The sequence below is a fragment of the Delphinus delphis genome, chromosome 7 (genome assembly GCF_949987515.2).
Source record: "Delphinus delphis chromosome 7, mDelDel1.2, whole genome shotgun sequence".
NCBI classification, from domain to species: Eukaryota; Metazoa; Chordata; class Mammalia; order Artiodactyla; family Delphinidae; genus Delphinus; species Delphinus delphis.
Window position 1 is genome coordinate 108,491,487 of NC_082689.1, and position 72,089 is coordinate 108,563,575.

Sequence of the window (72,089 nt, forward strand, 5' to 3'; positions counted from 1 at the left end):
AATCAGGCCATTCTAATGGAAGTACCCTGCAACTCTTAAGAAGTAGTCTTGTAAAAGTAAAATTAAATGTAAATTTAATAAAGTCTCTAGAGTTAAGCTTAAATGAACAGGAATACAGGGTGCAAAGGAACATGATAAATAATACCAGGCATCACAGGTTCCAGATGAATTCTATCCATGTTTCAGCTAACAGATTGCCCAAGTGCTTTCAAATGTTTTTTCAGAGCATAAACACCAAAAGTTCCCAAATTAGTTTTACAAAACCATAATACTCTGGATATGAAAATATGACCAAAACTAGTATGATGACATAAAATGACATAAGACATAGACAAAATTCACTAATAAGTTGCATTTTTGTAAATAGATTGTAAAGATTGTAAATGTCCTATATGATATATTAATAAGAAATCCTACAGGACATTAATACAGGAATATATAGCCACCAAATGCTTTATACAATATTCATCATAGTAACCGAAAAGGCATAAATATTTCTGTACCTACTGGACAAACAATATTCAATAAAATTTGATACCTATTCCTTATTTTAAAATTAAAATAAAGCTCTTAATAAAGTACCAATAATTAAGCCAAAGCCAGCATAATGCTTAATGGTGAAACACTGAAAGCATCCCTACTAAAATCAGGAGTAAAACAATACTGGCCATTCTCTTCACTATTTTTATCATTATTCTGGAGGTCTTAGCCAGTACAAGTTGGCAAGAAAAAGAAATATGACACATAAGGTTGGAAAGGATTCAAAATTATTGTCATTTTCTAAAGATAATAGAGCATGTCTAGAAGGCCCAAGAAAGTTAGCTGAACAATATTAAGAACTAAAAAAGAACCCAGTAAAGTGGTTGATTACGAAATGAACATTTAAAATTCAATAGTGATCCACTCTAAAACGATTAACCACTTAGAAAATATAATGAGAAAAAGACTGCAGTTATAATAGCAACAAAGAATAAAAATATGTGTTAACAAGGAATATGCTAGCACTGTATGAAAAACATTGTGAATGCTAGTGAGAATTAGGAAAAAAAAAACTATTTTAATGAATGGAAAGTCATACTCTATTTTTGAGGAGAAAAAGTCAATATTATAAAGCTATGAAGACTCTTTATAAATTCATAAATAAATCTATATATATCTGTAAAGCTGTCAACATCCTATCTGTAAATCTATAAATGTATATTTATATGATTTTGACATTTTAAAAGGGAAGGAGAGTTAGTAAAAGCAAACTAATTCAACACTTTATATGAAAAAGCAAACATAAATTTATATCCCAAATAATTCTAAAGAAGATGATCACAAGTATTATAAAGTATAGTAATTACAAGCTTAATATTGGCACATAAATAGAAGATATACATCAATGAAATGGAAAAGAGAGTTCAAAAATAAGATAAAATTTAGTAAAAGATATAATGTTAGGTCAAACCAGTTAAATAAAGATGGATTGATTGATACATGGTATTTCGACAAATGGCTGACCTTCTGGAAAGTAATGGAAGATAGATGCCTACTTTACTTTTTGTATGAATCAAAGTTAAAGAAATTGTAAATTACTAGAATAAATATGAGAGAATTTTAAAAAATAATATCCAACTTTGTCTATAATTTAAGAGTAATTACAAACTCAACAAGATTTGTCATGGAAGTTGACTCCTAAAATCCTTACAAACATACAACATGCTTAGGGAACGGCGTGAAACTTTTAAATGAAGAAAAAAGGTAGACCAACTCGCCCTCCCAAGTAGTAAAAATACAATTCATGTCTTGTACCCACATTTCCCCTTCTTTACAAATAAATGTTCATCCTGTAAGTACAGTCTTGATTCTCTCTGACCTTCACTGAACACTTTGAATAAAGCCAGCAACAATTTTCCCAGCATAATTCACAGTTGTTTTTTTTTTTCAGTTATATGTGAGACAAAGAATATATAACCCCTTTGAAAGTACACATTTTCTGTGTTTGTTCTGGTGTTTTCAGAGTAATTGAAATGCAACTGTTTACTATCACTAGAAAAAGTGTACTAATTAGATGTCAGCTTCATGGTATCTCAGTCAAGGTCTGAGCACGTGTCCTATCGAATTTCATTGATAGGAAGTGATAAACTCACCCATTGCTAGACCCATCTTCCTTCTAAACACATACTCTCCTGGTTAAAAAGAGAACCTGTTCCACTTGCCTGCCTGGTAGCATTTATTCCCCACACTGCTTTGTTGACAAATGAGATAATGTTTGACACTAACTAGCAATGAAATATGCCTCCCAGGATTGAGGTGATGCGTTTGACTCTCTCCATTTTGGTGATGCATATTACTGAAGGTCCCTTCAGGACATTTTATCTCAAAATGAATTTTTGTTGCTGTTAAAGAGAGTGAGAATGCATGGAGCAGATTTATGAGCCTTGCCTGTCTGCCTAGGAAACTAGCTATTTTGACATAATCTCCAGGAGATGCCTCAGGTATCAACTTAACTCAACTGCAAGAGGCAAGCACATTGGACAACCAAACTTCATTCATTTTACCTGCCCTTGACAATGCCGAATCCAAGCTGCCTTAGCATCCAAAGGAATCACTATGACTGGCTGAACACTGGGAGGGCACTCATTCATTCACTCATTCATTCAATATTCATTGAACACATAAGTCAGAAGCCATTGTAAGTGATGAGGACACAGAAATAAAATAATCAGGCAAAAATTACTACCTTCAAGGAGCTTACATCCTAATATAATATACAGTGTCACAGTAATCATATATATGTGATTAATATTCGCAGGATTCCAATTAAAATGTAAGTCTAGATCTCTGCGGACAAATTGCACAGAAGTGGAAACAGAACAGGAGTATGGAACCAGAGTGGGCAATTACCTATGCGATCTCTTCTTTTACAGGAACATCTTTAGGTACCTTATTGGGTACATAATATTGTGATAGGTAAGTACAGATACTGTGATTCTGACTAAGTTACCAGTAAAAAGTGAAAGATTCAAAATAGGACACCAGTCTGAATGCCTGTTGAGTCCTTATTTCACCTCATTCCTAGTGAAACTTAATGATCTACAACTAGGAAATTATGGCTTTTGGTTTAACATAGTCTAAACCTAAGACTTTGATCAAATTTTAACCTCCAAATATTAACTTATCCATTTATTATCATTTATGCCATTTCATCCTAACAATAATGCCCTGTAGTAGCTGAATTTGGTATCTTCACTTTTGGGATAAAGTAACTGAAATTCAAAAAAGTTAGGTCAGGTGCACAAGGTCACACTGCAAGAAGGAGATAAAACCAGAAGCACACCCAGCCCTTCCTGCTTCAAATCTTGTATTCTGGCCCATGCCATCAGATGCAGTGCTCTGTATAATGCTTTCAGATGCTACGGGGGAAGCAAGGATGCATAAACAATGGCCCTTGCCCTCTAGTAGTTTACAATCTAGTATGCAAACAAAGCACCAACACAAGTAATTGCAAGGCAGGAACTGTGTATTTTTTTAATATATAAAACACTTAAATCTAGATAACAAAAAAAAGAAAGAAAGAAAAGAACACAAATCTACAAAGTTCAAAAGAGGGCAGGCAAGAGCATACACTGTGTCTCAAGTGACTGTGATTGGCCACGAGGGCTACAGATGGTAGCTCGTGGGCTTCTGAAGCCACCAAAATGTCTTGCTGGTAGATAGAATGTCTAGTTCTCTTGTCAGAGTTGGAGCTGTCGCAAATACACCCGACCTGAAAGCAGAAACTCTGGTGTCCCTCCTTTTCTCTGTTCTTCCAGAAAATCCCTGTAACCTCTTTTCCACTCTGGTAAAGCCATCTTCTTCAAGACATTCTGTGGAGTCATCTTCCCCCGAGAAGCTGGGTTGCCTGTGTCCTGCTGTGCTGGGGAAGGCTTCTCTCCCCACCAAGGCTCACTGCTGTCAGAATCAAAGCGCCAGCACCAGACACAGCCCCTTGTGCACGAGGGCACAAGTAAATGTGTACGAAGGTAAAATCTTCCTACAAATCGTCAGAGAGACCAAGCAGCCTCTGAGCTCGGTGAGAAAATTTTCCATTGTGCTTTGTCAACCTCATCCTGAGAATAGGAATTAATTTTATTTTGACCATCTCAAGAGAAGTTTTGTTTTATCCCCTTCCATCTCCTAGAACGTCACAAAATAGCTTGGAGGGGAAATGTTTCTTCTGAGGAGGATATAAGTCATGGGATTCATTTTTTCACATTCTTATGAAATCCTCAGGGCCTCAGGGGTAAAACTAACAATTTGACTTTTGTCCTACAAGGTCTGCTTTGGTCATGGAATTATAAAAATGTCAAATATTCTCACTAAATTTCAGTCTCTAAGGTATCTGTGCTTCAGGTAAAAAGCTAATGAATTGTGGAAGAGGGACTATACACCCTGGGGTTGATAGGAGGCAGGGATGATTTGGAATACAGTAGAAGTTTGCATCACTGTGATACCCGGGTACAATGCTCACATCACCTGACTTTCTTCCCGTCTTCTACTGTTGATCTCAGAGAGGCAGCTGTGAACAGTGGCATGAAGCAAGGTCTTAATTCCTTGTCCAGGAATTGAACCTGGGTAGCTTAGATGAAAACCAGGAATCCTAGCCAACAGACAGGCAAGGGCTAGAGGCTAGAAGTTATTTTTCCCTGGCTCTTGCCCCCAGTGAAAAATGCATTTCTCACAGAGGCAAAAACTGTAAAAACAGGTACAAAGTTTACTATTAGAGACACAGCACAACAACAAGTGGGAGAGCACACAGAGAAACAAGTTGTTTAGTTAAGATAGAAGCAAGGCAGAGATGTACACCCAGAGAGAAATGGTGTGGGCGTCCCCCCTAATGAGGAGGAGTGCAGTAAAGAGGCAGTTAGGTCATTTATTTATTTATTTTTTAAACATAAGTTTTAAATTTTTTTAATTTAATTATTTTTTTTTTATTTTGGCTGCATTGGGTTTTCATTGCTGTGCGTGGGCTTCCTCTAGTTGCAGCGAGTGGGGTGTACTCTTCGTTGCAGCGTGCGGGCTTCTCATGTTTAAATACTCGTGTTAAAATACATCCATACATCTAGAATAGTTCTGCACATGCAGGCACTCACTCTTTATTTGTTGAATAAACAAATGAATGACTGTGGAAGAAACGAATGAAACTTCCTGGATTCCACTTCCACTTAACATTCTGGACAGAAAAGGTGGGAGATAACATTGATGTAGGGAAAGGCTGAAGCTGGGCAGTTAATGTGAGTGAGTAGAGTTGAGGTGAGGCAGTGAAGGGTGGTGGGGACAGGGGACGTGAGAGTAAGTGTGAGCTGTGTGTGGAGGCACTTTCTGGTCTGGTCCATTGTTGGAGTTGAGGAAGTGTGCTCCCAGAGTTGCCAGCGCTCATGTCCCAAGAGAAGACACAAATCCAGGTTAAGGAAATTTTTCTGGATTTTAAAGACATAGTGCCCACTTGAGAGCTAAATCTAACCTCTGTACTCTCCATCAATGAATGATATAAACACTTTTTAAAAATCAGAAAACTCAGCAGACAAAAAAAATAGTGACCTGTAGTGAGATCAGTCTCATATGGAGATGGCAGGCAGCTTCTCATGAACAAGGTGCATAAGACCAGGTGCATAAGACAAGGTGCATAAGACCAGGTGGCCACGACCCTCTAATTATGAAGTAGGTCTTTCTGATGAGCACCCAGCATCCTGAAGCCATCTAAGAATACACCATGAGTCACCTCATTAGCATAACAAACACTCTAGTAACTTAAGAAATTCCAAGGGCATTTGAAGCTCTGTGCCAGGAACTGGGCGCAAAGATCAGATATATACTTTATCATACTACACTATGAGATGGAGAAATAACATCACTAAAAGGGGGAGAAAGCCCAGGGGAATTGGGAGCTTTCAAATCTGGGCATACAGGTGAAAACAGATAAGGACCTTGACCAAGTCCAGTGGCTCTAGAGAATCAGTGTGGTGTAGTGGTTAAGAGCAGAGCTCCAAAGACAGATTCCAGCTCTCTGCCTCTCACCAGTTGTAAGATTTTAGATAAGATGACTTTCTAGGGACTTCCTTGACAGTCCAGTTGTTAAGACTGCATGCTTCTACTGCAGGGGACAGGGGTTCGATCCCTGGTCTGGTCCGGGATCTTGCATACCGCAGGGTGCGGCCAAAAAAAAAAAAACAACAACAAAAATATGACTTTCTAATCTCTCTGGGCTTATCTTCCAGTTGGTTTAATGGGGTTAACAATAGGCCTAGCCTCAAAGTCTTGTTATTAATATTTAACAAGATAGTCCATGAAATGTTCTTAAAACAGTGTTTGGTGTAGGGTAAGATAGTAGTATATATCATTATCATAGTGGAGAAGGCAGATATGGAATATCTGGGAAATAATAATTACACAACTTCCTGTGTAATCCGGGAAAATAACTAAGTTGTATTACAGTTGTGTTTTTTAAATTATGGGTCATACTCATTAGTGAGTCATAAAATCAGTATAGTGAGTTGCCAGCAGCATTTTTGAAAAGTGCCAAAGAATGAATAGACAACAGCAGAGAGCATTGCTTCCTAAAATATCTGTTTTCATCATGTGTGTGCATGTGTTTATATATAATATACTGAGTTACCATGGAAAACACATTTCTTCTTCTGAGGTGTTATTTCAATTTACTGAACTATGAGCTCTTTGAAGGCAGGATGACACTTCAATCATCTTTCAGTTCCTAGAAAATCAAGCATAGGACTAAGTGCAACACAGACATCAGTAAATCTGCTTTCAGTAAAAAGAGACTGATGGGTAGATAAATATAAGTGAATTATAGATGTCTTCCTTGAGTGCAGGATATAAACCAATGCTTTTTCAGTGTACTAAGTGGAGACAGAAAACAGATAAGTCCTGGACACCATCTTCTAGGCCTGTATGTGTAAACAAAACATGAAAACCATGAGAATATGATGCAAGAGAATATGTTTTAGTTTATTCAACAAATATCAGATGAGTACCTCCTATGTAACTAGCACTATTCTAGGAATAGAGGGCAGAGTACTGAGCAAAGAACCTGTTCTGATGTAACGTAAGTTCTGATGAAGCTATAAAATAAACAATCAGATGTATAATATAACATCAGGAGTGATACATGTCATGGGGGAAAACAAGCAGGGAAAGGGGAAGAGTGGTGAGGTAAGGGAAGACCTCTCAGGGGCTGGTGTTTGAGCACAGGCCCAATTGAAATAAAGTGTTGAACCACACAGCTATCCTGGGAAAAGTGTTACAAGCAAAAGACATAAAAGAACAAATGTCTGGAGATGGGCTCATTTCAGACACTTGAGGAAGAGCAAGGAGGGTGCTGTGGTTGGAGATGAGAGAATGAAGATTGTGTGTGTGTGTGTGTGTGTGTGTGTGTGTGTGTGCATTCAGCTCCCAAAGTGCTGTGCATGATGAGCTAGGCTTTTTACCAAACCAAACTTGGGTCTGCTCACCCACACACAGTAAATCCAATCTACTGACGCTGGGTTGTGGTGAAGGAAAGCACAGCATTGATTGCAAGGCACCAAGCAAAGAGAATGGGCAGCTCATGCTCAAAAGACCAAAACTCCCTGATGGTTTTCAGGGAAGGAGTTTTAAAGGCACTGGGAGGGAGGGGCTGCAGGGTGCATGATCAGCTCGTGCACAATTCTTGGATTGGTTGGCATCAAGGTGAAGTTTCAAGCATCATCAACTTTCTGGTTTCAATCAGTCTAGGGTCTATGTTCTTGTGGTCAGCAGTTTTCATCTGGTAGGGGTCAGCTTCCTATAAAAACAACTTAGGAATGTGTATCAGACCTTCATCTATATCTTTCAGGGAACTGGGAGTTTGGTGACTCTGCTATGTGGTGGATTTATAGGCTAAATTGTTACCAGTTTCCCAGCCTAACTATTCTTTGTTTCTACATCTTCACATTCCTGATCATTAACCCCTGAGTCAGCCTTTTGAGACTCAAGGGAGGCGTGGGAGACTAAGCAAAAGTCTTTTACTTCAGAGGACAGGAACATGGGCTTATATACAGTTTCAGACAAAGAGGACAAAGAAGACCTTGGCAAGAAAGGAAATGTGTGCAATGAGCAACTGTTGTGTACTAATGACGTGTATCCCCTCATTAAACACTCACAGCAGCCACCAGGACAACAATAATAGCTAATAATGTATTGATCACTGCCTTCAGCACTTGTGTGTACAGACTCCTTCATAAGAAGCCTGTGATGTTTCAGATAGGAGGAAACAGGCTGAGAGATTCCAAGTAATTTTCCAAATGAGTTAAGCTAGCACGGGCAGACTTGGTTTTTCCAATGATCACTGTGTGATCTCACATTCCCATTGGCCCACCACACTGACTCTCTATTGATGAAACTTGGAGGGATAGTTCAGATTGTGTCAGACTTGGATAGATCTAGGAGGAGAGAGCAGGGCTGAAAAGAAGGGTCAATTCAGGTAAGTAGCTTAGTCTAAAGTGAGGTGGGTGGATGGAGGTCCTAATATAGGGACTGCAGAGCCATGATAAGACACAGGACCAATTTCAGGTGGGTCCACAGGCAAGTCAGCTCCCTCCCTCTCTTTGTCAGATGCCAGCTACCAGCACAGTAGGAAAGGCACCTGCTTGAACTGTCATGGCCCAGAGGTGATTCACAAGCAGTGCACCTGCCCTCAAACAAAGCTGACAACTTTTTGGTCAGGAGGAGGGATAAAGCTTGGGAATGGATCTGAAGGACCCAGAGTACTGGACTACAGTGGTTGCCATAGAGACAGTAGGAGAGGGCCAATTTGTTGCCTTCCCCTCCAGACTATCCTTTCTGAGCAGAATGCTGTGTGAGGACAACCTGTCAAGGGTAATTTCCATCACGTTCCCAGGCTGCCTCCCAGGTAACCTCGCACCAATGTCTGCTCTGGAGCCTGCACCTGGCAGGTGAGAGAATGTCCCACCTGCAGTGGATGGAAGGTGCTCCTGCCCTGTGTGCCTGCCAATGCAGGGAAGGACCTCCCCACCTCACTCAATGCATCCAAAAGGATGCGGAGGACCAAGAGAAGAACAACGTGTGTGCCAGAAGCCTGAGCACCACTGAAATGATGTCCTGTGGAAGATGTTCATAGAGTGGGCAATCAAAAATTTAATCTTCCACAAAAATACCTGTGGCCTTTGCCCTCGCTACTGGGAAGTGATTTCTAGGCCCTTGGGATATGCCTGGTAGTGGTGTCTTTGTTTGCCTGGGGCCCTTGGGTCACACTGGATAGCCTAAGAATGTGATTTAGGGGCTTCCCTCGTGGTGCAGTGGTTGAGAGTCCGTCTGCCAATGCAGGGGACGCGGGTTTGTGCCCCGGTCCGGGAAGATCCTGCATGCCGCGGAGCGGCTAGGCCCATGAGCCATGACCACTGAGCCTGTGTGTCCGGAGCCTGTGCTCCACAACGAGAGAGGCCACAACAGTGAGAGGCCCGCATACCGCAAAAAAATAAAAAAATGATAAAAAAAAAAAAAAAGAATGTGATTTAGAGTGGGGCTGGCCACACCTGATAGTAACAATGTGATTTGAGGTGGAGGCTTTTGGTCATGGAATATCAGTCAGCCTCTGGAGGGGCTAGAGACTGAAGTCATTAGGGCAATCAACCAACCATGCCCACTTGATGGAGCCTTAATAGAGATTCTGGACACCAAGGCTCAGGTGAGCTTCCCTGATTAGCAGTATTCCATTTGCATTGTCACATGGGGTAGTGCCAGGAGGGAAATGTCATCTTGACTCCTTGGGGAGGACAACAGAAAACTCCACATTTCATACCCTTGTAGTCTCTGCCCTACATGCTTATTTCCTTGGCTGTTTCTCATCAGCAAGGACCAGAATCCAGAAACCATCCACCACTCTTCCCTTACTTTCTCAGGTTTTTTCAAACAAGCCAAGCTCACTCTTGACTTCCAAACTCCAACTTTGCTTCTTCCTTCCTGGAAAGCACTACCTCATTCCTCCCTATGGCTGGGTCCTTCCCATCATGTAAGCCTCTGCTCAAACGTCCTCTTCTTCCAGAGGGTCTTCCCTGACCTCATCTAACTTAGCCCTCCACCCCAGACACTTCCTACCACATCTCCCTGTGTTACTTTCTTCATTGCAATTATCACCAGCTGAAATTCTCTTGATCACATCTTGATTCATGGGTTTAGTGTCCATCTTTCCACCCAGAATTAAGCTCTGGAAGAGCAGGTACAGGAAGACCTTGTCCATAGCTATATTGTTAGAGCTAATATTAGTACCTGCCATGTAGTACAATGAGTATTTGCTGACTCAATGAATTTCTTCCTTTCATGGGAGAGAAAATCAAAGACTAGAACAGAGCAGGGGCCCACCAGACAGCACACATCTCTACTCAGGCAGAGGCTAAGACGAGCATATGTCAACTAAAACATTTCCCTGGTGTGTCCAAGTTTCCTTGCCTTTTAAACAGACTTGAATTTTGTTTTAATTCAATGAGATGAATGTAAAGTTGTTCCAGACAACATTTAAACTTTGGATTCATGCTGAATACTCTTACTGTGAAACCAGTAAGAGTTGATGTTGGTGGTAGTTTGGTTTGTTTTTGTTTTTTGGTCTTTGTTTTTGTGGGAGGGAACTTATCTGTTTGGTTGATCATGCTTGTTTTTGGTTTGCTTGTGTTTTTGTGATGAAGTGGAAAAGAAATGCATGGTCAGAAGAGAAAGGTGTCAAAAGAAACCTTCAGCATGTAGGTGGAGGGAGATGAAGGGGGTAGATTGGTGATGTGTCTGGAACAAGCCTGTTTTCCAGGAGAAGTGCCTTCCCTGTGAATCCCCTTGCAGGTCTCTTTCCTTAGTGTGACCACAGGGATGATCAAAGAAGACAATGTGAATAAACCCCTGGCACAGGGTGGGGCTCCACAGGGCTGGACCTCCCTGGATCTGATCCCAGCAAGTGAGTCCAGGATTCAAATGCTGAAGCTTCCCTTGATTGGGCAGGATTTTTGCACCTGTAATTTTTTGCAGAGTGGAGAAAAAGGCATTTGACAGTGAGAAATGTGTCCCCTTTATGTACATTCCAAGAGCAGCAAACTAGCTTCTCTGGAGAGGAGGGTCCTTTCTGCTGCACCTTAGCCTGACAGAGACTCAAGATGACTTTCACCTCTACCTTGACAGACACATCATGAACAGAAGGTCAGGTCAAACTTTGGAGATGTACATATGTGATACACACACACACACACACACACACACACACACACATTCTGTTGTTGGGAGTTTTTTCTCTTTTTTCTTTTTAATAAACTGTCACTTTATAAGGCAAAAGACAATGAGCGAGAGCCCCAAATTCCAACCCAACAAGGAATAAAAGTTCAGGGTCAACACAGACCACAGGAATGGCTTTTGGGCATGTCCTTCCCATCCCATTCTAGTCACTGTGATCACCTCCCCCTAATCCTGTCTTCCTTTCTTTAAAATAGTCTTATTTTGTTGGGTATCCACATCTCTCTCATTTTTTTCCCCTCAAAAACAATTTTCCCCTCAAAAACAAAAAAACAAGACAGAACATGTGACTTCTCAACAAATCTCACCTCCCAGCCACAATTACTGGTTCAGGAGTGGCCACCCAATCCAAACTGGGTACTAGAACTGGGAAAGTGTTACCTAGTGGCTTCTGGGGGAAAATGTGTCCTTTCTCTTCCAAGAGCTTTCCAAGGAGACACGTCATCTCTCTCGTGGATCTGGATGCCTGTAGGTCTTGGGAGCTGCTGGCAACCAACTTGCAACCACCAGGGGGAGCGAGGAGAAGGCAGAGCAGAAGGAAAGAAAGAAGTCAGGTCCAGCTAACATCACTGAGCTGTGAATCACCCAACCCTGGGCCTCACAGCCCTGCAGAAACTTCGCATGAATCAATTTCCATTTATGCTAATAGAGTTGGCTTGTCTATTTTTTGCAGCCAAGTGCATCTGCATTCTACCTAATGCAACCACCTGGCTCCTGGATGCATTAAACTATTAGCTTGGCATCTTTCATTCATTCATTAATCCATTCATTCATCTGACAAACAGATCACCTACTTTGCATCAGTGACTTAGTGGGAATAGAGTCCCCAGTAATACATGGAGCCTAGTCTTTAAGCTCACAGTCTAGGGATAAATACAGAAAATTCTTATTAAAATAAAAAAGGATTCAGGATAGTGAGATAAGTGCCATAAGGAAGGTGATATAAGATACAGAGTGGGACACAAGGAATAGTAATCTACTGTACCTTAGTTGGGGGAAGAAATAGTCATACGGGTCTTGAACACAGAGAAGACATCCTCCCCAGGAAGAAGGAGGGCAATGGTGCATCAGGTGGAAAAATTTGCATATTTAAGAACTCAGAGGTGTGAAATTGCAATAAATAGCTCAAGGAACTGTGGGCAGTTTGGTATGATTGGGGTGTATGGACATGAAAGAGAAACGTTGGGAGACAAAACTGAATGGCTAAGGAGGGGTGGATTTGGAGGGCTTTGCACACCACCGTTAGGGAGACAATGAAGGGCTCTAACAGTAGTTTTCCATTCTTAAGATGTTACCAAAGTCATCCTTCCTCCAGAAAGCCCTCCATGATTTTATGCACATTTTTCAATAAGCCCTGAAATGCATTCTATTCAATTTAGTGACACACAATGCTAAGGCGTGGTCCTGAGATACTAGATTCAGGAAAGTCAGGGACTAATAGACACTGGTCTACTTTTCCCTCTGGAGTAAGTGGGTGCTCCGTTAAGATTGGTCAGACTCCATGAAGGACCTCTAGTGACCTCAAACTTATCCAAAGGCATCTGCCTTTGAAATAAATTAAGGAGACTTCTTCGATTCATTATTATCATGAGGGTTGTTTGTGATGTAATTCCAAGGAGACTTTGGCAAGAAGGAAGCATTTACCTGTTTTGATGTGTTCAATTTTGCATTCATTTTATATGACACTAGTGTTGCCCACCTTAGGGTTTAGTACTGGACAAATTGCTAAATAATTAAGATTTTTATTATTCTCTTTGACAATTTCTTGATTCTTTTTCTCAGGACTCATGAGAGGTTAGCAAGCCCCATAAAAATGTGTGTGCCCTCCACTACAGCCAGGCTGGTCCTCCAAAGGACCCCTGAACGCTCAAACCCCATTTCTGATACAGTGCCTTTGCTCAAGCTGTTTTGTTTGCCAGGAATGTCCTGTTTTCTGTTTTCTCCTATGTTGTTGTTGTTTTTAACACCTTTATTAGAGTATAATTGCTTTAAAATGGTGTGTTACTTTCTGCTTTATGACAAAGTGAATCAGCTCTACACATACATATATCCCCATATCTGCTCCCTCTTGCATCTCCCTCCCTCCCACCCTCCCTATCCCACCCCTCTAGGTGGTCACAGAGCACCGAGCTGATCTCCCTGTGCTATGCAGCTTCAAGGTCCATCTCTTTCCTGAGATCAGATTGTAAAAAAACACTAGGCTGGCAGTGAGAAGACCTAGTTGTATGAGATATGCAGAGTCACTTGAGATATTTGAGCCTGTTTCTCCAATTGTAAAATGAGAGCTTTCAACAGGTCAATTCAATATACAGGTATTAAGCAATTAGCTTGTAAATAAGATTTTAATAGATGCTGACATACAGAGATATTATCTCTTTTGGGGAGAATTAGCAAACTGGATGGGGAAAGGCAAAGAGAGATGTATATAGAAATAATTACAACAGGAAAATACTCTTATGCAATATGGGAGATTGTGTCAATGATTTCCAAAAATCCACCAAGCAGATATTCCGTATTTCTGTGCTCTCATAGGGTTGTTTTGGGTTTTTTTTTTTAACATTTTATACTTAGTTCATCATACTGTTTAGATGGGTTAAACTTCTTTCCTAAACTAAACTATAAATAGATCTTTCAAAGAAATACATTTGCAATATGTTGTAGAGCTGACAAAGAGATTTCATTTGTGATAGCTAAATAAATCATCACATTAAATCAGTGAGCTAAATTAATCTTCTTTTACTGAGGAAGGAACTCTGAGAAATAAAGCATCTTCTTATCCAATGTCATACAGACAAGTGGAAGAGCCACTGTCTAAGGTTCACTGGTTTTCCTTCTGTGCCATGATGCTTAGTCCTCATGCCCTTAAACCAGGATTCTCTCTCTCTTTCTCTCTCTCTCTCACTCACATACACACATCTCTGCTTTACAGTTTTGTTAAGAAGCAACATTATGGAGAAATGCAAGCCTATCCGTCTCACCTCCCTTTTCTACACTACTCTTATCCCCGAATGCCCCTGCTTCTTTCACTTTGTCTGCCTCATCAGAACAGGCCTTCCTCTCCTCTCTATGGCTAACCCCTTGTCAAACATCTTAGCAATGCACTCCATCTCCTCCCACCCATATCAAGACTTTTCTCTCTTAATTCTTCCTTCTCAGTGGCTCTTCCTCTCCTCTCACTGAAAAATGTTCAGATGCCCATTCATCCAAACTCAACATGAAGTGACCACTCTGCACCAAGCCTTGAACTGAGTATTGGGGCAACAAAGATAAGACATGGTTTCGTCCTCAAAGAGCTTATCATCAAGTCTTGGGAGTCAGAAAAGAACACAGAATCAATTCACTCAAGGAAACTCTTGTTCTTACTAAATTTTGAGTGTAGACCAAGGGAAGATTGTAACGTAACAAACTGAAAACTGTGACAATCCTGGCCAAACACCCAATCACACACTCAAAACTGGTCCACTTGCTGCTTTCTATAAATGTCCCAGTGATGGTTTTTCCCCAAGCCTGACTGCATGGTGTTCTCTACACCTTAAATTGCTGGAAGAAGGGGGTGACTTCTTCAAAGATCTTAGGCTCATCATCCCATCCTTTTCCCCAAAGTACCCGACCTTCCTTATAATTATATAAGCATGTTTTATACCACCTACATCTTACAAAAGGGATCAAGTTTCAGGGTTTGGCCCACATTCCTCTGCTTAGTCTCACATGTTTTTGAAGACAAAGGGTTCCCTGTCCATGAACAAAAAAGAGGACAATGCCCCCCTTTTTTTTCCCTTTTTTTTTAAGTTATTTTTAGCATTCAGGAGTTCTTTTTTAAGTGTTATTTATTTATTCATTTATCCCTTTTCGGCTGTGTTGGGTCCTCGCCTCTGTGCGAGGACCCTCTCCAGTTGCGGCGCACGGGCCTCTCACTGTCGCGGCCTCTCCTGTTGCGGAGCACAGGCTCCAGACACGCAGGCTCAGTAGTTGTGGCTCACGGGCCTAGTTGCTCCACGGCATGTGGGATCCTCCCGGACCAGGGCTCGAACCTGTGTCCCCTGCATTGGCAGGCAGACTCTCAACCACTGTGCCACCAGGGAAGCCCAATTCTCCCTTTTTAATTTACTGTCCTGCCAAACCTGCTCCCCACCTTCCTCAATGGAAAATCTTTGATGGACTCGTCCCCTTTGCATTGTAATTTGTGATGTAAAAACTCCAAGGTATAAGCAGTAATTACTTTGTAATTATTAAGTACTTAGAGACACCAGAGTATAATTCATGTGGGGATAGGGTCATTCACTTATTAGTAGAACTGAGCTGCCTTTTTAAGAATAATAGACCCACCACTGTGGTTTGATGCATTGAGAGTTTTTCCTGCTCAACCAAAGTCCTTGTGGCATAAGATTAGATACACCAACAACAGCTATTTTAATTATAGGTTGTCTTCTGACCAAAGACTAGTGGATGGCCAACCATTTCACCTCATATATAACATCTACAGCTATGATAAAGGCTAAAAGAATAAAGATGGTGTACCACAGAAGCATATAATAGGAGGCCTGAACTATTCTAGGGAAGGGAAAGGAAGTGAGAGAAAACAGTTCAAGCTGAAAACTGTCAAATAATGGGAATTAGCCTGAGAAGGGAGAAGGGGGCTTTCACACAGAGGGAAAGCATGGTCAAAGCCCTGGGGGAGGAAAAAACATGGCACTCCAGGAACTTCCAGGCAGCCTGTGGGACCAGAATGAAGTGAGCCAGAAGGCAGTGGTGAGCTCAGAGGCTGAAGCCAGGTCAGGGTAAGGGTTAGCGTCAGGGTTAGGCAGGAGCCAGGTGAATTCCTTAGCAGCCAAGCTATGGATATTGGACCTGACCTTAAAGAAATAGAAAGTCCTTTAAGGAGTTTGGGCTGAGGGTACTATAATCAGATTTCTTGTCTGAAAAGATGACTCAGTCTGCTGCACAGGAAAGTAGATCAGGGGAATTGGCTAGAAGGCAATCAGTTAGAAAGACATTACAGACTTTAAGGGGAGGAAGAGGGCAGCTGGACTATACCTGGTTGGGGGAGGGGGTAGGAATTAACAGCAGCCCCATGCCACTTACAGGCAGAGCGACATGGCCTGTTCTGTCTGGCGTTGGCCCTGCGCTCTTTCCCATTAATCACCATCGAGTGGGTCTACAGGTAATCCCTGAGCTCTTCTGACAGCACACACATTTGCATTTGCTCCTTTCCATCTAATCTGAAGCACAGATTAGACGGGAAGGAGCATGTTAACCCTTTGGTATAGGACCTGGAATATGGAAATACAGGCTCAGCAAATACTGGCCAGCATTGCTTCATTCTACTCCCTGCCTTACCTGCATCACAGCTCTGAGCTCCGTGAGAGGAAAAGTGAGGCTCCCGTATCTCTTAATCTCCGGCACTGGGCACGGTCTCTGGTGTATATCAGGTTATCAGTAAGTTCTTGTTGAATAAATGAATGAACTGAATTAAAGCCTTTGTCAAGTTAAGAATTTTGGCTTTAGAACCTCCTGTTCCCTTTTTCTGCACTCTAAGGGGTCCAGGGCACTCAAATTCAAGTCCCTAAAATATCTATTAAAGGCCGTCTAGGAACTTCTGAAGAGCAGGGATTATCCCTGCTCAGGGCCTGTGAAAACCCAGAGGAGGGGCCTCCCACAGGAGAGCATAGCCAAAGATGGGGTTCTCGACAAGGTCACTTGAGGACAAGGTTGCCCAAGGCAATGGGGCTGGTACAGGAAGAGGTGCAAAGAGCAGAAAGGCAGTGCACAGCCTCAAGTCTTCAGGATAGTCAAGTGAATGAGGCTGGAAGCTTAACAAGCTGAGAGCAGTGTAAGATATGAGGTGGGGGATGAGATCGGCAAGGGTTCAGAACTGAGACCATGACAGCTGGCAGGGTGGACCTGCCCCGATGCACGGTGACCATGGTACAGGCATATCAGGCTTGCAGCCTGGAGAATTGTCATGCATGCAGATGTGGGTGCAGGGCTGGAGTGTCCTTTCCGTGAGAAGGATGCGGCTCCCATCACTGGGATGCTGGCCTCTGGGACTGGGTACCATGGTGGAACAAATGCATAGAGAAATTTCTCAACCTTCTCAGAGCTCACTTGTGCCATTTATACACTGTGATCCAGAAAGCTGCAACTCTGCCGAGGGAGAAAGCAAATATGAAAGATTTAAAAAGCTTTGATATTTTACTCCTTTGTGAATTTAGTGGAACTCCTTAAGTGAAATTTGTTTTCACATGTCACTAAATTATGGATAGAAGCTGAAGAAGTACACAGGGAAAGGTATCATCTCTCAGGATGTTCTGAGAAAAGCAGGAAGCCAGTCAGGAGGAACACTGATGTGAGAAGTTTCAGACCAGGGAGGTGTAGTCAGGAAGAGGGCCCGAGAAATTCTTATATATCCCCAAAAGTGTTCAAGGGCCCCAACTGAAAGTCCTTCCTGTCACAGATGGAGGACTGGGAAAGGAGGATGGGGAGGAAGACTTGGGGTCACCAGTGCTCACAAGCCAGCAAGATCTGGTATATAGGACATAGACTCTGAGGTCAGACAGGCCAGAGGTCAAGTCACTGTGGAAATAGCCCAGGCATCCCTAACATCATGACCCTCCGGCCACCTTCTCTGTAAAGTCTGGGTGACTAAAACTGTTCAGCAAGATGATTTGAATATGAAAAGAGATAAAGGTTGTAAAGCAACTGGCGTGGTGCCTGGCCCACTTGAGATATTCCCAAGGTTCATACATTTAATAAGCATTTAGGGCTTCCCTGGTGGCGCAGTGGTTGAGAGTCCCCCTGCTGATGCAGGGGACACGGGTTCGTGTCCCAGTCTGGGAAGATCCCACATGCCGTGGAACAGCTGGGCCCGTGAGCCATGGCCGCTGAGCCTGTGCGTCCGGAGCCTGTGCTCCGCAACGGGAGAGACCACAACAGTGAGAGGCCCGCGTACTGCAGGAAAAAAATAAAATAAAATAAAAAAGCATTTAATGAGCACCCACTCACCCACTATTTACCAGGCCATGTTCTAAGTATAAAGAAGGTAGTAGTTAGCAAAACAAAATTCCTGTCCTCGTGAAGCTTATACTTGAGAGAGGATAACAGAAAAAAAAAAAAAAGATAAGCAAATAAGTTAAGGTAGGGAGCAATAAATGTCATGAAGGTGTAAAGTGATGTAAGCATTTTTATGTAGGACAGATGGGAAGTGATCAAATTTGAGCAAATATCCAAATAAGGATGAGGGACAGAACCATGCACAGAACTGGAGGAAGAACATCTGAGGCAAACAGAACACCAAGAGCAAAGATCCTGAGATGGGGTGTACTTGGTGTGTCCAAGCAGCTATGGTCAGAGCTTCTTCTCCTTCTTCTGTTCCTTCAGGATGACTTCTGTTCCATCAGCCATGTCCGTCAGACCTCTTGGAGAGAGGCATTCCCAACCCACCCCCTTTATCTGCAAGCAGAACAGTGGCCTCCTTCAGAGAGGCAGGCTTCTCTCAGAGAACTAACGTGTCTCCAGGCCCAACGCCTGGCAGTGGGCAGGCAGACCCCATGCCAGGTGGGGTTCCTGGTTATCACAGCCTCTCAGGATCGCTTCTGGGGTACATGCCTCGGGAGGGAGGGAGATTATCCACAAGAAGCAAGTGTGAGACGGAAGATGGAGAGAGAGTGGGGAAGGCGACCAAGAGGTCCACAGACACACCCCAGGGAGGCTCTCCCCACACTGTTTAATGGAAAAGGCAGAAGGGAAGTGTGGAGTATTTTCTTTTGCGTTGTTGGCTTTGGAGAGCTAAAAAAGAATCCGCCCCTTATGATTCTAGCCCAGCTTGCAAAACATTTTGTTATTTTAGCTCTGAGTCTGTAGTTAGCAGATTGTCAGTTTGGCCTCACAGTGATGTGACAGCCAAAAAAGCTTGAACATTTTAATTTCCTGAGCAGGTGCAAGTATCAGGATTGGTTTTAGAATCCCAGCGGGAAAAAAATGGAAATGGAGAAGCAAAGTGGGACCGGTGTTTTGCGCTTGTGTGTGGTGGAGTGGAAGGAGGTAGGAGGGGAGGGGGAGGGGGAGATGAGGCCAAACCAAGGGAAATCTAAGCACATGAGAGAAGAAACACAAGAAATAGAAGAGGGCAGTAGCAGAAGGGGTTGGAGGTTACTGCAGAGAAATCACTAGAAATCTGCGGTTCAGAGGGAAATGGTTCTTCTCCTGATTTGCTCCCCTACTAGGCACAGTCGCATGCAAGATCAAGGTCATCATCAACCCACAGAGTGCCCTTGTGAAACTGTGAGAAATGCTCTTTCCCCAGCAGACGTGGTCACTGCTCTGACTGCTTGTCTTGGTGAGCTGAGCGTGGGCTGCATTTCACCCCCATGCATGCTCTGTTGTGCAGATCACAAAGGTACACCTTTACCTGGAGATCCTGTTCATACTATAAAACTGACTTTAAGTAAGGCAGCAGGACTTTGGAATGTTGAGAAAGAAGGAAGCAGTGAATACGGGGAGGGGGAAGCAGCGGTTAAAATGATGCAACTCTACAGACTTGGCTACGAGAATGTCAGATAGTTCAGGCACCAAGGCCACATCACAAAGGGAGGAACAAATTTCCTAGCATGGAGCCAACAAGTCGGTAGGAAGAGTCAGGATGCCTGCCCAGGCCCCATGCTCTGTGACTGCCTTTCCACCACACTCAGCTTCACACAGCCAGTAGATGAATGAATACATTTCTGAATGCATACATCTTAGCCCATCCCAAACTTCCAGTGATGTGGGAAGGGAAGGAATGCTGAGATAATGTAATGACTATCGCACATGTGCCTGAAGTCTGCATTTGCACTAATTGATTCAACAGGGACTCATTCTGCATTCACTATGTGCTAAAGATTCTGCTAAGGGTTGGTCGTGTAACAACACTAAGATCATCATGATTCCTTTCCTCAGATGATTAGTGTGATGATTACACAAGATAAAGCAAAAGCAGTACACAAAATGGTCAAGAGCACAAACTGGTGTGGTAATAATAATAATAATGGTTCCTGCCTTATGTAATTGTTTCACGTCTAAATTTGATAGTATGGGCAAGTTAGCACAATGCATGGCTCAAAGTAGTTTCTTAATAACACATTACCTTTTCATGTTTTTTTCCTCCTCCCCAACTCTAGATATGAGAAGAAACACCCAGTTTCAGATGTACAAAACTAGAAGAGTGTTGCTCTCACCACTATAATAAGAAAAAAGCCCTTTAATTTATTTTCTTGAACTCATTAGGTAACTGAGGTCATAGGGCAAAAAAATGAGACTTTGGAGAAAGAGTCACCTACGAAAAGAAACAGGACCCAATGAAACACTACCGAATGCCAATAAGAAGATTCAGCAAGAAAATTTTGATGAATTACTAAGATCTGAATGAGCTCTAGTGTGAGAGTGTGAAGCCCCTGCAGCACAGACATAGAGAGGTCCAAACCTCTCAAAGGCTTTTCTTCCAGGACCCCACCAGCTGCTCACATGTTAGATCAGGGAGGATCCTGAGAATGCCCCATCATGAAGCTGTTTGGGGGGTGCTAGACAGTAGGCACTATCTGAGGTCTGTCTACATCCATTTTTCAATCCTTCCTACAGAACAAAAACCTTAATCTGTAGTAGAAAGGGCAAAAAAAGCAGTATTCTGAGAAAACCTACCACAGCAGAGGAAGGAAACAGGAAGAAACAATCTACCCATGGAAGACAGGCACTGATACATGCCAGCCCACCATTACCTCTGATAAAGGACATCTACAAACAAACAAACAAAAATTAACTCTACATTTAGCTTCATACATAATGGTGAAGGATTGAATTATTTTCTCCTAAAATTGGGAACAACCCAAGGTTGTATGTTCTCACCAATTTTATTCAACATTGTACCAATGGTCTTGGTCAGAGAAACGAAGCAAGAAAAAGAAAGGAAAGGCATACAGATAAACAAAAGAAGAAATAAACTGTTTCTATGCACAGATTACATAATTTTCTGTATAGGAATTTCCCAAGAATCTAGTTACTACAACTAAACTAACCCTAAACAGTGAGTTTACCAAGGTCACAGAAAATAGGATCAATGTACCAATATTCTATGATGATACTGTATATGATTGACAAGTTGAACCTATAATTTATATGGACAAGCAAAGGAACTGGAATAACCAGAAGCTATTCTAAAAATGAACAAAGTTGGGCTATTCATGCTACCTGATAATATAAAGCTACAATGATAAAGACAGTATTACTGGAAAAAAGATAAAACAGAGTGTTCAGAAATTGACTCATACTTCTATGGTTTTTGACAAAGGTACAAAGAAAATTTAATGAAGACAGGATAATGTTTTGAACAAATGATCCTGAAACAACTGGATATCCAAATCAAAAAAGTAAAAAGAATGAAATCTTGATTTATATCTTATGCCCTATACAAAAATTATCTCAAAATGGATCATAGGCCTAAATGTAAAACCTAAAACTAAAAAAATTCGAAAACAAAACGTAGGAGATAATTTTCATGACCTTGAGTTAGGCAAATTTTTGTTAGATACCAGCCAAAAGCATACTGAGTAAGAAATCATAAATTGAATTTCATCAAAATTAAGAACTTCTGATGTTTGAAAGACACACTTAGCAAGCCACAGTTTGCAAACAATATTTTCATTTCACCCATCTGATCAATAATGTAGGGTATCAACACTATATAAAAATTCTCAAAATTCAAATGAAAAGTATAAATCCAATATATATAATAGGCAAAACTTTAAACAGACATTTCACCAAAAAAAAATATACAGATTACAAATAGCACATGCAAAGATGGTCAACATAATCATTCAGGAAATGCAAATTAAGGGAATTCCCTGGCGGTCCAGTGGTTAAGACTCGGCGTTTTCACTGCCGTGACCCTCGGTTTGATCCCAGGTTGGAGAACTAAGATCCCACAAGCCACACGTTGCAGCCAATAAAAAAAAAACCCAAAATAAAAAGCAAGCAAACAAAAAAGAAAATACAAACTAAAACCACAGTGAAATACCACTAAATAGCTATTAGAATGTCCAAGAACCATATACTGTAGCAGAACGATAGCTCCCAAAGATGTCCACATCCTAATCCCTAAAACCTGTGAATATGTTACACTACAGGGCACGTGGCTTTGCAGTTACTTCTGCAAGAGAGACAGAGAATGATTTCTTGTCCCCTGACTTTGGTTTGGGCCATGTGACTTACCTTATCTAACAGAATGTTAGTGCACATGAAGTGATCCAAGGCTTGAAAAGCACGTTTGTGATTTTCTTGCTCTCTGCGTCTCTGCCATCACCATGAGAAAAACGTGTTGGTCTCTAAAAAGGATAATAGACTCATAGAGCAGAGTCCAACTTAGATTAGCCACCTTACAAATCCATGAGGATGAATGTTTGCTTTAAACCACTTAGTGTTTGGGCAGTTTTTTGCACAGCATATTTGTAGTTATCCAATAAACTTGAGCAGGCAAGGCTTTCTGAAGACGTACGATTTGCTGTGGAACATAATACATTGTGGTTGAATCAGAAATATATATATTGGAATTCTGGCTCTTTGACGATAAACAAGCTTTTAAAACTCTCTTAGCCTTTGTTTCTTTGCCTAGTAAGTTGGATACTATAATAGAATTATGTGAGTATTATTTGTGATGCAGTATATTTAGAACAGAGTGGGGTCTTATACCCAAGATGTGTTATTTTATGTTGGCAGGCTTTGAAAAGAACAAGAAAGGCTTTTGGATCCCATTAATACTATTAATAAACAAGGGAGAGAATGGGACACCTGAAGTTTATTGACTTAACTTCAAACTGGATTTCTGATTGACTCCCAATGAAATGTCAGAACAAATCTTTGCTAATGCAGGGTAATGTGAAATCATTCCATGCATTAATCATCTTGAAAAGAAAGGTATCAAAGCAGGTGTAGATCAAGAGTGGCAGGCCCTGCCACGGAGCTGAAAGTATTGACTTGTGGCAGCCACTGCCCAATAGAACCCCCCTTGTTTTTTGACTCTCATGCTGCCATTAAGCATATTGAAAACACGGGCTTTGCTTAGTGATGCATTTCCCAAAATGTGATCTGTGGAACCATCAATCCTTCCTTAGGATGTTACTAGATACTTCATGGGGAAAAATTAGTTCTATATTCAAAGCGGTTTTAAAATGTGTGGCCTAAACAAAGTGTTACTATATTTATATGTTCAGTGCATCTCTATTAGAGCAGAATAAAGGTGAAAGTTGAATACAGCATAAAACATTGCCCACATTTATTGACCATGAAAGCATTTTTTTCTGAGGTGCATCTTGAGGTGCTATGTTTTGGAGAACATATTTACACAGACACTGGGTTTATAAAAATATCATGGTGGGATACTCAAGAGAATCTGGCCCAAAAATAGATGATTTCCTCAATAACCATAAAGCACAGAACATTCTTATAGAAAGATAAATTTAATAGTCTATGTTTTTAGTACCTGAAGAGAAATCAGGATAAATCTGATGAAGATTAAGCAGGGCCGTTAAGAACTTTGAGTATAATAATGTCTATAATTTATTGGTCATCTCTCAGGTTCCACACAGACTAAGAAACTAAGAAATTCCTCCCATGATAACCCCGAGAAGTAGAAATTATTATCCCTATTTACACACAAGAAAATTCAAAGTGTTTATGAAATTCTCCTAAGGTTATACTTAGTAAACGGCAAAGAGCAGGCAGTGGCAATTTCATTAACAATTTCTTCACTCATTGGGTCCCCAGCTTGTGTCTTTAAACACACCAAAGTGCAATTGTTCATAAACTTCTCCCAAACTTAATTAGTTGACTGTGATCCCCCAAAATACACACACACACACACACACACACACACACAAATGTCTTGGATCTGGCAGCAAAAGAAGGTCCCATTTCCCCCAGGTAGTCATGGATAAGGTGATGGTTGTGGATGAAGAAAGAAATAATGATCAAAGTCCATGAGCAAAAATGATGGGAAGACCTCACTCAAGAGAAAGATGGTAGATTGCGGGTAATAACTCAGCTACCACAAGGAGTCTTGGAATAACGTTATTAACAGTGATCCTTCCAACCACCAGGCTCTTCCTGAGTAAAGGGCCTTCTCCCATCTTCATTAATTTTCCTAGGAAAATATTTCAAGTTCCTTGTTGGTAATACCCTCCTTTCTTCCCTTAGCTCCACTCCTTAGCTCTCACATTTTAGTCTCAAAATTTTTTTTTCTCCTTCTACCTCTATAGTGTTTGTCTCTTTTTCAAGTTTGATTTCCTACTTACCAAATTAGTTCTCCCTTTCTCAAAATCAGGGAAGTTGAGTATTCAAACCCTACCGGAAAGTATTGGGAAATAATTTCAATTCAAAATGTCCATATTAGAAAAACCTAATTTAAAATGTCAATTCTTTGATTTCCTTACTGTGTATATGGAAATTCTTCCCCATAATTGCATTTCAATCAATATCTCCTTTGATTTACAGAAGGAATTTGTTAAACTCTAAATTATGGAGGGAGTTCATCCAAGAGGTGATGAGGGTAAGTATACTTGGGCAGTGGTAACAGGCCCAGAAATGAGAATATCTGAGACGTATTGGGGAGATAGGTAGGCAGGACTAGATAACTAGTTACTTCCATATTTCCAGCCTGGGTGCCTGGTTAGATGCTGGCACCACCAACTGAAACAAGGATGGAATCTCATTCAAAACATGTCCTGGGAGACTTCCCTGGTGATCCACTAGCTAAGACTCTGCACTCCCAATGCAGGGGGCCCAGCTTTGATCCCTGGTCAGGGAACTAGATCTCCCATGCCGCAACTAAGAGCCCACGTGCTGCAACTAAGAGCCCACCTGTCACAAAGAAGATCCCGCACAAGGCAAAGAAGGTCCTGCATGCCACAACTAGGACCTGGTGCAGCCAAATAAAAAAATAATAATAACAATGGAAAAGAATTAAAAAGAAATAATGTCCTGTCTAAATCCTTGAAAACTCTAGAACGTTGGGGTAGGCTGTCCTGGGGTAACAAATTCATGTATCATCAAAAAAATCTCAAGCAGGTAAAACAATTAACCAGGTCATGACTACTCCTCAGAAGTCCAACTCCACCCCTCAACTTCCCTCTCCTGGGAGGACCCATTATTCCAGGGTTTACCAACAGAAAGACCTGTCCACTACATCCATCATTTAAGTACTTGTGGTTGGTTGCCAGTATAAGTAGGTTTATAATCTTTCCATTGGATGAAATGACATCTTTTCACTGTGCTTAACATCTGGCTATTCTAACAAAGCATATAATTATATTTATGCATATAATTATATATATGCAATCTGATGGATTGCAGCCAGGTGTCTGGATAAGACAGTAAAGGCAACTTGCAGGGATCTGCCTGCTAAGATTCCAAGGCAAGGGAAAAGTGGCCTTTCTCATCCAGGTGTCTTTTTTAATGTACACACCATATCCAGTAAAAATGCTTACTAGCCTCCACACTGGAATGCACAGCATATTAGGTCCCAGAACACACTTATGTCTACCTTCTAAAAGCTCTAAATCCAGAGGGGAAGGCAGGCAAATCAACAGCACTAACAGCATGACAAAAAATAGGGATATAAACCACAGAATGTAGAAGCACCCATTAGGGCCACTCACATGAGTCTGAGAAAGTAGGACATCAGATGGGATTTAAAGGAAAAGCAACAATTCAAAGAATCAGCAGTGTCTAATGAAACAAAGAAGTGGAGGAGAAATTTGGGCAGAGGCAGCAGCACATGTAAAATTATGGAGATCTGAAGGAGCATGGTACTTTGGGGGACTATACACAGGTCCATAAGTCAGGAAAAAAGTGTGCTTCTAGGGCTAGAGAAGAACCCTGAAGGTTAGCCAGGTCTGGGTCACTGAAGGCCATAAGGCCTGAGGGAAGGCTTTTGAATGATATTCTGCAAGATCAGGGGGACCATTGAAGGGTGGTTTTAAGCCCAACACAAAGGGAATCCACATGGGTGGTAAATGTAGAAAAAGAGGATCTCTATGCACTGAGCCCTAAAGCAGACCAACTTTCAGAAATCACAGATGTGAAGAGGAACCAGCAAAGAGGAATAGGAGGATAAAATCATCTCAGACAAGGGGAACACAGGAACCTAAGGCCCCAGGTGAGAACCAGTCCTCTCCATTTGGGAACCTCCAAGATGTTGATGTGGGTGAAGCTGGTCCGTAAGTATGAGTATGTGGGGGAGGGGCTGGAGAGACAGGCAAGAACGACAGCAGGGACGGCTTTGTTCATGGGGAGGAAAGCCAAAGAACAGGACTTTCCTCCCATAATTTCCTCCTATTTCCTGTAATTCATGAAATATCCTAATCTTCACATTTGCTATTTTAGTCATGACAACAATGCAATCATTTGAAGTGATCATTCAGGGATTGTTACTCTACTCCACAAACTGATCACCTTTTCGAACAATTTTGTTGTGCTCATGGATCTGTGGATTAAGAATTCAGATATGTTGTTTTGTACAACAATATTTAGGGCTTTACCTTGGATCACTCAGCAGATGGGTACTTGAATTATCTGGTGGCATCTTTAGTCACATATCTTGCAGTTGATATTTCATGTTGGTTGGGGGCCTCAGTTAGGGCTGTGGGATAAAACACCTACAATAGACTGCTCCATGGACCCTTTGTTTTCTCATATCGAGGTGGCCTCAGAGCAGTAGTAGTAGTTTTTATATAGAAGCTCAATATTCTAAGCACTAGCTCATGTTCTAGCTAAGAAGGCAAATGCCTCAAATGTCATACAGCATCAATTCTACCATATTCTATGGGTTAGAAGTGAGTCACAAGCCTACCCAAACTCAAGATGAGGAGAAAAAGATTCTACCTTTTGATGGGTGAGTGGAAAGTTCTATAAAAATATATGGAGAAAGAAAATTATCATAAAATTCTTTGGAAAATACAACCTGCCACATGGTGGACTGTTGGAATTCTTCCAAACCTCTTGTACCATCAATTTGGCAACCCATTTATTGTCACTAGTTTCATTGTTTCAATGAGGAAACCAAGGTCCATAGAACTAAAATTTCACCCCTGAGAACTAGAGCGGAGCAGGGATAGACCTTGAACCTAGGTCTGTCTCATTCCAGAAACTGTAAACTCCTCTGTGAGCCATACTGAAAGTATTAAAGTTAATAGTGAAATGTTTAATAAGACCAAGTATTTATTATCTAGAAAATTAAAAAACAAAAAAACAGTAAGAGTGTATATCAGGGGTCCCCAAACTCCTGACCACAGACCAGTACTTTTCCATGGCCCGTTAGGAACTGGGACACACAGCAGGAAGTGAGTGGTGGGCAAGCGAGCGAAGCTTCATCTGCCACTCCCTGTTGCTCCCCATCACACGCATTACTGCCTGAACCATCCCCTCCCCCAATCTGTGGAAAAAATTTTCTTCCATGAAACTGGTCTCTGGTGTCAAAAAGGTTGGGGACCGCTGGTGTATATGACTTAGGTTAAATGGACAAATGCCCAGAAAGACATAAACTACTGAAATCCACAAGAAAAAATTAAAAAGTTGAATAGATTCAGTAAAAGACAGGTTAAATTAACAATTTTTAAAATATCTACAGAAAATCCCAGGCTCAGGTGAATTCTACCAAACATTAAATAATTATTACCAATTCTCACAAACTCTTCCAAAAAAATAGACTAGAAAGGAACATGTCCCAACTCATTTTTAGAGACTAGTGTGACCCTGACAGGAAATTTAAAAAAAGATGATACAAGAAATAAATCTACAGATTAATATCTCTTATAAATATAGACACAAAAATTCTCAACAAAATACTAGCAAACTGAATCCAGCAACATATGTAAGGGATTATATATCATGACCAAGTGGGACTTATACCAGGAATTCAAAGTTGGTTTAACATTAAAAAATCAATTAATTAAATACACAATATCAATAAAGAACCAAAATCACAGAATCATTTCAATACATGAAGAGAAAACATTTTATAAAATTGAATACACCTTTATAATAAAAACACTCAACTAACTAAGAATACAAGAGAACTTCCTCAAACTAATAAAGGGAATGTGTGAAAACTCACAAGTAACATCCTTAATAGTGAAAGATCAAATGCTTTCACCCAAAGATCATGAACAAGAAAAGGATGTTTGCTTTTACTACTTCTATTCAATATTGTACTAGAGGTTCTAGTCAGGGAAATTAGTCTAATATATATATGGAATCCAGATTGGAAAGGAGGAAATAAAACTGTGTTTGCAGATGACTTCATCCTGTATATAGAAAATTCTAAGGAATCCACTTAAAAACTATTAGAACTGATAACAAATTCAGCAAGTTCACAGGGTACAAAATCAACATTCATAAAGCAGTTATAATTCTATACACTGGCAATGAAAATTTTGAAAATTAAATAAGGAAACAATTCCATATATAACAGCTTCAAAACAGAATAAAATATTTAGGAATAAATTTAACAAAAGTGCACAACTTGCACATTTAAAACTATGAAACATTGTTGAAATAAATGAAAAAAAATTCTATATGTGGAAAGACATCCTATGTTCATGGATTGGAAGATTTAATATTGTTAAAATGTTGGTACTCTCCAAATTTATCTACAGATTCAGTGCAATCTCTGTCAAAATCCAAGCTGACTTCTTTGCAGAAATGGACGAGCTAATCCTAAAGTTCATACAGAAATGTCAAGGACTCAGACTAGCCAAAGCAGTCTTGAACAAGAACAAAAGAGAAGGACTCAAACTGGCCAATTTTTAAAATAACTACAAAGCTACAATAATCCAAACAGTATAGTACTGGCATATGGATAGACGTAGAGTTAAATGGAATAAAATTGAGAGTCCAAAAATAAACCTTCATACATGTAGTAAACTAATTTTCAACAAAGGTATCAAGACAATTCACTGGGTGAGGAATAGCATTTTCAACAAAAGGTGCTAATATAATTGGGTATCTACAGGTAAAAGAATAAAGTTGAACTATTTCTTCACACCATAACCAAAAATTGACTCAAAATGGGTAATAGACCTACATGTAAGAGCTAAAATTATCAAACAGTATCTTCATGACTTTGAGTTAGGCAAATTTCTCTTAGATTTGACACTATAACCTCAAGTGTCAAAAGATAAAATAGATAAATTAGACTTCATAAAAATTAAAGCTCTTGTGCTTTAGAGGAAACCATTAAGAAACTGAAAAGACAGCACACAGAATGTGAGAAAATATTTGCAAATACTATATATAATAAGGGACTTGAATCTAGAATATACAAAGAATTCTTACAACTAATATAAAAAGACAAGTAACCCAATTTAAAAATGTGCAAAGGATTTGAATAGTCATTTTTCCAAGGAAGACACATAAATGCCCAATAAGTACATGAAAAAATGCTCAACATAATTAAACATCAGGGAAATGGTAATCAAAACCATGATGAGATACATCATCACACCCATTAGGATGGTTACAATCAGAAAGACATAATAACATATGTTGGCAATGATGTGAAGACATTGGAACCCTGAGACATTGCTGGTGGGAATATAAAATGGTGCAGCTGCTCTAGAACAAAAAAGTTTGGCAGGCCCTTAAAAAGTTAAACAAAAATTATTTGATCCAGCAAATCTACTTCTAGGCATTAGCCAAGAGAAATGAAAACATATGTCCACACAAAAACCTTGTGCAACATATGTTCATAGCAGCATTATTCGTAATAGCCAAAAAGTGAAAACAATCGATGAATCGATAAATAAAATGTGGTATGTCCAAACAATGGAATATTATTTGGCAATATAAAAAAATGAAGTACTAATACCTATTACAACACTGATGAACCTTGAAAATATTTCACTAAGTGAAAGAAGCCAGATAAAAAAGATGACATAGTATATGATTCCATTCATATGAAATGTCCATAATATACAAATCTATAGAGACAGAAATTATATTAGTAATTGCCTGGGGCTGTGGGAGGGAGGGAGTTTGAAAGGAAATGGGAGTGATTGATAATGGTTACAGGATATCATTTTGGGGTGAAAAAAATTTCTAGATTTGTGGTGATATTTACGCAGCTCTGTGAATATGCTAAAAACTATCAAATTATACATTTTAAATGGTCAATTGCTAAGGTATGTAATTATAGCTCAATAATGCACTTATATTAAAAACAACAACAACAAAAAGCCCAAGTTGTTGACTAAATTAATTTTTATTTTTTGAAGTTTGTCTGACTCTGATTTTGACTGAGAGAGCCCCTCCCCTACCAGAAGCAAATGTTTGCATCTGAGGGCTGCAAATTTTGGCAATTGTAAACATTAGAAACCTAGAGAAAATAAGCCCTGTTTTTATTTTATTTTTGTTTTTATTTTATTTTTTTTTGCACCAAAGTGATTCAGTTATACATATATATACATATTCTTTTTCACATTCTTTTCCACTTTGGTTTAGTACAGGATATTGAATATAGTTCCCTGTGCTATACAGTAGGACCTTGTTGTTTAAGTATTTTATAGATAGTAGTTTGTATCTGCTCATCCCAAACTCCTAATTTATCCTTACCTCGCCCCCTTTCCCCTTTGGTAACCATAAGTTTGCTTTCAATGTCTGTCAGTCTATTTCTGTTTTTGTAAATAAGTTCATTTGTATCATATTTTAGATTCCACATATAAGTGATATCATATGGTCTTTGTCTTTCTCTTTCTGACTTACTTCACTTAGTATGATAATCTCTAGATCCATCCATGTTGCTGCAAATGGCATTATTTCATTCTTTTTTATGGCTACGTAATACTCCATTGTATATATGTACCACATCTTCTTTATCCATTCATCTGTCTATGGACATTTAGGTTGCTTCCATGTCTTGGCTATTGTAAATAGTGCTGCTGTGAACATTAGGGTGCATGTATCTTTCTGAATCAGAGTTTTCTCTGGATAGATGCCCAGGAGTGGGATTGCTGGATCATATAAACGTGGTTTTTAAGTTAACACTTCATCTTATTAAAGTCCTCATTTGCTTCCTTTGCCCCCCTAGGCCTGCCTCAATCTCCTTTTGGCCCTAAGGAGGGTCTGCACTATACAGCTGGCAGAACTGCCAGGTCAGGAGACTGAGCAGGTGCCTGCTTGCATGTGGGATCTCCCTTTGGAACACCATCAGGGGACTCCAGAGTGCTGGATGGCAGCAGTGTATGTGCATGCCTGGAAGCCAGGAGACCCTGCTCTGGCCAAGCAACTCTGAGCCTGCCTCAACACTTCTCTGGACGTCCCTTTCCTTTTTTTATTATTATAAATGCTATGTCACGGTCCAGCTACGTCACAGGACCAAAGTATGTGAAAGTGATTAGAACACATTTAAATCACTTTCTAAATGTATACCAAGCTGGCCATAATCATACCAAAGTTCTCATCTTGCAGACAGAGCACCAGGGGATCAGGATTGAATTTCTGGACTACATAGTGGCAGAGTCAGGTCTAGAATATGGGTCTTATTTGTATTTTTCTCCCTCCAGACAAGACTCCTGGTCATCCGCAGCCCATTCCCAGACCATACGCATATCCCAACAAATTATAAGAATCGATGTCCTTGGCACTCCATGTATGTGGTTTTAGAAATCAATTAGGTTTCAAAATATACTGTAAATTTCCACATCTGCTACTTTAGAATATCGATCGTATTGTTAAAGATTTATTCTGGGTCAGAAATTCTTGTATGACATGATGGACTGAAAAAGTTTAAGGAAGTATCTTACATAGCCACCGAATTGACTGTCCACTTATCAACTGGCAGAATTGATCAAAGAGAAAAGTAATTTTTAAAATTTTTTCCACATCCATCAGGAGAAAAGCAAAAGAAGAGGTGAGGATCGAAGAAGATTATGTATATGCAACGTGCTTTGTGACTGTCAAACTTGTGAGAATATATACATTATTTAAAAGAAAGTTAAATTTGCTATCTTTCCATCTGTGGGGAAAATATAAGTAATACATAAGTAACTATAAATAAGAAAAAATTTCCATAAGAAAAATATGAATTGATAGACTTCCTTGAAGGTGAGCATTTGTGGAGTTTTAATATGTGGACATTTATGTCTCATCAAATTTGCTGGATTCCCATCTATCTGACCAGTCCAAGCCAGACCGAAATGAAGCAGGCTAACATTTTCAACCTTCCTCTTGGTAAATAAGCATGTAAATAAACAAGCGAGCTCAATGTTTCACATAGGATCCACCACACACAGGTGCACACACACTCACACACACACCCTGAATGCACCCTGCCGTGCTCTTCTGGATGTGCCTCCTGCCAGAAACACACTTACTTCATTCGTCTATACATTAGCTTATGCTTCTGGTAGACACCAAAACCTAATTGTACTCCCACAACTCAGTGTAAACTTCTTTCTTTGAGAAGCTGTCCTTGACACCTCTCCACATTGACCCCCAGACAGTCCCAGCCACACGAGAAAATAAGAACCCGCATACCAAACCTCTCTTAACACTGCCTATCTTACACTGTTGGTAGCTATCTCTTTGCCTCCCTTCTGGACTGTGAACCTCATGAGAACAGGGTTCGTGCTTGGAACGACTATTTTTTCCACTCTGTGTGCTTTTTACTCTGTGACAGGATCTGTCATGGAACAGAGGCTCCGTGGATATTTGGTGAGTGAATAAAATTGCAGAACCGAATGAGAAGGACACACGCCAAGGACGGTGACATGCAGACCCTCCGCGCTGGGACTGAGTTCTTGCTGGCACAATGGAGTGCAGACTTCCCAGGGGTCCCTGCAGGACCACAGTGCCCCTGGGTTTGCCTCTCTTGCTAGGATGCAAGCTCCTCATTGCCAGAGGCCATGTCTTAATCCTCACTTAGCTGGGACCATGCTGGGCACTTGGGCAGGGTTAGAATGTGACTGCCACGTGGAAATTCCAACCCGAGAGACAGCATGCTTGGGTTGGCCTGAGTGAGTTTTGGAGCCTGAGAACTGAAAGATTTTTTATTTACTTATTTATTTATTATTATTATTATTATTATTATTTTTTGCGGTATGCGGGCCTTTCACTGTTGTGGCCTCTCCAGTTGTGGAGCACAGGCTCCGGACGCGCAGGCTCAGTGGCCATGGCTCACGGGCCCAGCCACTCCGCGGCATGTGGGATCTTCCCAGACCGGGGCATGAACCCGTGTCCCCTGCATCATCAGGCGGACTCCCAACCACTGCGCCACCAGGGAAGCCCAAAGATTTTTATTTTATACCTATTACTCCTGATTCCCAAATCACATACTCCCTTCTACATGACTTATGGAAAAGGGAGACCCTCACTCTCTCTAGCCCCCTAAGCAGCCACAGGCCAGATAGACCTCTCAACCATGTCCGCCATAAACCTGGGTGATCCCAGAGCTCTGCTAAGTACATGAAGACCCATATCTGGGTCTTTGGTTCCTCTCTGTGGCCGCTACCCTATTCTTCCTTCTTCTCTTCTATCAGTTTTCTTCTTTGCTCACCCAAGCATCACTTCCGATCTCTCCCACCGCTCCAACCTCAGTGAGTCCTCAACAGCATCCCTCTCCACTTAGTCCTCCTGTCCTCATCCTCGCCTGGGTGGGCACCTCTCTGCTGTGCAGGACTGTCTCCAGGACCAGTGAGGACTTGAGCAGCCCCAGGGCCACACCCTCCTCCATGGCTCAGCTAGCCTCTCTCTTTCCGTGCCTCTTACTTGATGCACAGTCTTTAGGTTGGACTGTGGAAATGGCCCAGATTGAGGTAATAGTTTCAAAACATGCCTGGTGCTGCTTTTAATTTGGCTTCAGGTCTCCAGTATAATATATTCATTAAATATAGACAAAGAGACCTAAAATAAACCTGTCTTATATTGCTCTAATTCCACCTCTTACAATCCACCCTAAGGAAAGCCTGTGAAATAAAAAGTTTCTTTTGTTCAAAGATGTACAATTCAGTTTGATTTGTTGTAAAGAAAAATAATATAAGCAATGTAAGTCCCTAACACTAGCCCATTTTTATGGAGTATTTGTAATAACATAATCATTATGTACCTTATGTTAAAAAGCAAACATTCAAAACTATGTATAAATGGCATCATTTTGTTCTTTTTTATGGCTGAGTAATATTCCACTGCATATGTGTACCACACCTTCTTTATCTATTCCTCTGTTGATGGACATATAGGTTGCTTCCAAGTCCAGGCTATTGTAAATAGTGCTGCAATGAACATTGGGGTGCATGTATCTTTTTGAATTATGGTTTTCTCCAGGTATATACCCAGGGGTTGGATTGCTGGGTCATATGGTAGTTCTATTTTTAGTTTTTTAAGGAACCTCTATACTATTCTCCATAGTGGCTGTACCAATATACATTCTCACCAACAGTGTAGGAGGGTTGCCTTTTCTCCACATCCTTTCCAGCATTTATTGTTTGTAGATGTTTTGATGATGGCCATTCTGACCGGTGTGAGGTGATACCTCATTGTAGTTTTGATATGCATTTCTCTAATAATTAGTGATGTTAAGCATCTTTTCATGTGTCTACTGGCCATCTGTATGTCTTCTTTGGAGAAATGTCTATTTAGATCTTCTGCCCATTTTTTGATTGGGTTATTTGTATTTTTGATATTGAGCTGTTTGAATATTTTGGAGATTAATTCCTTGTCTGTTGCTTCGTTTGCAAATATTTTCTCCAATTTTGAGGGTTGTCTTTTTGTTTTGTTTATTGTTTCCTTTACTGTGCCAAAGCTTTTAAATTTAATTAGATCCCATTTGTTTATTTTTGTTTTTATTTTCATTACTCTAGGAGGTGGATGAAAAAAGAACTTGTTGCAATTTATGTCAAAGAGTGTTCTGCCTATGTTTTCCTCTAAGAGTTTTATAGTGTCCCGCCTTAAATTTAGGTCTTTAATCCATTTCTAGTTTATTTTTGTGTATGGTGTTAGGGAGTGTTCTAATTTCATGCTTTTACATGGAGCTGTCCAGTTTTCCCAGCACCACTTACTGAAGATACTGTCTTTTCTCCATTTTATATTCTTGCCTCCTTTGTCATAGATTAGGTGACCATATGTGCAATTGTCATATTGAGTGAAGTAAGTCAGACACAGGAAGATACATATCATATGATATCGCTTATATGTGGAATCTAAAAAAATGGTACAAATGAACTTATCTACAAAACAGAAATAGCGTCACAGATGTAGAAAACAAACATGGTTACCAGGGGATAAGTGGGGGGAGGAATAAGTTGGGAGATTGGGATTGACATATACACACTACTAGATATAAAATAGATAACTAATAAGGACCTACTGTATAGAACAGGGAACTCTACTCGGTACTCTGTAATGGCCTATATGTGGAAAGAATCTTAAAAAAGAGTGGATATATGTATAACTGATTCACTTTGCTGTACACCTAAATATTACACATCGTTGTAAATCAAATCTAGTCCAATAAAATTTTTAAAAAATACTGTGTATAGATGCAGAGGAGAAGAGGACCCTCCCATTGCCCCATCCATAGCCCTCATGTATCTCCCTGATAAGAGACACCCTCTCCCAAGAAGCAGGCCTCCTGGCTTCAGGGATGCTGAGAAATGCTGAGCAGAGCGAGGAAGGAGCCTGCCCCATTGCCCCACATTGACCTTCCTCTCCCTGCTTCCCTGGGTGGTTTGGAAAACAGGCTCCTTCCTCTGCTGTCCTTGTGCCTACCTGTTGCCCTTGTGCTGTGCTGACCTTCCGGTCCAAACCAGTTTTCAAAACAGAATTTGCTCTGCTTATATTTAACTTCCCCAGAACTCCACCCTCCCTCGGGATGAACCCATCCACTCCACAGACATTCATCAGGGCCAGTCCTTCTTCCAGGGAGCTCTCGGTCTAACGAGGGACATGGAACCACAAACTACTTGGCTTCTGTGAGGTCCTCCAATGTCCAGGATTTTACAAACACTTTCATGAGCGTGAAGACTGCTCCACTGTTGGACAAACAGAAGGGTCTAAACTTTGCTTTCTTCTCTTGGCACCCTATCCTCACACTCTCCACTCCAGTAAAAGGGTGATGTTTCACGACATTTCACACCTGCACAGGACTGCAGTACTTGGGTGCATCTTTATTCTACCAGTCTTTAATCAATGGGTATTTGGGTTCTTTCTAGTCCTTTGACATTACAAACAAGGTTCTAGTGACTGTCCATGTTTGCAATAGGCATATTTTTCATTTCAATATAACATACCAGACTGCTTTCCAGGAATATTAAACTCACATTTCCACCAGGAAGGTCAAGGGTACCCATTTGCCCAGCATCACAGGAACAGGCAACAGGAAAGGTGCTTTCTTTTCTTTTTTGCATTTTTCTAGTTGTTAGTGAGGCTGAGCATCTATTTATATGATTTTGAGGCCTTGCTGTCTTCTCTGTGAGTTCTGTAAATTGTCTACTCATCCTATTTTCCTCTTATTTTATTGGAATATCGGTTGTTCAATTTGTGGGAGCTTTGGGTGTATTATGCAGGGCTTGCCAAATGGTACACAGTAGTATTTGCTACACATGGATTAGAAGCATGGTGAAATGTGTGTCGCTTTGGTCCTCGGGTAGCCTGGTGGGGACTAAGGCATCATCCCCACAGGCCTCGTTGCTCAGGCTGCACCCAGCCCCATCCATGTTTCCCAGGATACTAAATTCATATTATTCACTTCCATGTGTGCTGTGATGTGAAATAACTTGACAAGTGTATATCACACACAAATCCTTGGTATATAGTTTGCAATTTGTATTTGCTCAGTCTGTGAGTTAGTATTTGCCTTTCTTCATAGTATCACAATATAAACTCTTTTTGGCATTTTATATAGTCATTTATATTTACCCTTCCTTGTGGCACTGGTTATTCCTGTCTAATTGTTCAGTTGAATATAGTTTCAGGGATTTTTGTTTGTTTGGCTCACTGTTATATCCTCAGTGCCTGGAACAGTATCTGGCACACATTAGATGCTCAATAAACATTACTTACACTAATGAATTAACTACAACGCAGGGTAGGAAGTGTGATGTAATTGAGGCATAGATACTGTATGTGTGTGTGTTTTTCAGGAGTAAGGCTTAAGTTAATTGGCGATGGTGAGCAGTGTGGGTCTTTCTCAGTCTTTTAAATGCACCTTCCCTTTCTCTTTGTGTCTCGTATGTCAGCCTGCTCAGTGCCTCCCTTCTCTGTATTAAGCATCAAGGATAAGGCCACAGGCCACACTGGGGTTTTCTGAGCCTCCAATAGCCAGTTCCCAGCAGGCGCATCTCCAGGTCCCTCCGTGGCACTGAAGGGGACCCTGCATATGCCTCTGTGAGGTTTTTCCAGACCAAACTGTCCCTGATTGCTACAGCACTAGATCGATCATCTGAACCCTGATTTCCTCTGCTTTTTCCAGTATCAGGACCCCTAAAGCTACAGAGAAAGTATGTATAGGCAAGCAAGACACAGAAGCTCTGGTCTGGGGGGGCTACTGAGCATTAAAAACAATAGTGGAGTCAGGCGGGCATGAGCTGAGATGGTCTCTGTCCATTACTGGTGCATGATCTTGTGCTTTACTCTAATTTCTTTGGACTCAGATATCTGGGATGTAAAAAGGTAATAACAATACCCACCAAAGTCTTGTGATAATTACATGCTACAAAGTGTCTGAAGTTATAGGTAATCAATAATCGTTGTTACTGCTACAGCAGCATTTCCAGAGAAGCTACTCTGTTACTTCTGCACAAGGCATCCTTTGATAAGACTTTACATATTTGCAAACAGCCTCCCGCTGTGTTTCCATTCCAGGTGCAGAGCAACTGATCACACCAGATGCATTATCGCAAATTATCTTGGGATTTCCTCATCGTGTTTAGAACACGCTGTACCATTTCTGCTGCCAGGGTATTAGCAGGGTGAGGGAGCTTCCGTCAGGGGCAGTTAAGGCAACAGATTGCACTGGGACTCAGCCACCCAGGACCCTGCCCCGGACTTGGGGCTGTGCCTACCCCCAGGAAGAATCTAAGTCAGCATCACAGAAGACTCAGGAGAAGGGATGCTGTGTGGGGGGGTGGGGGCACGAGCATTGCTGTACATGCTCCTTCTGTTCCATCAGCCTGTGCTGGGGTCCCACCATCATCCACGGAGCCCCAAGGAGCCCCCAGCCCACCCCTGCCTCAACCTCCTCCCCGCCCTCCCATATATACCTGTATAAGTACCCATAAGGTTCATTGACAAAAAAATCTCCCCCAAAGTTCCCTTTCTCCTCTTTGTAGTCAATGCTTATCCCAGTGGTAATCACTAATCTGATTGTTGTCTATATGTTTCTGCCTTTTTCAGAATGTCATATCGACTGAGTCACACAGAGGGTAGTTTTGAATCTGGCTTCTCTCACTCAGCAAATGCATTTGAGATTTATCATTTAGTTCCATGTCTTAATAGTTGCTTTGTTTTTATTGATTAATTGCTTTTATTTCTTAATTAACTGACTAACATTGCATTGTACACATAGACCATAACTTGTTTATTCACCAGTTGAAGGGCATTTGTGTTTTCTCCAATTTGGGGCAACATGAATAAAGTCACTATAAACATTTTTGAAAAAGTACTAGTCACTCTTCAAGTGGCAGCCCTCATGCCACTTTTCCACTCTCTCCTTTCCACTCGCCATCACCGACATCCACAAAACAAAAAGTCAGCCTACCAAACAAGAGAAACCAATATATTTGATAAGGGGTTCATATCTAAACAATGTATCTGATAAGGATAGACCAAGAACTCATAGAACTCAGCCTCCAAAAAACAAACAACTCAATTAAAAAATGGGCAGAAGGCTTAAACAGACATTTTTCCAAAGAATACATACAGATGGCCAACAAGCACATGAAAAAAATGCTCAATGTCACTTATCATCAGGGAAGTTCACATCAGAACCAGAATGAGATATCACCCCACACCTGACAGAATGGGTATCATCCACAAGACAGCAAATAAGTATTGACAAGGACGTGGAGAAAAGGGAACGTGCACTTTTGTTGGAAATGTTAATCGGTACAGCCACTATGGAAAACAGTACGGAGGTTCCTCAAAAAAATAAAAATAGAGCTACCATATGAGGCAGGAATAAGACTTGGAGGTATCTTTCTCAAGGAAACAAAAATACGAATTAAAAAGGATATGTGCACCCCTATGTTCATGGCAACTTTATTGACAATAGCCAAGATATGGAAGCCACCCTGATGTCCATAGATAGAAAAATGGATAAAGATTTCATATATACATATGAATATATATCTTCAGATGTATTTTTCATATATATATATATATATATATATATATATATATATATATATATAAAATGGAATATGACTCAGCCATAAAGGAAAAAGAAATCTTACAACAACATGGATGGACCTAGTGGCTATTATGCTGAGACATGTCAGACAGAGATAGAGAAACACCTTATGATGTCACTTATATGTAGAATCTACAAATCAAAACAAATGAACAAACACAACAAAACAGAAGTGGACTTATAGATTCGGAGATCAAGCTGCTGATTTCCAGAGGTTGGGGGGAGCTGGGGAGATGAATGCAATAGGTGAGAAAGATTAAGAGGTACAAACTTCCAGTTATAAAACAGATGTCGTGAGGATGTAATGTACAGCATAGGGAATAGAGTCCATAATACTGTAATAATTTTGTATGGTGATGCATGGTAACTAGACTTATCTTGGTGGTCGTTTTGTAATGTATAAAAATGTAGAATCACTATGTGGTATACCAGAAAATCAATATCATATTACCAGTCAATTATACTTCAATTTTTAAAAAAGAAGAAAAAAAAGACTATCTTAAAAAAGAAAAGTGTCGGGCTTCCCTGGTGGCGCAGTGGTTGGGAGTCCGCCCGCCGATTCAGGGGACACAGGTTCGTGCCCCGGTCTGGAAAGATCCCACATGTTGTGGAGCGGCTGGGCGCATGAGCCATGGACACTGAGCCTGCGCGTCCGGAGCCTGTGCTCCGCAACGGGAGAGGCCACAACAGTGAGAGGCCCGCGTACCGAAAGAAAAAAAGAAAAAAAAAAAGAAAAGTGTCAAATGAGATAAAGAGCCGGTGTCAGATGAAACTTTGAAAGGGTGCGTGTTGAAAGGACATTGTCCACTGAAGTTTGGCTCTCAAGTGGCCCAGACACGTGGAGGACTCGAAGAGGACCAGCCATGGCATGCTACTGGAAGGTCTGTTTGTTTTTTGGTTTAAATAGGCTTTACCATTTTTAAAACAGTTTTGAGTTCACAGCAGAACTGAGCAGAATACCGAGAGGTCCCACATGCGCCTGGCTCTCCTGTTGCTGTCAGCTCCAGCCCCACCACACAGGCGCCCAGGTCCCCCCAATCCCCAAATATCCTATCAACGTTCTGTGTGCTGGTCACTACTGATGAATCTACGTACACATCTCATGATCACCTGAGTCCAGAGTTTACGTTAGGCTTCACTCCTGGTGGTGTACATTCTATGGGTTTTGACAAATGCATCTCATCATGAATGTATCATACTGAATAGTTTCACTAAAAATCCTCTGTGCTCGGCCTATTTATCACCCCCCCACACCCCTCAACTCCACTGCAAACCCCTGGCAACCCACTGATCTTTTCACTCTCTCCATGGTTTACCTTTTTCTGAATGTCATATATCATTGGTACCCTAAGCTCTGCCACCTTTCCAGATTGGCTTCTTTCAGTGATATGCATTTAAGGTGGCCCACCTGTCTCCTCATGGCTCCATATCCCCTTCATTTCTTTTGTGCCAAAGAATATTCTGTTGCATGGATGTCGCCCAGTCTATGTGTCCATTCACCTTCTGAAGGACATCTTGGTTGCTTCCAATTTCTGGCAGTTATGGATAAAGCTGCAGTAAACGGCTGTGTGCAGGTTTCTGTGGACGTAGCATTCCGCTCATTTGGGTCCACTGATACCAAGGAGTTCAAAGGCTGGACGGTATGGAAAGAATGTGTTTCATTTTGAAAGACACAGCCCATGTTCACAGAGCTTCTGAAGCCGGTAGCTGAGAACATGTCAGCATACTGAGGAATCAAGGCAAGGAAGGAAGCAGAAATTGAGTATACGGCAAGGAAGACATTGCCAAGGCAAAACCTTACCCTCTTAGAGTTGATGACTGGTCATGAGAATTAAATGGACACGAGACAGATTCACAGGAGAGAAGCATCCACATTTATTTTCCTTAAGTTTTATATGACATGGGGAACGCTCCTAAGGAAATGAAGAGAGACACAGAGAAGTGGCAAAGCCTAAATGCTTTTCTGTTGGGTTGAACAAAGAGAGGCAGATGTGGAAAAGGAACTACACTATGCAGGGGGGCAAAGGAAGATGAGAATGTTGTTGAGCAAGGTCAGTACAGAATCCTCCCGTTCTTCACTCTCTGCCCTTGACAATAACAATGTTACTCTCCTTCCTGCAGAGGGAGGACATCTTCCACAGGGGGGCAGTGGGTGATGGATATGTCATCTCTTGCTTCCAGGAAGGAAAAGGGGAAGGGTGAGCCCACCCTTCTTGCACCTGTTGTTTGGGGGCTTTGTTTGCTTCATTTCTGCCATTTTTTTAAGTGTCTATAGCTCAAAACAATATTCTGGTCTGCTTTACATCTAAGTCTTTTACCTGGTGTTTGTCTTCTGACAGGAAGAGGGACATATTTTTCTGACATGATGGGGCTGGTCGGGTGGAGAAGGATAAGATGGGCATGGGCCCATGCCTATTCTTTTCTTGTGTGTTGGGAAGATGAACCCAGGACTCCCCACTTGTGTCACTGTGCATGGACACGGCATGGGGTGAGGGTTGAGCAGTCAGCAGCCCATAGGGGCCCTTGGGGAGCTTTGTGTGAGGAGGAAGCCGGGTAAAGCGACCCCAGGAAGTGACCTCACTTGCCTGGCAATAGAGCCCAACAGAACTTGGAACCCAGGTAACCATTCATGCAGCACATTCTAGAGAAGTCCCCTACCCAGCTCACTGGGGTGGAGACGCTTGAATGGACATATCCTTCTGTGTCCTGATGTCTTGATATCCTGTGGCCTCAGGAAAGCCCGCGGTGACAGCCTTTTCTGATGCTGCAGATGTTGGGTCAGTTCTCATCCCAGACACCTTTGGCCATTTGCCTGGAGGGACCCAAAGGTGACACAAGGAAACCCAGGACAGGCCAGGCCACCACTCTGATCCCACGCAGGTAGCCCTATGTCCCCTCTCTGTTTGTGTGGAAGGGGTCATGTGGGGTGGGTCTGCTTCAAGCAAGAGCAGGTTGATGTGGGGTCAGAGCCTGGTGAGCCAGTCATGTCCATACCCCTAAGCTGGCTGGGTGGGATGTGGAGAGCTGAGGCAGTACCCTTTTGCCCGGGGTTTGTTCCAAGCCCTCCAGGTGTATCTCTTTCTTCCCAGGTGTATATCTGAGCAGACACAGGTCTGAGCCCGATCTAGGAGCAGAAGGTCACGTGGCAGAAGAAACAATAATGGCCAAGCAGGGCTCTGATACCTCCAGGCTCGGCCAGCTGCCGGTCACGGTCATTGCAGAGCCCCACCCCAGAGATTAGAGAGGAGCTGGTCGATGGGGACACCCATCTGTCTCTCTGCGTGGGGGGCCGGTGTACCACACTGCCAACGAGGGCCAGCGCAGGCTCCAGGTGAGTGTGGCCAAGGAGGGGACTCCAAAACCAGGGCCCAGAGGTGAACCGGGAAGGCTTCCTGCCCAGACACCTCTCAGGGTCCTGTCCAGGGCTTATGTGCAGCTCAGCACACCTGGCTGTGACCTGGAGCCCCCTGTCAACCTTCCCCTGAGTCAGCTAGAGGACCTGGACCTTGTAGAAAGAATTTAGCATTTTCAACTGGTCATATTTTTAAATTTGAGATTTTCAAATACCATGAAACTAAGAAATAAATTGGATGCTGAAGTTGAGGTAAAACTATTAGTTACATTTTAAACAGTTTTTAAATGTTTGTGATTGTCAAGATACCCTAATTGTTCTCATTGATTAATTTTACTAGTAAATGTTATAATACAGATTTACAAAATGAGTATATACTAATGTTGTTTTTATCCCTGCTTTACATATTGACGTTCTGGGACAGATTTTGCCTGAAGATTAATTTTGCTTTACTTTGCAGAACTAGGTGAAATCCAAGCCCTGTCACTTACTGAGTTGGGGAAATGCCAAAAAAAGAAATACACGTGGAGACATTGGACAGCTTTTTTCACTTCTGGAAACCTCACTGTAAAAATGCAACAGTAAGGCTTTCCTGAGTGGTGCTGTGAGCCCTGCCTGAAGGGACTGAGAGAGACCTGGGTGCCCAGGGCAGCTCAGCCACTCACTCTCTGCCTGACCCGGGGTCCCTAAGCTCACCTGTCAGAGTCTCAGTCGTCCGGGACCCACAGTGGCACCGCAGCCTCACAGCATCCCTGTGGGGATAAAAGGACACAGGAATCAGAACCTGTGGTCCATCGCCTTATTCTTAGTAGATACAACATAAGTGCTGCTCTGTGCTAACCCTGTGTGAGGGAGTTTACTTTCCCTTACTTCCTGCTCAGTGTGTCCCATGAAAAGACAATTCAGACCTCAATTATCCCTGTAGTGTGAGCGTACCTCATCTCCACGAGCCTCTGAAATCACAGCGTGTAGATTCCACCTCCTCAACCCCAGGCACAGTGTCCCCAGACGTCAGGTTTCAGTTTGCGATGTCCATCCCCCTCTTGGCAACTCTTAAGAAATCAGACTGGCACGGGATATTTATTATCTCTGTGATGATTATTATTCAACCTCAAGCAATAATGATTAATGAAACATAAATAAACCTCACTGATCTCCAAATAGCAGTACACGGAGCACCAAAAGAGTAGCGTCGACTTTGTTCAGCAGAAAACTTCTGATCCTTACTGAGAAATTTTACAGCTTTCCAAGACATATTTGACAACCACAAAAAAATAGAACTCCACATTTTAAAAACCAAGTGAACAGTATGTAATTTAAGGCATACTTATGTCAGGAAAAGTCTTCCAACTCACTCATATGTAATCCGCATTTTTGGCGCCAGCCCTTTGACATATTATACACGAGTGACAGATTAAAAAGGGCTTGGAATTCACATGCTTGCTTTATTCCAAATGGAATAAAAAATTTACATGACCCTATTGGATAAAAAGGCCTTTATTATTTTTAGAATCTCTTTAGTTGAAGGGAGTTGTGCTGGCTTCTCTCAATAAACTTTTTAAAAATATATAAGGGCCTCAAACTCTTTTAACTCATCCCACCCTGAAACAAGGGTTCTCCAGAAAGCTTTCTACTTTCTATTCCCTTTCCCCTTTACCACATGGGGTGGTAATTCTGTTACCATCCAGAGCAGGCGTGTGGAAGGTGGGTCACGAGGCAGCTTGTCTGGGTGAAGGGCTCCGGAGGAGAGACAAGGCCAGGTCTCAGGAGTATAGGTGGCTCTGAGAGCACTGAGGTCTACCTGAAGTCACCAACCAAGCAATGGCAAATACCCATCGTAGGATCAGTGACCCAGAGGGGAAGGAATAGTTAGCACAAAGAGAACATAGCAAGAGCTCCAAGAAAATGCATGCTCCCTCCCACCACCATGAGCTCACAGTAAGCTCTTCCTACACACAGTCACCTGTCTTGAGACAGAGAAAGGGAAGAATGGATACTGAGGGCCTTAGCATTGACCTAAAGCAATACATTTAAACCAAAAGGACATGAAACCAAAAAGAAGTTTGGGTAATTTTTTAATTGGCAAGTTTGTTTTCTTACCAGCTGGCCAGGTTTGGACGTCAAGAAGGAAACTTAGCTAGGATAAAGAAGGGACATGTTATGTGTCATCCATCTGGGCAGTGGCATGTGTGAATATGCAACCTTACTAAATGCATTTAATATGTATGTACGTATCCATTTATGTGCATATGCGAGTGTGTTTTTGCCACATAGTAATTTCTCAATAAACAGCGGACTAAAAGACTGCCATTCCTACATTTGTGAACCAGCCACTTGCACCAGAGACTCTGTGTTGCCTTTATACATAGTCTTGCCTTCTGCAGGGTAGATGTGACTACCCGATTGTATGGATGCAGAGACTGGGGCTGGAGAATTGAAGTGACACATACAAGGTCACTCACCTGCTAGGTGACAAAATCAAGGTTCCAACCCAAATCTGTCTGACCCCAAAACATGTCCTCTTTTCCTGTGCTGTGCAGATTCGAATGCAAAGCCACGTAGAGGGAAGAAAATGGGACAATGGCTGTGTCAAAAAGATGGAAACAGGGTTACACTTTAGGATGAGCAAAACCAGGATGCCATGGCAACGACTGGTGATGAAATTAGGGAAAGGAGGGGGAGGGGCCAGGTAGTCCCAGAGTGACGAAGCACAGAGGACACATGTTGGGTGGGGGGTTGCAGGGAATGAGGCCACTCAGGAGGTGAACCAACCCGCGGGCAACAGGAAGCCCAGGAGGCCTAATTTCTCCAGATTAGGAAAGTTGTCAGCTGTTCCCTCAGCATACAAAATCCCCCTGCCTTGAACCTATGAAGTACGTGCTACTCTAAGGGGAGGGGTCCCTGGCTGTGAAAAATGACCACTGACGGTTCTAGCCCAGACCCCCCTCCCAGAACCATGCCTCTACATCTATGCCTGCCAAACTTGCAGGACTGGCCCATCTCACACACTGACTATAATGTATCCACTGATGTTGAGGCAGGAGGTGGATCTCAACAGCTAATGTGTACCTGGTTGGAAAGGCACACTTTTTTTTGTTTTATCTTATTTATTTTTTAAATTTTGTATTGAAGAATAGTTGATTTACAGTGTTGCATTAATTTCTGCTGTACAGCAAAGTGGTTCAGTTGTACACATATATACATTCATTTTTTAATATTCTTTTCCATTATGGTTTATCATAGGATATTGAATATAGTTCCCTGTGGTTTACAGTAGGACCTTGTTGTTTACCAATTCCATATATAATAGTTTACATATGCTAACCCCAAACTCCCAATCCGTATCTCCACCTACTCCCTCCCTCTCGGCAACCACAAGTCTGTTCTCTATGTCTATGAGTTTGTTTCTGTTTCATAAATAGGTTCAATTGTGTCATAATTTAGATTCCACATATAAGTGATATCATATGGTATTTGTATTTCTCTGTCTGACTTACTTCACTTAGTATGATAATCTCTAGCTGTACCCATGTTGCTGCAAAGGGCATTATTTTGTTCTTTTTTATGGCTGAGTAGTATTCCATTGTATACATATACCATATCTTCTTTATCCAATCATCTGTCAATGGACATTGAGGTCATTTCCATGTCTTGGTGGAAAAGCATGTTTTGAAGAATTATCTGAGGTCATGTGATAAGGTGAGGGGTCACCTATCCAGCCTCAGACCCCTGCTCCACCTCCTCTTGTTAGGTGGCCTTAGAGGAAGCCTCCCTCCTCCAGCTCTCAATCCTCACTCTAAAATGGGAATAATCACAACTACTCCACAGTGCTGTTTACATAGAGCTGTTGTCAAGTAAGCTAAATCCTGTAAGACACAAGTGCATGTTAGCTATTGTTAGTAAGTTATTCCTTCGAGTAAAACTTGACATTCTTAGGAGATGACAAAGATTCCTTCACAAGTGAGAATGGATTTCCACTGACAGGTGGCATGATGAGACGGCAGACGAGGGCTTTGATGCCCAGCAGACTAGAGTTTCTCATAAGCACTTGAGAACTATGTGGCCCTCTGCAAGTGCCCAACCTCACTGAGCCTTAGTGCTCATTCATAAATGAGTGATCACAATAGACCTCTGGATACACAGCCCGCATTCACCTCTCACTTTAGCCTCTTGATGACTCAGTTTCTCATCTGGAAAATGGAACAGTAACAGTATCCATTGCACTTTCAGAGCAGAACACTTCAGAGGAGACAATGAGCAATTCACCCTTTTCACAGCTGTCGTGAGAATGGGAGCTTCTATCAAGATTATGACTCCAAACAGAAGGACTACAATGAGGAAAAACTCCTGCTGACATAAGTTGGATCTGTAGCACAAGCAAGAAACAGACCTTACATATGTTACAGTGATGAAATTGGAAATTGTTAATACTACAGAATCTAGTCTATCCTGACTGATTCAGATCTCCTAAGTGTATGGGTGGTATTTAAAGCCATGGGCATTGATAGGTCACACTGGATATGAGTATAGATGTTTAGAAAGAGGAGAAAAATAAAGAGAAGGGAAGTAAAAGAAGAGGGGAAAAAGAGAAGGGAGAAGAGGAGAGGGGTGGTGAGATGGGGAAGACAAGAGAAGAGAGGAAGGGAGAGGGAAAGAGATGGGCTCCTGGAATATCCCAACACTGAGAAGTTCAAAAGAGAAGTTCAAAAATGAGCCGCCATATATCTATATCTATATCTATATCTGTATATATATACACATATATATACATGTATATGTATGTGTATATATATATATATATATATATATATGGTGTCAAGAATGGTGTCATGGAAGCCAAGAGAAGAAAAAGTTTAGAGGAGGAGGATTGACTGCATAGGATTCTGTTGGAAGTTAGATAAGTTGAATGAAAAAGAAAGTATTCTTTAAATTTAGGAAATTGAATATCAACATCATTATTGCCCTTGGCAGGGAAGTCTCCATTGGAGTATGGACATAAAAGTCCTACTGGAAAAACCTGAAAAAAATCTGAGAGGTGATGAAGGGCAGGTCACTTCCCAGGTGATTGTCATGTGTGGCCAGGATTGAGAACCACCAGCCTAGACAGTGAACTTTCTAATCAACTCTTCATGTCTGCCTTCACCTCTGATCCATTTTCTTTGGTTTCTATCTTCTAGTCTGGTTTCCTGGTCCCTGATTGCCCTCCTGGATTCTAACCCTAACCTGTCTCATCTTCCTGGGTTTATGAGCCCGGCTTCCTCCTTCTGCCATCCTTGCATCATTCCTTTTAACTTGAAACTGTCCCCTCGCAGCCCCTGTTGGTCTTAATGCCTTAATGACCAGGGCCATCCAAGGTTCAGAAGGAATCTGATGGTGTCTGGTGGTCACCAGGGCCTTCACAGGCCATTTCTACTTTTCACTTTTTAGCCCCTAAAAGCCAAAATCAATCAAATAAACATTTATAAATCAGAATTAATTTCTTTAAAATAAGCATGGCAAAGACATGTAAATGTTAAATTAGAATAATAAGTCACCTTTTCTAAACATGTTTCCTTCTCATGAAGCTTTTCAAAGGCCAAATGCTATAATCCACAGAGCTCCCAGAGTGGGTATCACTTCGGAGCATATTATTTGCACATAAATTCTCCACTACAGTTAGAACATGCTCACTGGTACTTACAAAGTCCCCATGACTGTAACTCCTTTCTGAGAATTGCCACCCATTACTACCCTCACTTTTAGGGTCTATGTCATCTCCCTTGGGTTTGATTTTTGGCTAGCCTGGATCTGAGGATGATCCCACAGTAAGAATATTCAGCTCCTCTTACCATCATCCCCATTCTCAATTTTGGCCAAGGTTTCAGTTTTCCTGAGTCTTCTGACTTTTGGACTTCTTCAACCTCCTTCCAGTTCTCTACCCCTGAGAGAGTTAAGACTTCAAAACATGCTTCTGAATGAGCAGCTCTGGTGCAGCTCTCTTGACAGCAGGAGCAAAATGCATTCACACCTTCCACTGTACCCAACTGGCTCCGTGTCTGATGGTACTGTATAGGTAGCACCATAACATCCATACTACTCCCAGGAGTCACTCTGGGCCCCAAAAGGGACATTCTTCTCCTATCTAGTGGAGAAGAAATTAATTCTCCCATGGCCATTTAATGGAGAACGAACAAAAGAAGATGGCCAGAAAACACACTGCACTCGGAGTGAAAATACCTATTTGACTACAGTACCCACAATTTTTAAAAAAGCCTTTCCTGGGCTTCCCTGGTGCAGTGGTTAAAAATCCGTCTGCTGGGACTTCCCTGGTGGTGCAGTGGTTAAGAATCCACCTGCCAATGCAAGGGACATGGGTTCAAGCCCCGGTCAGGGAAATAAGATCCCACATCATGCCCCAGAGCAACTAAGCCCATGCGCCACAACTACTGAGACTATGTTCTAGAGCCTGCAAACCACAACTACTGAGCCCACGTGCCACAACTACTGAAGCCCACATGCCTAGAGCCCATGCTCTGCAACAAGAGAAGCCACTGTAATGAGAAGCCCGTGCACCACAACAAAGAGTAGCCCTTGCACAACTAGAGAAAGCCCACGCACAGCAACGAAGACCCAATGCAGCCAACGAGGACTCAACACAGCCACAAATTAATTAATTAATTAATTAATTATTTTTTTAAAAAAAAGCTTTTCCTAAGAGATGCAAATTTGTGTGAAGCATTTCTAAGTATACTGGCTGGTGTAAAACTTATGTCTAAAAAGAAAGGTCAATTTTCTGGTGAACATTGACCAACCGTAGACAGAGTCTGAGAAAATTTGCTACTGATTGTATACCATGCAGACAGAGCAGGAAACAGAACAAAGTAGTACAATCAGAAGATTCCAGAACCACAAAGGATAGAGTGTGGGCTTTCAAGTTTGAAAGACCTGGATTCAATTGTCATTCCCTGGACTACTTGATTATTGCAGTAAAGATTCCAGTATCCAGAATGGCACAAAGTGATATATATCTTTGACAGTCTTGCTCTGTTTTAGAAGTAATCATTTGAGTATCCAGAACCCAAAATATTCTGTTGCTAGTCCTGGCTCTTGATGCAATATGTTCATTTTCAACATATATGCTACATGGTTCCCTTCCACTGACACATGACCAGTGCCAGAAACTCCTATTCCCAGCTTGGGACACTGAAGAATGACTATTCACCACTTGCTTCTGGTAACCCTGGGATCGAAAGGTTCTACACTTTTCTGTAGAAGGTGTTAGCGTGGGGAGTGTGAGAAAGGAAGGGGTGTAGTCTGGATGGAATGTTTTGCTTCCCTTACTGACTTTCATGTTTGCCATGTAATCTACACTGCTTGTGAAGAGACCATAGGCCAGAATATTTGACTTAGCAAGTACCTTCCAAACACACATGCTGAGAGTCTTTGGTTTTGATTTTAATTTGACCCCTTCTGAATGAGAATGTGGAGAGGAATGCAGTATCATCCTACCCTGAACTGTCCTCTAGCTCTGGCAATGGATGGTTCATTGGCCATTAGAGCCTCTCACATCTGTGTAGGATCACTAGGCACTGGGTGTCACTATTGCTGCCTCACCTCACTGCCTCTAAGCAAGTTTGTTCCCTTACATGGACTACAGAAAAGCTCCTTCATTAATGTTTTTGCCTCCAGTCTTGGCCTTTCCAGCCATCCTCTATTCAGCAGCCAAAGTGATCATCAGACAACTTGGATAGGACCTTGCCAATCACCTGCTTAAAACTTACCAAATTTAGAACAAGACAAGAATGACCACTTTTGCCACTTCTATTCAACATAGTATTAAAAGTTCTAGACAGAGCAAATAGGCAACAAAAAGAAATAAAAGGCATCCAAATTGTTAAGGAAAGAGTAAAACTATCACTTTTCACAGACTGCATGACCTTATATATAGAAAACTCTACAGATTACACACACACACACACACACACACACACACACATAAACAAACACACACACTGTCAGAACTGATAAAAGAATTCAGCACAGTTGTTGGATACAAAATGAGCACACAAAAATCATTTTTTTCTATACACTAACAATAAATAATCCAAAAAGGAAATTAAGAAAATAATTCAATTTAAAAGAGCATCAAAAAGAATAAAATATGTAGTAATAAACTTAAGGAGACAAGAGATTTGTACAGTGAAAACTACAAAACACTGCTGAAAAAAATTAAAGAAGACACTAGCAAATGGAAGGATATCCTATGTTCATGAATTACAAGACTTAATATTGTTTATATGTCAGTACTACCCACAACTATCTACAGATTCAATGCAATCCCTAAAACCCCCAATTTTTGCAGGAATAGAAAAATCCATCATAAAATTCATATAGAATCTCAAGAGACCTGCAATAGTCAAAACAATCTCAAAAAAGAACAATGTAAGATCTCAGACTTCTTGATTTAAAAACTTATTACAAAACTACAGTAACCAAAACAGTGTGGTACCAGCCTAAAGAAAAACATATAAACCAGTGGAATAGAACAGAGAGCCAAGAAATAAGCCCTCACATATATGATCAAATAACTTTTGACAAGCGTGCTGAAATCATCCTACGGGGAAGGGACAATTCAATGAGGAAAGAGACAATTCAATGGGGAAAGGACAGTCTTTTCAACAAATGATGTTGGGAAAACTGGATATACACATTAAAATGAATGAAATTGAACACTTATCTTAACACCATATACAAAAGTTAACTCAAAATAGATCAGATACCTAAATGTAATACCTAAAATGATAAAACTCTTAGAAGAAAATGGGAAAAACTTCATGTCATTGAATTTGACAATGATTTCTTGGATATGACACCAAAAGCACAGGCAACAAAAGAAAAAATAGATAAATTGTATTCAAATTTAAAACTTTTGTACATCACAGGCAACTACCAGCAGAGTGAAAAGGCAACCCATAGAGTGGGAGAAAATATTTGCAAATCATATATCTGATAAAGGATTAATATCAAGAATATATAAAGGACTCCTACAACTCAACATCACAAAAGCAACCAACCTGATTTCAAAATGAGCAAAGGACTTGAATAGACATTTCTTGAGAGGAGATATACAAATTGTCAACAAACACATGAAAATATGTTTAACACCACTAATCATTAGAGAAATGCAAATCAAAACCAAAGTGAGATACCACTTTACACACATTAGGCTAGCTACTATACAAAAAATTGAACTAAGATTAAAAAAAAAAACAGGGGCTTCCCTGGTGGCGCAGTGGTTGAGAGTCCACCTGCCGGTGCAGGGGACACGGGTTCGTGCCCCGGTCCGGGAAGATCCCACATACCGCGGAGCGGCTAGGCCCGTGAGCCATGGCCGCTGAGCCTGCGGGTCCGGAGCCTGTGCTCCGCAATGGGAGAGGCCACAACAGTGAGAGGCCCGCGTACCGCAAAAAAAAAAAAAAAAAAACAGAAAATAAGTTTTGGCAAGTATGTGAAGAACTCAGAACTCCTTTGCATTGCTGGTGGGAATGTAAATTGATGTGGCTACAGTCAAAAATGGCATTCCTTAAAAAATTAAACAGAATTACCATATGACTCAGCAATTCCACTTCTGGGTATATACCCAAACAATTGAAAGCATGGACTGTACCACACCATTTGTGCACCCATGTTCATAACAACATTAATCACAATAGCCAAATGGTGAAAGCAACCCAATATCCATCAACGTATGAATGATAAACAACATGTGATATACATACAGTGGAATAAATGCAGCTTAAAAGAAAAGAAGCACTGACACCTTCTACAATGTGGAAGAATCTTGAAGACATTACATTAAGTGAAAATAAGTCAATCACAAAACGGCAAATAGTGTGTGAATCCAATTATATTAGATACCTAGAATATTCAAATTCAAAGAAACAGAAGTTAGAATAGTGGCTGCTGGGGGGCTGAGGGAAGGGAGAAATGGGGAGTCTTGTTTAATGGATACAGAATTTCAGTTTGGGAAATTTAAATTTTCTGAAGATAGATGGTGGTGATGGTTGCACAATGATGTGAATGTACTAAATGCCTCTGAACTGTACACTTAAAAGTGGTTAAGATAGTGCATTTTATGATTAATGTATGTTAGCACAATTTTTAAAGTCTTCCAAAGTCTTGCTATGTCAGTAAAGCTCAAGCTCTCCAGCCACGCACAGGTCCCACCACATGCTGGCTCCATGTACTAATCTACTGTTTCCTCTCTCCACTCGCTGCCCATAACTCAGCCACAGGGAGCTCCCTGAGATCCCTTTAATGCATCCATTTCTTATTTCTGTGCTCTTGCATATGTTCTTTGCCCACAGGAACTTCCTTTGCCTCTTTTTTCCCCTTTGCCAATACTTACTCTGAGTTGGTAACTGAGTTCAGGAATTTTGTTACTCTGGGAAATCTTCCTTGATCTTCCTGATGGACTGCCTTCATTTCCCTTGTGTTCCCACTGCTCTTTTAGGTCACTGATAACACTACAATCTAATCTTCCTGTAACAGTACAGTGAGGAACAGCTGTTGGAAAGAAACAAAGTGATTTCATGTTCATATGTTAAGAGGAAGAGAAAATTCCACTAGTAGGACAAGACCAAGAAGTGGCACAGATGATACAATTAGTAGACAAGTATATTAAATCGTTGATTATAGCTATACTCCATATGATTTTCAGAAGGAAGAGAAAGGGTGCATATGTTAAGCAGGGATATGGAACATCTATAAAGACCCAACTCAAACTAGATATGAAAAATATTGGTGAAGAAAAATATTATGGATGGGATTAAAAACAGATTATACATTACAGAAGAAAGATTAATGAGCTTGAAAACATAAATATAGAAACTATATAAAATTTTAAAAAACAGGGGAATAAACCTGAAAAAAGAACCGAAATATGCATCAGTGAACTGTGAAACAATTTCAAACAGCCTAATATATGTATAATCTATCCCTGAAAAAGAGGAGAGAGGACAGAGACAAAAAATACATTTGAAGATATAATTTTCCCAAATTCCCACAGATCCTAGAAGTTCAAGTAGACACAGCACAAGAAATATGAACAAAAACTGCACTAGTGTATATCATAATTGAATTTTTAAAAGCCAGTGATAGAGGGAATATCTTAGCATCCAGAGAAAAAAATTTCTTTAAATACAGAAAAACAAAGGCAAAAATGACAGAAGTCTCCTCATTGGTAAAAACAAACACCAGTAGACAGTGGAGCAACATCTTTAAAGTACAGAAAGAACAAAAAATCAACCTACTATACTAAACTCAGCAGAAATATCTTTCAAAAACAAAGGTGATATAAAGGCTTTTAAAGATATACAAAAGCTAAAAGAATTCATCATTAGCTAACCTGCATTATAAAAAATGTTAAAGGAAATCCTTCAGGCAGAAGAAAAATAATACCAGATGGAATACTTGACTTATGTAAAAGAATGAAGAGCTCCAGAGATGATAAATATGTAGGTTTAAAAAAAAAAAGACTTTTTCTCATTTAAAAATTTCTTTAAAGCATAATTGATTGTTTAAAGAAAAAATAATTGCAAATTATTGTGGGATTTATGAAATATGTAGAAGTAAAATTTATGACAGCAACAGCACAAAAGCTAGAGAGGAACACAGAAGTATACTGTTACAAATTTCTTATACTATACGTGAAGTAACATATATAATATTACTTATAGGTAAACAGTTATAAGTAAAAAATGCTAACTATAACCCCCAAAGCAACTGTTGCTGCAGCAAATATGCTATTAAGTTGGCCCCCTGATCCCATCTCTTATTGTTCATATCTTTGTGGGATAATTTTTTCTTGAGTGTGGACAGGACCTGTGACTTCCTTCTACCCAACAGAATATGGCAATGATAAAAGGATGTATGTGATTACACTACATAATACTATAGCACTCATCTTGCCGGAATCTCTCTCTTCCTTGCTGACATTGAAGAAACAAAACATGATGAAGTGAATGCTTTCCCAATAATATCGTGAAAAAGAGGACAATATCTGTGCTTATAACTCCTATTCAACATCATAATTGCTAGCTTATCAAGTACAATATGACAAGAAAATAAACAGCATAAGTTGTAAACAAAGAACTAAAACATTAATCACAAATTATTGTCCACATAGAAAATGGCAACTAATTTTCAAAATAGTACTAGAAGTAATAAGTTAATTTAGATAAGTTTCTGGAAACAAGGTCAATATACAAAAATTGATTGTATTTCTAAGTCCTATCCAGGAAAAATTGGAAACAGAATTTTTTTAACCTTTAAATTATTTAATCTTGAGAAGATTAGAATATATATACTGTAATTCCTAGAATAACCAGTTATTTTTAACACTGCCAAAAATATGAAATACTTGAAGCATAACACTTTCAAAAATATGAAAAAGTGTCGAAGAACAACAGTCTTAAAGCCTGTGGAATAAAAACCACATTCACAGAAAGATAGACAAAATGAAAAGGCAGAGGACTATATACCAGGTGAAGGAATAAGATAAAACCCCAGAAAAACAATTAAATGAAGAGGAGTTAGGCAACCTTCCAGAAAAAGAATTCAGAATATTCTTAGGGAAGATGATCCAGAACCTTGGGAAAAGAATGGAGGCAAAGATGGAGAAGATGCAAGAAATGTTTAACAAAGACGTAGAAGAATTAAAGAACAAACATCTAGAAGAATTAAAGAGCAAACAAAAACAGATAAACAATACAACAACTGAAATGAAAAATACACTAGAAGGAATCAATAGCAGAATAACTGAGGCAGAAGAACAGATAAGTGTCCTGGAAGACATAATGGTGGAATTCACTGCCAGAACAGAATAAAGAAAAAAGAATTAAAAGAAATGAAGGCAGCCTAAGAGACTTCTGGGACAACATTAAATGCACCAAGATTCACATTATAGAGGTCCCATAAGGAGAAGAAAGAGAGAAAAGACCCAAGAAAATATTTGAAGAGATTGTAGTTGAAAACTTCCCTAACATGGGAAAAGAAATAGCCACCCAAGCCAGGAAGGGCAGAGAGACCAAGGCCAGAGGAACCCAAGGAGAAACATGCTGAGACGCATAGTTATCATATTGACAAAAATTAAAGACAAAGAAAAATTATTAAAAGCAATAATAGAAAAATGACAAATAACATACAAGGGAACTCCCATAAGGTTAACAGTTGATTTTGCAGCAGAAACTCTACAAGCCAGAAGGGAGTGGCAGTACATATTTAAAGTGATGAAAAGGAAGAACCTACAACCAAGATTACTGTACCCAGCAAAGATCTCATTCAGATTCAACAGAGAAATCAAAAGCTTTACAGACAAAAACTAAGAGAATTCAGCACCACCAAACCAACTCTACAACAAATGCTAAAGGAAATTCTCTAAGTGGGAAACACAAGAGAAGAAAAGGAACTACAAAAACAAACCCAAAACAATTAAGAAAATGGTAATAGGAACATACATATTGATAATTACCTTGAATGTGAATGTATTAAATGCTCCAACCAGAAAACACAGGCTTGCTGAATGCATACAAAAACAAGACCAGTATATATGCTGTCTACAAGAGACCCACTTCAGACCTTGGAACACATACAGACTGAAAGTGAGGGGATGGAAAAAGATATTCCATGCAGATGGAAATCAAACGAAACATAGAGTAACAATACCATACCAGATAAAATAGACTTTAAAATAAAGAACATTACAAGAGACAAGGAAGGACACTACATGATGATCAAGGTATCAACCCAAGAAGAAGATATAACAATGATAAATATATATGCACCCAACATAGGATCACTCAATACATAAGGCAACTGCTAACAGCTATAAAAGAGGAAATAGACAGTAACACAATAATAGTGGGGGGCTTTAACACCTTACTCACACCAATGGACAGATCACCCAGAAAGAAAATTAATAAAGAAACAGAAGCTTTAAATGACACAATAGACCAAATAGATTTAATTGATATCTATAGGACATTACATCAGAAAATAGCAAATTACACTTTCTTCTCAAGGGCACATGTAACATTCTCCAGGAAAGATCAACACATGGGTCACAAATCAAGTGTTAGAAAATTTAAGAAAATTGAAATCATATCAAGCATCTTTCCAGCCACAACATTATGAAATTAGAAATAAATTGCAGGCAAAAAAATGTAAAAAACAGAAACACTTGGAGGCTAAACAATACTTTACTAAATAACAAAGAGATCACTGAAGAAATCAAAGAGGAAATCAAAAAACACCTACAGACAAATGAAAATGAAAACACAACAATCCAAAACCTATGGGATGCGGCAAAAGCAGTTCTAAGAGTGAAGTTTATAACAATACAATCCTACCTCAAGACACAAGAAAAATCTCAAATAAACAATCTAAACTTACACCTAAAGGAACTACAGAAAGAAGAACAAATAAAACCCAAAGTTATTAGGAGGAAAGAAGTCATAAAGATTAGAGAAGAAATAAATAAATAGAAACAAGAAAACTATAGCAAAGATCAATAAAACTAAGAGCTGGTTCTTTGAGAAGGTAAACAAAATTGATAAACCTTTAGCCAGACTCATCAAGAAAAAGAGGGAGAGGACTCAAATCAACAAAATTAAAAGTGAAAAAGAAGTTACAATGGATGCCACAAAAATACAAAGCATCATAAGAGACTACTACAAGCAACTCTATGCCAATAAAATGGACAACCTGGAAGAAGTGGACAAATTCTTAGGAGGGTATAACCTTCTAAGACTAAACAGGAAGAAATAGAAAATATGAATAGACCAATCACAAGTAATGAAATTGAAACTGTGATTAAAAATATTCCAACAAACAAAAGTCCAAGACCAGATGGCTTCACAGGTGAATTTGATCAAACATTTAGAGAAGAGCTAACACCCATCCTTCTCAAACTCTTCCAAAAAATTGCAGAGGAAAGAACACTCCTGTACTCATTCTACAAGGCCACCACCACCCTGATACCAAAATCAGACAAAGATATTAAAAAAAAAGAAAATTACAGACCAACATCACTGATGAATATAGATGCAAAAATCCTCAACAGAATACCAGCAAACAGAATCCAACAACACATCAAAAACATCATACACCATGATCAAGTGGAATTTATCCCAGTGATACAAGGATTCTTCAGTATATGCAAATTAATCAATGTGATACACCATATTAACAAATTAAATAATAAAAGACCATATGGTCATCTCAATAGATGCAGAAACTGCTTATGACAAAATTCAACACCAATTTTTGATAAAAATTCTCCAGAAAGTAGACATAGAGGGAAACTACCTCAACATAATAAAGGTCATATATGACAAACCCACAACAAGCATCATTCTCAATGGTGAAAAACTGAAACCATTTCCTCTAAGATCAGGAACAAGACAAGGATGTCCACTCTTGCAACTATTATTCAACATAGTTTTGGAAGTCCTAGCCACAGCAATCAGAGAAGAAAAAGAAATAAAAGGAATACAAATTGGAAAAGAAGTAAAACAGTCACTGTTTGCAGATGACATGATACTATACATAGATAATCCTAGAGATACCACCAGAAAAGAACTAGAGCTAATCAATGAATTTGGTAAAGTAGCAAGATACAAAATTAATGCACAGAAACCTCTTTCATTCCTATACACTAACAATGAAAGATCAGAAAGAGAAGTTAAGGAAATAATTCCATTCACCACTGCAAAAAAAAGAATAAAATACCTAGGAATAAACCTACCTAAGGAGGTAAAAGACCTGTACTCTGAAAACTATAAGACTGATGAAAGAAATCAAAGATTACGCAAACAGATGGAGAGATATACCATGTTCTTGGATTGGAAGAAACAATACTGTGCAAATGACTATACTACTCAAAGCAATCTACAGATTCACTGCAATCCCGATCAAATTACCAATGGCATTTTTGACAGAACTAGATCAAAAAATCTTAAAATTGGTATGGAGACACAAAAGATCCCAAATAGCCAAAGCAATCTTGAGGGAAGAAAACAGAGCTGGAGGAAGCAGATGCTCTGACTTCAGACTATACTACAAAGCTACAGTAATCAAAACAATATGGTACCAGCACAAAAACAGAAATATAGATCAATGGAACAGGATAGAAAGCCCAGACATAAACCCACACACCCATGGTCAACCAATCTATGACAAAGGAGGCAAGGATATACAATGGAGAAAAGACAGTCTCTTCAATAAGTGGTTCTGGGAAAACTGGACAGCTACATGTAAAAGAATGAAATTAGAACACTCCATAACACCATACACAAAAATAAACTAAAATGTATTGGAAACCTAAAGGTAAGACTGGACACTATAAAACTCTTAGAGAAAAACATAGGAAGAACACTCTGATATAAATCACAGCAAGATCTTTTTTGATCCACATCCTAGAGTAATGGAAACAAAAATAAACAAATGGAACCTAATGAAACTTCAAAGCTTTATCACAACAAAGGAAACTATAAACAAGAAGAAAAGACAGCCCTCAGAATGGGAGAAAATATTTTTCAAACAAATCAATGGACAAAGGATTAATTTCCAAAATATATAAAGAGCTCATGCAGCTCAATATTAAAAAAACAAACAACCCAATCAAAAAATAGGCAAAAGACCTAAATAGACATTTCTCCAAAGAAGACATTCAGGTGGCCAAGAGGCACATGAAAAGCTGCTCAACATCACTAATTATTAGAGAAATGCAAATCAAAACTACAATGAGGTATCACCTCACACCAGTTAGAATGGGCATCATTAGAAAATCTACAAACAATAAATGCTGGAGAGGGTGTGGAGAAAAGGGAACCCTCTTGCACTGTTGGTGGGGATGTAAATTGATACAGCCACTATGAAAAACAGTATGGAGGTTCCTTAAAAAACTAAAAATAAAATTACCATGTGACCCATCAATCCCACCACTGAGCATATACACAGAGAAAACCATAATTCGAAAAGATACATGCACCCCAATGTTCCCTGCAGCACTATTTACAATAGCTAGGTCATGAAAGCACCCTAAATGCCCATTAATAGGCAAATGGATAAAGAAGATGTGGTACATATATATAATGGAGTATTATACAGCCATAAGAAGAAATGAAATTTAGTCATTTGCAGAGATGTGGATTGACCTAGAGACTGTCATACATAATGAAGTAAGTCAGAAAGAGGAAAACAAATATCGTATATTAACACATATATGTTGAATCTAGAAAAATGGTACAGATGAACCAGTTTGCAAGGCAGAAATAGAGACACAGATGTAGAGAACAAATGTATGGACACCAAGGGGGGAAAGTGTTTGGGGGGGGGATGGTGGTGGGATGAATTTGGAGATTGTGATTGACATATATACACTTATATGTATAAAATAGATAAGAACCTGATGTAGAAAAAATAAAATTTAAAAAAATATTAAAGATATATGAAAAGAAGTGTAGTATCTTTGTGGTAAAAACTGCAAAATTCTGATTAAGAAATCAGTTACCTTAATTAAATGGTGATATATATCTTGTTCATGGATTAGAAGACTTAATATTGTTAAGAAGTTAAATCTCTCCAAACTGAGCTGCATATACAACCCAACTCCAATCAAAATTCAAGCATGCCCTTTTAGAAATTTTTAAAAAGTTATTCTATAATGTATACGATAAAGTAAAGGGACTAGAGTGGTGAAAAAAAATTGTAAAAAGTAAAACCAGTTTGAAGGTCTCTCGGTACCTGCTTGAAGGCTACATATAAAGCTGCATTAAGACAGTAGGATGGGAATTCCCTGGTTGTCCAGTGGTTAGGGTCCCGAGCTTCCACTGCAGGGGACACGGGTTCCATCCCTGGTGGGAGAACTAAGATCCCACATGCACACTGTGTGGCCAAAAAATTTTTTAAAAGAGAGAAGCAACAGTTGAACAAAAATGAACAAAGCCTCACAGACTTTGGGACAGCATCAAGTAGTCTAACACATACAATTAAGTTCTGGAAGGAGAGAAGAGGTTGGGAAAGAAAGTTAAATGATAAAATAATATGTTTTTTTAAAGTCCAAATTTGGTGAAATACATCAATTTATAGATCTAACACATGCTGCAAATGCCAGGCATAATGACTGAAAATAAACCCATATGTATGTAGATGACAGTCAAAATTGCTTTAAAGTTGAACTTATAGTGACAGAGAGTAGAATAGGGGTTGGAGGCTGGAGAGAAAGAAGAAGTAGTTATCAAACAGTACAAAGTTTCAGTTATAAATAAATCCTAGTGACCTAAAGTACAGCATGGTAACTATAGGTAATAATAATGTGTACTTGAAATTGGCTACAAAGTTGATCTCAAGTGTTCTCACAACACACACACAAGAGGTAATTAGGTAAGGTCATGGGTATATTAATAGTATAACTGTGGTAATCATTTCACAACATATACATATAATGTTCACCTTAAATATATAAAATTTTTATTTATCAAAAATAAATAAGTATTGAAAAAAGGACACAAAATAAATCAATCAAATAGATAAGAGGCAAATAATAGAAAAACTAATGAAACTTTTGAAAGGTTATTTACATAATTAATAAAATTGATAAAAACCTTACAAGAATTATCCAGAAATAAAGAAAAGAAAAAGCACCAATTATAAATTTCAGGAAGGGAAAAAGGATTTCACTACATATGACAAATACATTAAAAACATAATAAAGGAATATTATGGTTAACTCTATTCTAGTACATTTAACATTTTTTGAAAAGCAAAACTTACCTGACAAAAGAAGAAATAATATATTTAAATAGATATATTTAGGACTTCTATAACATAAACATACATAGACAGATATGACTTGTATGACATTTATATACAGTAGACCCTTGAACAACATGGGCTTGAACGGCATAGATTCACGTATATGAGAATTTTTTTAAATAAATCTATTGGAAAAGTTTTTGGAGGTTTGCAACAATTTGAAAAAACTTGCAGACAAATAGCATAGCCTAGAAATATCAAAAAATTAAGAAAAGAATGCATAAAATATATGTAGGTACTAGCTTATCCTTACATAGGCATAAGGTGAGTGATATTTAATGTAAAATTAATAAATTGTTAGTTTTCTTACTGTTATATAACTTTGGTTTCAAAGAATTCCATTACCGTACTCTATGCCTCTCTCCCTCATAATTGGGGAAACTGCTTATCAGCCTAACATCACAGGTAAGTGTTTTTTTAAAAAAATTGAACAATATTTCCAATACTACACGATGAATATGATTGTAGTACTGTATGCCATAAAATTTTTATAATGATTCATTCATCAGTGTATAGGCTAGGCCACCATGAAGAAATCATTTTGCTGCTTCTTTGTTATCATGGCATGAATTACTATACCTGTAAATAAATATGAATTTCTTTTTCACATTAACTTTCATTTTTGATGTCTAGTGTTAGTAATACGTATAACATCTACGGTGTTTTGTATCATATTAGACAGTACTGATGTAGGTACTGACAGATAGATGATTCATCTGGTAAAATAATGGTGTAAACTAATCAGTATCGGTAAATACTGTACAGTACTGTAAATGTATTGATATTTTCTCTTTCTTATGATTTTTTTAACAACAGTTTCTTTCCTCTAGCTTACTGTATTGTAAGAATACATATTCTTTATTGTAAGAACAGTCGATTAACAATATGTTAATCGACTGTTTATGTTATTTGTAAGGCTTCCAGACAATGGTAGGCTATTAGTAGTTACAAGTTGGGGAGTCAAAAATTCTATGCAGATTTTCCGCTGTGCAGGAGGTCAGCATGCCTTTAACCCCCATGTTGTTCAAGGGTCAAATGTATAGATATATAATATATATATCAAAATGTAAATAGACATATGTATTGAGACATTAAATTCGTAATGAAAATGTCCAGACCCAGGTGATTTCATTGGTAAAATTAGATCAAACATTTAAGGAAGAAATAATAGCAATTTTACACAGACACTTTCAGAAAACAAAGGAAAAAGGAACACTTCCCAAATCTATAAGAACAGCATAAACTCACAACACCTGACACAGATATTACACCACCACCAGCAGTAATAAAAAGTGATTACCAATGAGACTCATACAGAAAAATACAAAAATCTCTAATAAAATTATAGCAAAAAATATCCAACAGTATATAAGAAGAATAACATAATATGATTAATTAGGGGTTATCCTAGGAACGTAAGGTCAATTTAACATTCTAAAATTAATCAATGCTATTTGTTACATTAACAGAATAAATGAGAAAAATATAATTATTTTAGTAAATGGAAAAATTATTTAATAAAATTCAACAATTTTTCATGATAACAATTACAAGAAATAGAAATGAAAGGGAACTTTCTTAATCCGATAAAGAACATCAATGCAAAGCCTACAGCTAACATTATACTTGATGGTAAAAACCAAATAATGCTCCTATATGTTCAGGAACAAATAAGGGCATTTGTTCCCACCACTTCTATTCAATATTGTACTGGGGGTCCTACCTAGTGAAATATAGTAAGATAAACAAATAAAGGGCATACTTATCGAAAAGAAGAAGTGAAACTTTCCTTATTAACAGACAGGATGGTTGTGCATGTAAAACTCCAAAAGAATCAACATAAACTAGAAACTCAAGTAAGTCAACTTACAAAAGTTTTAGGGTAAAGGGTCAACGTAAAAATCTAAATTGTATTTCTACCTACTAGCAGCAAACAATGTGTGTTGACTTCACATTATGTCAAACTAGCTAACGTAATTAGAGTGGCCGTGAGAGAATTTTATCTGATGTCTGAAGATGGAAGTGAAAGAGTTATCACTTTCACAGGCAGAATTATAACATAGGACAGGGTTGTTACAGCTTGTGCATGTTGCTCTTTATTTTTTGGCCTACTCATTGGAGAGAGCAGCAGCTGGGTGGGCAAATCCTCCTGCTCTCGCCCAATATATTTATTAAGCTTCTAAAAATCCTGGGCCAATTGGGTGAGCAGTTGCATGGTAAAGGACATCAGTTATCTTGCAAGTCACTTGCATCATAAAGATTGGAGGTTGTCCTAGCCTGCTGGGGATGCCGTAACAAAATACCATAGACTGGGTGATTTCACCAACAGAAATTTATTTCTCACAGTTCCAGAGGCTAGGATGTTTAAGATCAGGGCGCCAGCATGATCATTTCCTGGTGAGGACTCTGGTTTGTAGACAGCTGCCTTCTCATTGTGTTCTTACATAGCATGGAGAAAGACATCTCTCTTCCTGATTTTATAAGGCCACCAATCATATTGAGTTAGGACCCTCACATTTATGACCTCATTTAATCTTAATTATCTTGTAAAAGCCCTCTCTCCAAATATAGTCACAATGGGAGTGGGGGTTTCAATGTATGAATTTGGGGAGGACAAAATTCAGTCCATAGCAGAAGTGATGAGAGGGAGACAGAGTTCCAGTTTGTTATTACAGGTTCTGGTTTGTCCTCAGTTTCTCCCATTCATGTCTATCTTCCTTTCCCAACTACCTTGTACATACCTGAAACCCTGTACCAAACACAGTGCCCAGAGCTCAACAGACTGCTTAACAACCTACTGTAATTGTATAAGATCTAATAACTTTAATTAACATGTCTTTCTACATTAATTTCCATATAGTGATTCTGCTCCTTCGATTGAACCCTGACTGCTCTACACTGTTACATGACGGAAAATGAAATTTTAAAATCTGCCATTTACACTTGCATCAAAAACACAAAATACTTATGAATAAATTTACCAAAAGAAGTACAAGAGCTCTACACTGAAAAAGACACAGCATTGGTGAGGAATGTTAAAGAAGACCTAAATAAATGAAAGGCACAACATGGTTGTGGATTAGAAGACTGAATATTGTGAAGATGTCAATTCTCCACAAACCAATAGATTCAGTGCAATCCCAATTGAAATCCTTATAGGTTATTCTATAGAAAAGGAAAAGCTGATTCCAAAACTTATATGAAAACTTAAAAAACCTATAAGATAAACAATTTTGAAAAAAAGGACAAAGTAGGAGAATACACACTTCTTGAATTCAAAACTTTTTTAAAAATACAATAATATGACAGTTGTGGTATTGATACAAGGATAGCCAATACTATCAATGGAATAGGAGAGAGCCTGGAACACACACACATACATACACACACACACACACACATGATTATTGAATTTTCAAGAAAGGTGCCAGAGTACTGGAACAACTATATATTCATATACAGAAAATTAATCTTGACCCCTACCTCACACTATACACAAAAATTTATTCAAGAAGTATCATAGACCTAAATACAAATGTTAAAAGTCTAAAGCATCTAAAAAACATAGGAGAATACCTTCTTGGAGCAAACAAGGACTTTTTAGAGATGACACTAAAACAATGCACAAGAGAAAAAATCCATATATTGGACTTCATTAAGACTAAAAATTTTGTTATTCAGAAGATACAGTTAAGAAAATGAAAAGGCAGGTCACGAATTGGGAGGGAGTATTTGTAAAACAAATAATTGACAATGGGCTTGAATATAGAATATATGAAAGCCCTTAACAATAATAGAAAGAGAAACAACCTAATAAAAATGAGCAAAAATATCTGAGTTGAACAGATGCTTAAAAAAATAAGACATTCTTTGACATATATACACCACTCTGTATAAAATAGATAACTAATGAGAACCTGCTGTATAGCACAGGGAACTTTACTCAATGCTCTGTGGTGACCTAAATGGGAAGGAAATCCAAAAAGGATGGGATATATGTATACGTATAGCTGATTCACTTTGCTGTGCAGCAGAAACTAACGCAACATTGTAAAGCAACAATACTACAATAAAAATTAATTTAAAAAAAGAAAAGAAGATATTCTGATATCCAATAAGCACATATCATTAGTCATCAGGGAAATGTAAATTTAAACCACAGGGAGATTCTTTCAAAAGCTTCAGACTTTGAATGAAATTGTAAAAATTGAAAGAGATGAACTTTGTACAGAGCTCTGGGCAGTGATTCGAAGTCCCTTAAATGCAATAAATGCAAACTCCCTTCCTCCCCACCCCCCCCCACCCCATTCCTTGCCAGCTAAGGCAGGGAGTGTTTTCTTGGCCCTGGGGAAGGTAAAGCCAGCCAGTCCCAGTGATTGTGGAGGTACTGGTTTTTCCAGTTCTACCTGAGAATATGGACTAGAGAAAGAGTGTGACATTAGAAACTGAAAAACAAACAGGAGACATTTTAGTTGCCCTAGTCTTCTGAGCCTCTGGAAGAATTAATTTTCCTTTGGGATTGACCTCTCATTCTGCAAAATAAATAAACAAACACGGAGGTGGAGATCTCACTTCTTTGGTGTTCCTGAGATTGTCACTAATAAAGAGTGTGGCTATTGCAAACAGCTAACTATGAACTCCTTTGACATTCGGATTCACAATTAAAGACAATTGTTCTTTGTGAAATGTGTCACATAAGCTTGCAGTGGCCCAGTCATTAGGCTTTTCCTGGGCTGCTGAATAACACATTTATCAATCAGAAGAGTCTCCAAATAAAAAAGGCCAGTGACAGTGATGAGTCCTCCATCAAATATAGTTTATTTTCAGTCATACCTTTCACTCTCCCTCTCTCCTCTCCTCCAGTGTTCTAAAAGGTAAACACCCATATTTCAATGTGTGCCCACATAGCTCCAAGAAAAATTGCATTTGGGAAATGAAAGAAAAGGGCAATTCTTCAGTAGTTTCAGGCAGTTCTTCCACAGTTTAAAAAACTGACTCAGTCGTGCCTCATCATAGCAAGCCAAAATGTCTAACAATTTTTCAAACCCTGAGTTTGGTCTGCAGATCCCTTGGCAGGCAGGGTGGGGAAGGGGAGAGAGGAAGCATTAGGGGTCAGAGAGGTCCCATCTAGGTGAGCTGTGCACGCCGAGTCCTGCCCCGTTCTAAGATCCCTTGTCTGGCTAATGGGATGACAGCAGTAGCCACCCCCAGGGCTGCTCATAGATTAAATGGAACATGTGGGACTCAAGGAAGAGGTGTCCCCTTCCTCTCCTCCCCTTTAGAAACACCTTCCTTTTGCAGAGAGCAGTCATTGCTGCCATTCCTGTTGGGATTAAGAGACGCTTCTCTGTGAATGGTTAATTTCAAAGTAATCTCACAGGAAGTTTGCAAAGTGGAGGAAAAACTTCACCTGAACCTCATGTTCCTAATAAGAATCCCATATCTAGCCTGGGGGCACCTTCAAGAGACAAGCCAGCTGCAACTGTGTCTTCTTTTACCCTTTCAGGGAATCGTCCACACAACAATTCCCAGAATCCCCCTTCCCCAGGTACCCCACCTCCAAAAGTGGACAACTCTTTCTTCTAATCAGCTGTCCTGAGAAGTCCAGTACTGTGAGGTAGAGAGAGACTCAGGAGTGGACAGCTGGGCCTTGGGCAACCCTCACCCTCTCTGGCCTGCTGGCTTACCCAGAGGTGAGGGCCCTGTGAGGTGGGTATTCCCACAGGACAATTTCATCCCATCTGCTGGGGAATCATCTTTTGTGTTTACCAGCCACTAGTCCTTCTGTCTGGTCCTCAAGGATAGACACCGCTCTTCCATGGGCTGACAGGCCACAGCTGAGGGACTGACAGCCCTTCTGCTCACCTTTCCAGGCCCTCACCTTCTCACCCAGGAGGAGCCAATGCAAAGGAGTGCATGTAACAAGTCACACTGATTTCTCCCCAGAACCTTGTCAAAGATGAAATCTTTAGACCTAGACATTCTTTGTGTGTGTTAAATGAGTAGGAATAGTCTTCACTTGGGTAAGGAAATATCTTCTCTCCCACTTTTCCTGAAACACTTGGCCCTCTCAGTCTGCCGTTCATCTTTACATCATAGGGATATGCACATAAGAAATATTTACAGTTCCAAATTGATGGTAAGAACAAGAGTCATGAAAAGCTAACACTTGCCCAGTAATCAGGAGGGTAGGGACCAGAGAGACTGGAGGGACACCTGCCACATTCAAAGGGGCAGGTGCTGGTCTACCCAGCCAGGTGCTGCCCACAAGCCTGCAAGCCCTGACTCCCACTATTCTACAAAAGACAGCACCTGGATTTTTAACGTGAAGCCTGTTGATTGGACAAGCAATCCAATGTTTCAAGCAGAACATGGTCCAACACTTGCAGGACACCTGCTGGCTAGATTTGACCCATGGGCCAGCAGAGTGTGCTGTCAGCTCTGATCCATCCTTCGTGTGGCTTTCCTATTCCAGAACCCCTCCCAGTGGCCTGCAAGACAACCCCAAGACTCTTCTGCCTGGACTTCAACTGTATCCACAATCCCACTCTGGCCTTTTATTTAGGCTTATATCCATCAGCAGCTTACATCCAGCACCTACTGCTGAACAACCCACTACCAAAGCCATGTTGTATCATGAATTTTCCACCCTAATGACTTCCATAGTGCCTTTGCCCATACAAGGAATATTCTCCCTCTTCTTGCCATTCTGTCTATAGAGATCCTCCACATGCTTTAAGCTCATTTCCTCCAGCTCAGCCTCTGGAGGAGATTCCCGCCTCTCCTCCAAACCCTCATAGTGATCACATTCACTTGCACAGGCTCAGAAATTAATTTCAGCCCATCTTATAATGTTCTCTAACTGCTTCAGGTATGTTTCCCATTACTTATTAGCTAGACCATAAGCTCTCTGAGATCAGGTATCAGATGTTCTTTGGGTTCACTCATTATGATTTTCATAGTGTCTTGCACATTAGATACTCTGACAGAACAGGAGCACTGAGGACCTCTCCAAATGGGGAGAAAAAAGACACTAAAAATGCTGGACAAAGCATTGAAAGTTTATTTTTTAATATGTTGACTACCTGGCACAGAAGTAAGAGTACTTCAAATTAAAAGCCAAATTAAATCTGGAATCTATAGAGTTAAGTCAAACATAGAAAACACCCTTCTCCTCGAGGACATTCAGTGTTCATTTGTGACACCACAGGGCTCAGGGATCAAGATGCAAAGCTCAGGGTCTGCCCAGGTGAGAGGTAGGTCTAATTCCATGAAGCTGGAGCCAGAGATGCATTGAGTGTGCAGCTAGCAAACCCAACTAAATGCGCAAAGCTAGCACAATAACACAATCAGTAGAGAAAGCAAATCTTTCTTAGGCACATATGTAACTTATGAAACTCGATCATTCTTCAGTGTAAGAGTGAACAAGAAATAAACCTACATGCTAACTCACTCCCACTTACACACATCCACACCCACTAGGGGGGAAACAGTGAAACACATGTGTCCTGCATTATGGCACTGAGTAAAGGGGTAAATATCTATCCTGGGAATTGTTAAGAAAATGCTGTTCTCACTCAAATTGCAGCATAAATTCACACGAGCTGGGAGGTCTGAAAAAATCTCAAGCTGAAACTAAGTTTAAAGTATCAACCCCAGATAACCAATAGAAGCCAATATTCAACACAAGCTTCACAGAATCCCCACAGATGAATTTCCAAGGATTCTGATTTCACAAATGCAAAAAATAAATAAATAAAATACACATCACACACACACACACAAGGAAAACAGACATCCTAAGTGAGAATTAGCAGTAATAACTGGAGGCAACCCATTCTCATCAACTTCTTAATCACAGTTACCAGCAAGAATACAAAATATGTATTTTTAATGGATTTAATTTAATAAAAACAGGGTATTGATAAGACTATTAAAATATCCAAACCATTTTGACAAAAATAGGATGCCAAAACTGTATAGCAATTTAAATAAAGAGCCCAATGGATGATTTTCACAGAAAAATTTCCAAAGCTGAAGAGATATTTAATAAAACAAAAGCTAGATCTAAAGATATCCTATAATTCAGTATAGAAACACAAAGTCAAGAAATAACAAAGGAGGCCTAGAAGACACGGAGTATTATAATATTCGATTGGCCAAAAAGTTCATTCAGGTTTTTCTGTAACATGGAAAATTCTGAATGAACTTTTTGGCCAACCCAATACAAGTCTATTTGGAAGCCCAGAAAGAGTGAAGTCAGACATGGGGATATAAGATATTTGAAGAAATAATGAATGAAAAACTTTGAAACCAATAAAAGGCATTACTATTTATAAAAGCAGGTGAAAAGCAGGATGAATATTAAAAATAAAATCCACACCTAAAAAGTCATTGTAAAACCTCACAATGCCAAGGGGAAAGAGAGACTGTCTTAAAAATCTTCACAAAGACAGATAATCAATAAAGGAATGACAAATGAAACTCAGGAGACAGTGGAATAATATCTTCAATGTACTAGAGAAAATAACGGTTGACCTAGTGAAAATATCTTTCTGAAGGACATGAAGTTAAAAAAGAACAAAGGAAAACATATAAACAAAAACTGAGCACTGCACCCAAAAGACCTTCACTTATGATATTGTACAGTTTATCTTATAGGCAAAGTAAAAGCAATCACACAGAATGTCTGAGATGCAAGAATAAATGAAGAGCAAAGAAAATGGTAAATATGGAGGTAGATTTGTTCACATATTGACTATATAAGACAAAAATAATATTGTTTATCAACACTTGGGGGAAAATAAAATAGATCTAAAACACCCACAATAATATATCAGAAGGAAAGAGTGAGATTACAGTTAATTTATTATGCAGTTCTTATATTTTTCAGGAGAAGGCTAAGCATCTTAAATTTTCTAAATTAACCATTAACTGAACAAAAATAGAATTAATCAGTTCCAAAATAGTGGAGATGAAAAGGTGCCATGAGAAAATATGCTCAAACAATCAAAAAGAAGAGGGAAAAGGAGAAGAAAAGCATAAGAAATGTATAATACACAAAAAGTATAAATACACAAAAAGATGATAGAAATAAATGGAATTAGAATAATAATTAGAATAACTGTAAAAGAACTGGGGCTTCCCTGGTGGTGCAGTGGTTGAGAGTCTGCCTGCCGATGCAGGGGACACGGGTTCGTGCCCCGGTCCGGGAAGATCCCACATGCCGCAGAGCGGCTGGGCCCGTGAGCCGTGGCCACTGAGCCTGCGCGTCCGGAGCCTGTGCTCCACAACGGGAGAGGCCTCAACAGTGAGAGGCCCGCATACCGCAAAAAAAAAAAAAAAAAAAAAAAAAAGTAAAAGAACTAAATTCAAGAATTGAAAGACAAAGATTGTCAGACAAGACAAATAAACAAAGGCTAGCCTTATGCTATTTGTGAGAAACATTTAACATTTCTAAGTCATAGTATTAGAATAATAGTAAACAAATACAGGAAATTACCAGACAAGTATCAATACTAACCAACACAAGTAAATAACTATATTAATAACAGAAAAAATAGACCTTAAAGCATAAAGCATTAACAGAGAATTACTGTTAAACAATTAAAGGTATAGTTCTCAAGGAAGATATAATAATTTTAAAGTTTTTGCACATAACAACATAATGAGCAGAAATTAAAAGGACTAAAAGGAAAAAATCATCATCAACAACAATAACAACATCATAGTGGGAGATTTTAACACAATTTTCACAGCTAATGATAGATATATCAGGAAAAAACATCACTATTCACATATAAAATTTGAGCAATGCAACTAGCAAACAATTAAACACACATAGCTAGCACATTAACACAACCAGTAGAAAATACAAATATTTCTTAGGCACATATGTAGCACTTTAAAAAGTTGATCAATAGGGTCATAATTCAAACTTGAAAAAGCTAATGCAATTGGTTAGATATTATAAACAAAATATAAATTTAAAAATTCTTAATATTCTTAGAAATATGAATTTCTCATATATTCTTATATTCTTATAAATTATAAATAAATGAATAACAGAATGTAATTCATTAGAATGAATAACAGAAATATAAACAAAAATCATTTTTAACATAGTTTATTTTTATAAAACAAAAATCCCATACAGAGTGAAGGAAGTCAGAA

At 39.7% G+C, this 72,089-nt stretch overlaps 1 long non-coding RNA gene across 1 annotated transcript; it reads right to left on the reverse strand.

The window, feature by feature from the left end:
* Nucleotides 1-11,699: 11,699 nt before the first annotated feature.
* LOC132428213 (uncharacterized) lies at nt 11,700-44,099 on the reverse strand. The gene is made up of 4 exons (XR_009520083.1): nt 43,998-44,099; nt 43,758-43,813; nt 41,118-41,435; nt 11,700-11,785 (listed from the first exon to the last, which is right to left on the reverse strand). It is a non-coding gene; the product is annotated as an uncharacterized lncRNA (long non-coding RNA).
* Between the last annotated feature and the right edge of the window lie 27,990 nt (nt 44,100-72,089).